Genomic DNA, 60,948 nt, shown 5'->3' with positions numbered 1-60,948 from the left:
AAGATTGAAGCCATATCTAGAGTACCAACCACATAGAGAGGACACCGAAATAAATTTGAGTGACCCACCAGATTTGAATTAAGTTTTTTTTTCTTTTCGGTGATTTTTTTTCTTTCTTTTTATTATTCTTTTGCTAATTGAAATTATTTTTGCATAAGTATGTTTGTTTAACCATTAAGTTTTCTCTTATCATTATTAATCATGAGTGTCATAGCTAAACAGTTCCTCCTGGACATTCTTAAACCATTTCAATGTGTAAAATCTCATCTCAAAAGGCAGATTCGATTTTGTAAAACACATCGTATTTGGGCTCTGTAACCAGCAGAGTTATTATCCTTTATTGAGGATTTAGAAAGCCAACTCAGAGACATTGAGAGAAGTGTCTACAACATCCAATTGGAGCTTGAGGTAAATTCAATAAGAGGACGACTGTAATTTTCTTTATGTGTTTTAATTTTTTTTTGTGTGCTTTAGTTTGTTACCTCGGTGAAGTGGCGAATAACGGTACTCTGTGACAATCAAGTCGATTACTTCAGTTTTCCATAATAACTGATATTCTGAGGGGAATGTATGGACAAAAATGAGATTCTAGCGAAGCTTCACAATTGATTCCCTCTACTTCTTCAGAATGCCCGCCTTGCAATCTATAAAGCTCGGTCCGAACGCATGCGATTGCTCATGAGGAATAACATACCTGCTGACATTTGTTGGTTAATCGAGGCTAAAGTACGATTGGCAGGTGAGTTACCTCCAAAATATATTGCATACATGCATGGTTGTGGTAAAAGAAATTATGCAAGAAAACAAAGAGCTTGAAGGATTTCTGTTGCTTGTCATAAGTGTGCCAGAATGAGTTGCGATAAAAAATCATGTTCTTTAGGAATGGTGTCTGAAACAAAGTAGATAAGATTCAATTCATTAGGGATAGCTTGAATAAGGAGTCATTGGATGATATCATTTTATCTCTTAAAATGCATCCCAGTGGATATGTGCAAGTAGCGATTCTCCAGTTATGGAGATTATTCCAGAAAGAGCATGCACGATATAGTCTCGAGAATCTGACTATAAACGGCCTTGTTTGCCAATTTATAAGAAAACTGGATATGAAGCCTATCATTGACCCATAGAGGGCGTTCAAGCCGTTTCTGGACGTAAAACCAGAGGAAGATGTGAGCCACAGTCGCAACTACCTGTAAATATCCTTTTACTTCACTGTTATTTTATTTCACTGTTGTTTTACCATTTGCATTATTGTCTTTAATAATTTTATTTTATCATTGTTTTTTTTTTCTTTTTACTGTTTCTTTTTTAACTCGCGAGCCATGTGCTTTACGCCTTATTTGACACTGACATATTACCTCATACACAGCCGTGACCCACTGTCACCAAGATTCTTAAATATGATTTTTTATTAAGCACTCACAAATTATATTTGAGAAGTATCACAATGGCAGCTACTCCCAATAGACAATTCAAGAACATTTGTGTACTTTCTAGATTTAATTATAGTAAACATAAAGAGTTCGTTGAGGCAGCCATAGATCTTGGTCAAAGCATAAAAGAGAGAAAATTACACTTGGTGTATGGAGGAGGTAACCGAGGATTATCAAAATTGGTCTTAGAAGCTGCTTTTGTCAGAGGAAGACAAGTGTTAGGCATCATCCCAAGAGTCCTAAAACCTTTGGACAATTTGTCTGACTCACCGACTGGAGAAGAGTTAGTCGTCTCAGGTATGCAAGAAAGAATAGCTGAAATGCTTAATCATGCTTATGCTTTTATTTTCCTTCCAGGAGATCTTGCAACACTAGAGGCACTTATCACAGTAGCATCTTGGGCTCATCTGCACATTCACCAGAAACCCATCGATTTGTTAAATGTCAATAACTTTTATGATGGCTTCATCGCATTTCTTAACCATGCAATAAAAAACTATTTCATTCATTCCACAGCAAAAAAGCTTTTTATTTGTGCTCACACTGCTAATGAGCTACTTGATGTATTACAAGCTTATAAACCAGAGCCAGACTCAAGGACCCTTGTGTTGGAGTCTCTAAATAATGATGGTAACAGTAGCCGCAGTAAGAAGTACAAATTAGATTTAACTCTCCACTTGTAAATATTTTCTTTTATGTTGCACCACCCAGGTGATGTCTTCTAAACTCTACTTCTTTCCTTTAAAACATTGAGTACAATGTATCGTTCTCGTTGGGGGGAGGGAATAGTTGACAATTGTGGAATGCTTCAATCTTGGTTAAGTTTTTACTAATTTTTTGTTGTAGAAACTAACTGTTGCTAACTTTTTGTGTTAAAGATGGCTGAATATGAAGTGTAGTTACTCTAGAAACGCGTCTTCTTCGTTTAAAAAAAAAAATTCCAGACATTTTCTTTTTCTTTATTAAGCTTTGATATTCATTTTTTTTACTTCTTCTTTTTAATTTCTCCTTTATAAATATACATTTTCAAAATTTTGAGTCGAAGATGGCTGAATATGAAATGTAGTGCCTAGAAACGCATCTTCTTAGTTAAAAAAAAAATATTTTCTTTTTGTATCATTTTAAGTGTAACTTTTCTAATTAGTTTTTCTAGATCATTTTCACATTTTTGCATGCATATTTTCCTTTCATGTTTAGAATAGGTTGGGGGGTAGAATGTTGTTTGAAAAAAAATTGTGTGATTTATTTTAACATTGGATGACATGATGAATTTCAAATTTTAGTATTTGTATTATCTTTGGTCTTAAGTGATGTTACGCCATGTTTGCTACTCTACATGTTGATGTCGGAGACAAATATGAGTTGCTTGAAGGAATGAACATGTCATAATAAGTACCAAGTGAGTTTTTAAGCATGTCGTTTTTCTTGGAGAGTAACTATTTTGCCAATTCTTCATACAACTTAGCAGTTTATTATTTTATACACGATTTCTAGATTTCTTTTGAGTTAACCCTTAAAATAAAATTGTTAAATTAAAAAAAAAGAGAAAAAAATGTGTGTTGCTACATCTGGAGGCCCATCAACTAGTAGATATGGAAGATTATTTAGAGCCCTAAAAGACGATGGAAATGCCATATTTGATCCGTTTGAGCCTTTCTAGCCATCCCTTTTGTGAAATATTCACAGTTAACCCTTTTGAGCCTTTAAAAAAAAAAAATTTCTTTGTCAAACTTATCATCTTGACCTACTCTGATTTGGAGTATTACCCGATATCTTATAAGTTCCATCACCTATTTATGTTTGAGAAAAATGTAAATAATTATTTTGTTCAGTGAAGTTGTGCCAAACAAAAGCCAAAAAAAAAAAAACAAAAAATAAATTGTTGTTAAAAAAAATAATAATATGTGAAATCCACCTTGCAACTTCCAAAAAAAAAATATCTGCATTTTTCTCAAACATACACTTTGTTTTCTTTATTTTCCCTCCTTTGTTAGCCATGTCCTTAGTATACGTTACGTCCTAATAAAAGTCCTTCTTGATTTTAAGGAACTATAGTCTGAAGTATAAGCTAGTTATATGGGCTAAAAAGATGTAGTGGTGCATAATAAAAAATAAATAAATAAATTGGGTTGACTAGTATTTTTGTTTGACTTGAGATCGTATTATTTCTGAGCTGATGGCACATTTCTTTCATCTTGGTAAGAGCGTGTGACATTATTTCTTTATTATTTTCTCTCAAATTCAGCATTCATTGAAGTGGCTATTTTTATTGGGTTTAATTTCCTTGTGAAAGTGTCACTACTTCCAGTGAGATTTTGGGGTTTGACATGTCATTCCTGAAAACAGCTGTGACAAAGTCTACTGAGCTGATTCATGTGGATGGTTGATGTGGGTGTGATATTTCTTTAGACTGGAGATAATGCTTATATTTTTATTTGATTGCTATCATTAATCTGATTGAATACACAAGATTGTTTTAAAAAAAATTATTTTGGGTTTGAATTTTGTTTTCACTTTATTTGCTAGGGACTAACAATAAACTGGTTAGGGGGTGTGTTGAGTGTTAGAAAATGTATATTTATAAAGGAGAAAATCGTCATTTTACATTTCAAGTCTTACTAACACCCTTACTTTTATGTATTTAAACTTCTTGTAATTTAATTACGTGTGTTTTATTTTAATTAAGTATTTTATGTATTTTAGGGGCATCATGGTCATTTCACAATGAACGAGAAATCAAACGGCAAAACGGACATCACTTTTGAACTCAGGACAGTAGAAAACCTTAGGAGGAGCATAAAAGGGAAAATGTCATTGTTTACATGTACGACACTATTCACATGTACGATACTGTCCATGATACTGTTCACGACACTATTCACACATACGGATCGATGATGTGGCATTGACTGATGAGGTGTCACGATTCTATTGGACAAAATTTATATACACTGTTGATCGGTGACGTGGCAGCGTGTTAGTGGACTAAAAATCGTACGTATGGTACATGCATATACACAGGATTATTTTCAACCAAACCGTGTCACTGTTCAAATTGTGTGGTCAAACTGCGTACTATTGACTGATGACGTGGCACAATCATGAGCGTCCAAACTGTTTTTAATCCGATGGTCATGATTTACTAAATGTATCTATAAAAAGGGGGCCTTCTCCCCTTAATTTGATATCTCTGAATCCATTTTTGGGCTCTATTTTCTGTAATTCCTTCTCCATCTTGTATTTTCTACGTATTTTAATAAATTTTCATTTTACCCCTAGTTCAATTATGAGTAGCTAATTTTCTTTCAAGTTTGGGTTGAAGGTGAAGTCTCAACATGTGTCATGGGCTTTATTTGGTAAATTTACTTTCTCTTCCCCTCTAATTATTGTGGATGTTTTGACTTTTTGTCGATAAATAATAATAATCTTGTCTAGATACCGCCCTGGTTTCACCGGCTCCCTAGTACAAGGTTATTATTATTTGGCACGATAAGCCCTTAGCACCATATTGATTAGAGTGTGGTTCATGAGCTGTGGATTCCCCCTCATGATTTAATTGGCACTAATAAGGAATATTTAACCCATGGTGCATGTTGATACGGATCCGGATACCCAAGTGCTTCATTTCAATAGATTTCTCTTCAATTTATTCTCGCCATTTTAATTTAAGTTTTAGAATATTCCAAATTATTTCCATCACAAATCCAATTACCCAATTCAAAAATTAACTCTACACGTAATTAAAATCTACCTCCTCGTGGGATTGACACTCGTTACCATTAATCTATTCTACAAAAGATTCGTGCGCTTGCGAGTTCAATAAAATTTGTACAACATATTCCATGAATAAAGGCCGTGAATATAGATAATATTAATACTCAATGACCAACTTAATTTTCATTTAGACATTGAAAACCTTCAACAAGCATTTCAAAACATCAAACCCATTAGACGAGAAAATAAGGATTTACAAAGCTAAATCTACTGAGCCCCATAACAGATCATACAAACAAAGAAGTTTTTTTTTTTTTTAATGGAACCTCAACTAAGTGAGCTAGGAAAATATATTAACTAAAAGAAAGTGAAAATAGTACAAGAGAGAAGAAAGAGCAAATGCTAGCCGAGCCCCATAACAGGTTAATGTGAGCTTAATTTATTTATGCATGTTGTTTACGTAAGAATTGGCTAGGCGTTCCATTAGTGTTGAGTTTTATTAGTTGAGTCAGTGAGTCATGTTAGTGAGTTGTAATGGAAGTTAATTTGTATTTTAATTATTATTTTCTAGTAGTTTCATTCAGTTATTGTAAGTTACATTGTCATGTAACCTGTGTTGTATTTAAACTGGAAAAGTGAATGAATAGAGGAGGTTATTCACTTGCTTAATGCTTTTTTTCTGGAGAGAACGGTTCTCTCGAACAACCGTATTTTTCCTTCCTTCTTTATTGCTTATAATATAATTTAGAACATAACATTTGGTATCAGAGCAGTCGTTCCATGGCTGAAGCTACAAGACAAAAGAAAGATGCAGATTTCAAAGCTTTTATTACTGAGAAGATTGAGAACCAAGATGCAATCATGCAGGAGGTCCTTAGCAAACTTCAAAGTTTGACGTCTATGTGTGATAAATTGAGTGTTCAATATGCTCAAGTCAGTACAAACGTTGGCAACCATTTAATGCCAAGAGATCACTCACAAACTGTTGAACCATCTAGCTCTTCTATTAAATCTGTTGACAATAACCTTGTGCGACGGCTGAAGTTGCACTTTCCAAATTGTAATGGTGTGCACCCATATGGATGGATTTATCGGGCTGAACAATATTTTGAGTATCAAAATATTGCAGAGGAGTAGCAAGTGCAACTTGCAAATTTCCATCTTGAAGGAGCAGCGCTTCAATGGTATCGATGGATGACAAAAACTAAGGGCTCAGTCACCTAGACTGAGTTTTCGAGCGCTCTTCTCAAAAGATTCGGACCAACAAAATTTGATGATGGAGGCATGCAGCGGAGGATTTATCCCAGTTAAGACAACAAACAAGTGTTATTACTTACCAAGAAGAGTTTGAGAAACTTTCCCACTTGGTGGATGATTTGCCTGAGCCCTTTTTAGTAGGGTCATTGTTGGGGGACTAAAAAATGAGATACGATTGGAAGTGAAGATGCAATGACCTCGTTCGTTGTCCACTGCTATAGGTCTTGCAAGGCTTGTTGAGGAAAAGTACAACCTCTGTCAAAAGAATTTCATGCCTTGTTCTCTATCTCCTAGTTCTCCTAAAAAGGGTACTTCGAGTACAGGGTTGTTGAGAACTCAGCCTAATGCCACACCACCATCAACTTTTAAACGTTTGACTCCAAGTGAGGCAAAGGATCGGTGAGAACGTGGATTATGTTACTATTGTGATGACAAGTTTGCTCCTGGACATAAGTGTCGTACTCCTCGCTTATTTATGATTGAAGCATCTCATGAAGATGATGAGGTTTTAGATGAAGAAAGTCAAAAGGCACTTGAAAACGTTGCTAGTGATTCAACCTTGAGGACAAGGTTCATTCTAAGGGGGGTAGAATGATGTGAGCTTAATTTATTTATGCATGTTGTTTACGTAAGAATTGGCTAGGCATTCCATTAGTGTTGAGTTTTATTAGTTGAGTTAGTAAGTCATGTTAGTGAGTTGTAATGGAAGTTAATTTGTATTTTAATTACTATCTTCTAGCAGTTTCATTCAGTTATTGTAAGTTACATTGTCATGTAACATGTGTTGTATTTAAACTGAAAAGTGAATGAATAGAGGAGGCTATTCACTTGCTTAATGCTTCTTTTATAGAGAGAACGGTTCTCTCGAACAACCGTATTTTTCCTTCCTTCTTTATTGCTTATAATATAATTTAGAACATAACACAAGTCTTATACAAGTAAAGAAGTAAACAAACTACTGACTTATTACATTTAATTACATATAAGATTACAATAATTACCAGTTAAAAGAAGTAAAATCAGATGATCTTAACCAATGACAATTTTCTTTGATGGAGTATTGGAATAGCAAAAGAGATCACCTTTCAAATCAGAGAAAAGAGAGTTAAAGAGGAGAAACTAAATTTAAACAGAAAATTGTGGATTCTTTTCATACTGCTATCAAAGAATTTACACGGTCGAGTGAGGTTGTATGCATCCACCTGCAATATAATCCCTTAAAGAACCTTTGATTGGACTACACCAATATCTCGCTCACTCGCTATACGTAAATCACGAAATCCCCCTTTACCAAGTATATCCAGGTTTCTAATCAATCCTCTCTAACTAGAAGATGAAAGTATTTCACAGTTCCTTTTTTTTCCTTAAAAAAAAAAACTTTTCTTCATAAATTTGCTAATGGCTTCGAAAAGAAATAAAGAATTATCAAAGAGCAAAGGGTGAAAAATGAAAATAATTTATTTAAAAATAAAAGCATCTGGGAATCATCTCCCATCGCTATTCATAAAATAAATAATTTATTTTTATCTCATTGCATGCACGACTAAGCAAAATCCAGACCAGCAGCACGGCTGTTTATAATTATAATTATATTTTGGGATTTATTTTTTATTAAATTTAGGGGTATTTTTATAATTATAATTTTTTATTTTTAAAGCTTTATAAAATAAGAATGGTCTTTTAATTTATTTAGGAATAAAAATATAAAATTATCATTTTATTTAAATTATGTAATTGTGTTAGTACAAAAGTGGCTAGTTGATACAAATTTAAAAAGAAAGGTGGTGCAAAAAATATGTTAAAATTTTATGATGGTTAGATAAATATAAGACAAAAGAGAGGTGATTCAATGATAATTTTCCTTCAATAAAATATAAAAAAAGGGAAAAGGACATTCAACCCCCCAACGTTTAGGAAAAGGGACAAAAAACCCCTCAACGTTTCAAAAATGACTTATAACCTCCTTTCCGTTAACAAACACCGTTTGTTTTAACAATAAATTTATTTTTAATTTTTAATTTTTAATTACTATTATACCCTTATAATAAATATAAATTAATATATTGATTTGAGACATGTCACAATTAATATTTTTTTTAAACTAAAAATTGAGATACAATTTACATTTTTGCCCAAATTTATACCTTTCTAATGATCAAACCTTTCATATGTGATTATTACTAATAAAATGAAAATTTGATTAAACCTTTTTTTTCTTTGAGGAATCAAAACCATATTATTATTATTAGAAAGGTATAATATATAGCAAATAATTTTGGCAAAAATGTAATTGTATCTCAATTTTAAGCTTTTAAAAAAATATTAATTGTGACATATCTCAAATCAATATATTAATTTATATTTATTATAAGGGTATAATAGTAATTAAAAATTAAAAATAAATTTACTGTTAAAACAAACGGTGTTTGTTAACGGAAATGAAGTTATAAGTCTTTTTTTAAACATTGAGGAATTTTTTGTCCCTTTCCCTAAACGTTGGGGGATTGAATGTCCTTTTCCCTAAAAAAAAAATGTTCGAAGGTCTACCTTTTCAGTTTTATAACAAACAAAAGATATTACCATCCACTTCTTTTCTAGGATTGAAACCATTTTCATTGATTAAATTTAGTAGTTGGGCTAGTGTCTTTGAGCTAATGCTTTTGATAAGACCATCCCATGAGCATCCCCATCGATTCTGAAGGTTTAGTCGTAGTTTTGCTGCATACTGTGCATTCTGAATATGCACTGCCATGCGGTCACACATTGTGAATGTGTTAGTACTGTGTGTTACCAATTCAGCCCCTTGCTTAGGGTTTTTGCCACTTGCTACACACGCAGAGCAATTTAATTCAGGGAGCAGCAGCCAGCATATCATTCTTACAACACAATCTTTTCTTGCCATGCTGCTGTATCAGAAGTTTCAATGTGGACCTAACTAGCCAATGCCAACTTTGATAGGTCAAAAGGCACATTCAAATGTACAAGTTTTAACAAAAGAGGCAGAAAAATGAAGGAGACACAGTATATAATAACAAAAATGTGACAGTTCACAACCTCTACATTAAGAAACAGAACAACTTATTTTCCCACATGCTCCTCCCTTTTCATTGGACCGTTTCTGCAGGAGTAGGGGTATACCAGCCATGGTGAATCTCCACAGCCTTCTTTCTCCTAGCAAGCCGGGACTTTCTGCGAGCACCAGTGTTCCTGTGCAACGTTCCCACTTTCACTGCTTTGTCGATAACTGAATACGCCTCTGCAATCAGCTTCTCAACTGGAAGAACTTCCTCAGGTTGTGCATCAGGTTTCTTCCTGAGCCCATCCAGTGCTTCCAAAACCTGGAATCAGAGAGCAAAAACTTTATGACACAATCACACTTAACAAAATAATCTCCATTGCATATTTTCAAAAAAGTTTTGCATATATTTGCATAAGCAAAAATATAACTTTGTGACGTTGAAGAAATTTTCATTAAAACCCACCTCATCCTTCACTATCATCACGGTTTACCATTGTGCACACAAATCAACAGCAGTATTATAAGCACACAAGCAGCCATAAAGAGAGACAGGGGGAGAGGAGAACCCCTCTCTTTAACGTATAAATTAAGAATTCTCTTCATCCACAGCCATCCAATTCCTAACACTTGATATGACTCATCAAATACCATTATTCCAATTCTAAGTTCTATGCATGATACAGTTTTACAGATGAACTTTAAAACGCACTTTACTGTTATTACCATATGACTTCCCTCAAATGATTCGGTCAATGGTAAAACTAAAATCTAGAAGTGATGCTGCCCTAGTTCTCGCACAAGGAACACTTTTTCCAGGACAAAAAGCCAAGAACTCCATGAGCATCCGCATGATGCACAAAGTACAAGATTTTTTCAAAATTAGAACTCAAGCATCTTACACTAACTGTGATAAGTTAAAACAAACAATGGCGAATCCTTTCAAAATCCCTACCATAACTATAAATGGCAACAGAACACCCTCAAAAGCCAATTCAAGATTTTGACTTTAGAAACTTTCATTTAATGAAGCGTTTCGAGTATTATCGCAGCCAGAATAGGTACCATCAACATGTGGAGATGGGTCCTTTTAGATGAGGATGCAGCATAGGAAACATGCTCTCTGCTTGAAAAATACACCAGGCAACATGGCTATCTGTGTCCAGGAAAGGACTACACAAGCCTCACATATATATTTGTCTTTTCAATTTGCATGCTGTTGAGAAGAAATGCAGTTACAATAATGCGCAAGAATTCTTGATTTCTTTCCATTTCTTAAGTACATCGAAAAAGAAATTGAGCAGCATCACTTAAAGCTCATGTCTTATACTAGCATTGTCTCACATTCCAATTGTTAACAAATGCTTCACATTGTAGAAGCATGTAGAACACTTAGGAAAACTTTGAAGAAACACTATCATCTTTGCCGGTCTCCCTCCCTAATTCTCAACAGAAAATACTACTCCCTCCCTAAAAGAGTTTAATTCTTACTGAATAGTACCAAATACCATATGAATTTTAATCAAATGCAAAATGATGATGCACAAGAGATAGTGTGAACTTTACTGGCAGCAAAAAGACCTATTTATTTCAGAAGCACAGTTTCATCCGTTTCTAACAAAACATTTCTATGTAAAAGAAACCATATTATCTAATAACAAGGAGTGGGTAAATCTAAGCAAAATACATAAGTTTTAAAACTAAGTTTGCAAATTCATCATATACCTTCTTCATGCGGGTTTTGACTTCAGATTTCCTAGATTTGTTATAGATGCGCCTTTTCTCAGCTTGACGAGCCCTCTTTGCAGCTGAATCAGCTTTCTTCTTAGTAGCTGCCTTGCAAACAACTGAATGACGCATTGGCCTCTGGATTGGGCTCATTGTGAGGGAGCCTAGATTCACAAAGCACCCAGAATTCACTCAAAAGAAGCCCAACGATTTAAATAATAAAGACAAGTAAAGAAATACCAAATTAAGCGTTTCGTTACAATAAAGTATGCATTTTTGGACTAAAAAACTCAATTTTGAATAACTACACAAGCTGTTTGGTTTAACTGGAGGTGGGTTTTTTTTCCCCCCTTTTTCCCTATCCCAATTCTTTAGAACTCACAAAATGAACCATCAATTACCAGCTTTTCACCATTTTCTTCATATTTTTCAACTCAACCAAACAGGAAAAAGAAAAGAAGAAGAATTTGTCAAAAAAAAAAAATGATACAAGAGAGAGTGAGAGAGATGGGTGAGTTAGAAGTTACATTACATTACCTGTGGAGAAGACATTGTGGGAGAGCTTATTGGAGAAACAGAGAGATTTGAAAGTGGCGAAGCTGGAGTGAGAAGAAGAGTTGTTGTTTAGTGAGAGGGTCTTGAATTTTGATTGAATCGTTAAACAAGACGATGATGATAAGCAGTGAAGTGCCATCTCTCTCTTTGTTTTTGTTTATCCACTCGGCCACAGTGGGGGTCGGACGGGTGATGAAGATATAGAGCAGTTCCTCTTTAGTCCATCTGTTGTGTAATAAAAAAATCAAATTAATAATCTGTCTCATCCATATAGAACGACATGTCGTTCTTGCTTGTACTGACGACGTCGTTTCTGGCCGGCCATACGCAGATTCTACCATTTTATTTGCAAAATTGTGGCAATCTACTAGAGGTCGTTGCGCCTAAAAAATTTGAAGAAATCAATCAACCCCCCAACACATAAGGCCATGAATTACCATTAGGGATGGCAATTGTACCCGTAAACTCACAAATCCCCCCAAATCCACCCGCCAAAACCCGCCTGTTGCGGGTAATTTTACCTGTTGCGGGCGAGTTTAGTATTATAAATTAAAACCTGCACATGGATGCGGGTGGGTTTGGTATTAACCTTATATTCGGTGGATACCCGTATGGATATCCATCAAACCCGCAATATTTTTTTCAAATATTTTTAATTTAATTTAAATCTAAAAATGTATAAAGAAAATAATGTTATTAATTAAATTACCAAATAGCCAAAGGCTCAAAGTTGTGTATGTGTGTATGTGGCCTATATCCTATTCTAAAGTCATAATCTAAAGAAAACTAAAGGCATTTTCCTTCGAATTAGTATTTAAAAATATTAATCTTAATTATTATTATAGGCATTGTGTTGGATGGGTGCTTATGGTGGTGAATGAAATAAATATCTTCTCTTGGAGCTTGTTTTAAATGATAATATGAAATGTAATTATTATTTTTAGATACTAGTTTGTGTTTTTTAAATAAATTTGTGTAATTTATACTTAAATTTGAGAATTTGTGTTGAATTGATGTGGAAATTTTAATTTTTCATTTACATTATTTAAATATAAAATTGAGTATGTTATATGAAATTTGAGGTTATTATTATAAATTTATATATTAAACATTTGTGATTTTAAATACGAAAATCCGCAAAAAATTCGCCGAATACCATTGCGGGTTTGGTAATTGTTAAAACCCGCTGCGGGTGAATTTTTGTAAAAAAATTAAAACCCGCTACGGATTGCGGGTGGATTTAGTAATTTAAATTTTGTACGGGTTTGGGTTTGGTAATGGCAAACCCGCTGCGGGCGGTGCCCATTGCCATCCCTAATTACCACTAGCCACAAGGCCAGTAAATATTTGAGACACAAAAATAAGGTTTGATGAATAATAATAGCAATAATGATAATAATAACCTCGTAAATGAAGCATTTTTCTTTAAATTTCGAGTTATTTTTCTTAAAAATAACTTTTGAGTTAAATTCATGAAAATTGCGAGGAAAATCGCGGCTTCCCTTTTATTCTGTTTTATTTGTCTTTGGTTTCATGTTGTATTGTGGTGTGATTCTTCTTTGCAGCAGTAGCAAAGCTTTCATGGTTTCACATCCCCCAAGTCCCATGAAGCAGTGCTCTACAATCTGTGTCTACCCCGTGAAAGTTGTGAAGTTCCTTAATGGCCCAACCACATTCTTGCAATTTAAATGTAAGCAAGAGAGGTTAGTCCAGACTCCGGACATGTAACTGTGAGGCTGATTGCATAAAAAGTTCAAAAGTTTTATGTGAAGTGTTTAGGCACAGAAATTTACAAGGCCTTGGAAGTTTTTTCAGTCAACCCAAAAGCGAAGATGCCAGAGTCCTTGCCTCGACAATGGCCTTGTGCCCTAGTCCTGTATCTTAAAGAGAACTAGAACCTCTGCTCCGTCATCACTACAGGCTGTGCTTCAACACTCTTTCTTGCTAGATATGGACCCCTTCTAACAGCTTCATCAAGCTGCATACACAAGGGGGCAAAAAAAAAAAAAAAAAAAAGAAACATCAATCAAGATGAAGAGCCATTGAAAAATTGGACCAGAAAAGAGTCATATAAGAGCCAATGGGAGAGGTTGCGGGTAGATCGAGCTTTGTCAGCAGATGCAGCATGCAACTGGAAATGCAAATCACATTTCTTGCATAACCAGTGTCTGCCTATATCACCAGCTATGACATGATTGCCCTCCCAAACAAGGAGATACAAGTAGAAGAAACTAGGAAAGAAAACAGCACAATATGTCAAAGATAGATCTAACCTTTTCGCCTATGCCAGCAAAAGCGGGGTCACTGACAAGTTCACTCGAGACAAAAGCCTTACAAATTGCCTTGCAACAATTGTATCTAGCTTCCATACCTAAAATTTTCCATTAAATACTTGAGAGAGAGACTTGATTTCAAACCTCAAAAGAAAGGAGCAAATGCTCAAACATTCACTTCCATGAAAATTCAAAATTGTAATGATCGCAGCAACTAGAAAGACAATACTCTGTAATCACGCAATATGCTGATTACTACAATTAGGAGGTGAATAGGGAATTGAAAATAGACCTATTTTTGTTGTTTCAGTACTTGCATCAGTCACTGTGTTTATTATCTCTTGTTTTGAGCAAAGCTCCATCAGGCACCATGGCCGAGCCACCAACCCAGTTATCATTCTGTATCCCTGAAAATACACACACAATAATGCCACATCAAATTTCTCTGATTAAAGGTCTTCAACAGCTGTGAGCATAAAATTTAAAAAATAAAAAATAAAATACAACAAAAATTGGATATAACAATTTCAAACGAATCACAAGCTCCTCCAATTTTATATGCCAAGCATGTTCTATTCTGCCCTTTTTCAGGCACAAAAACTTATCAAGTGTTCACGTACTTTTTAGTTTCATAATAGTAAGAGGTAAGCTACAAGTTCCAACTCACAGTGAAAGAATACAACGGTAGTCCTGGTCAACAAGGAAGGCTTCAACTTATGAGAGGAAAAACACTATAGTGCCTGACCTAATTAGTCAAAAAGTTAAAAGGTTTTGGGCTTGCATGACTATCTTATAATAAACAACCAACTGAACCACAGTAAAGTAATCTTACAAGTAAACATCAATTCCCAAAGAATCAAAAAGCAACTGCTCACTAGACTGGTGATGATGGCTTAGTGGCGTCTATTGTCCAGACCTTGCCTTGGTCAGAAGCACTTATCAAATATATTTATATGATGGTGAATTACATAAGAACTGGGTGGGCCTTATCTCCATTTGATACGTGTAAATTCAAATGAGTAAAAACAGAAAATAATTTACAGGGACGCAAACAAAAACTAAACACATACAAATAAAGAAGCTTGAGAACATTTCAGAGGTAATTTAATTCGATTCAAGTCTTTTAGTTTTACTCCTCCTTGGTGTGTAAATAGAACACCCATGGAAGTCCATGAAATTTTTATGAAAATCTACAGCATGTTTTTGCTTACTTAAATCTTTTCCTAATTACTCAATTTTTAAGCACCATAATAAATAAGTACCCATATCCATTATCCTTTATCAAAAGGAACCTCCTGATGCAAGAGTTGGATTACACTGTAGTACATGGGAGTATATTAGAGAGCACCCATATAGAGATAACTAAGCAGAGACAAAAACAAATAACCATATTTAAAACAAAAGAAAGATGATTATAACAATAACTGAAAATAAATAAACTTTAAAAAGGCTTTTATGGGTCCACCTGGACTCTTTATTTTGGACAATTATACACCATCAGGCAAAATTTTAATTTGTAAATAATGGATTTAAAATTCTCACCGCCAATCGGATTTCTGCGGCCTGTTGAAGAACTGATAGAAAGAGACCCTGCCAATTATACCGCAAAAGCTTAGTGAAACTTTCTTAGAATGCATAGAAGTAACAATAAACTCATATGAACAAATGTATACAAGCAAAAGAACTTGGACTTATTAATTGAGATGATTCATAAAAGTTATTGTAAAATTAACGCAAATGATATAGTTACAATGACTCACAGCAGATACATAACTTAATTCAACACCATATATTCATTCAATTTGAATTATTACTACAAACAGTGCCCTTCCAATTAAAGAACAATCTGATTTACCAAATTAGTGCAACTAGAGAAAGAGCCATTGAACTTACTGATGGTGTTAGTTTCGAACTCCTGGACGCCACTTCATAAATCAAATGTCGAAGACTTTCTTCGGCATCGGCATTCAAAATTATTTTGTCTTCAGATCGAGTTTTTCCTGCGATGTTTGCTATACCATGCAAAGCAGCCTGTTTACCATTACAAATTGTCATACAAATATTAAAGAAAGAAGGCACAGCACCAAGAAGTTTGCTGAGATAATGTAGATAAGATTACTTTAAGCACAATTCTGACAGCCAGTTAAGTCCTAATGCTGAAAATTTGAAACAACAAATTTCCTTTATGCAAAAGGTCAATTAAAGAAAAGCAGAGCAGCAGCCCACAAAAATAAACTCACTACAAAGGCAGTTTTATTCAATATGAAAAATGATCAGCTACTGAAACTTCCCAGTTCTGTTGAATATAAAAGAAAAGAATATCATTAGCTTACGATATCGAATTCCTACATTTCAGGGATTCAACTTGTTATCACTTCCATTAGGAGATTAAGGTTAGACAGAAAAGAGAGATCCAGGGGAAGTAAAGCACACATGATTTTCCTTCCCCCCCCAAACACCAAAAAGGACAATAAAAGTGACAGAACATGTGCACTTACCAACTGTTTACCATGTCCTTGCCTATCAAAGGCAGCATCAATAACATGTCTTGCAGCTGGTGGCAAACACAAGAGTAGCAGTGTAGCTCCTTGAATTGCTAAAAGGAACACAAATCAGTAGAAGTAAATCTAGAGTTCACAAAGATGGCATGAATAGGTTGGTTAAGCTAGCTACTTAGAAGTGAACAATGAAGCAACAAGCTTCAAGTCCCCAAAATTAACAAATTTCAGATTCTCAATCTGAAACATGCAGTGACATACATACATGAGCCTATTTGACCCAATGCTTCAAGTGCAGATTCACATTCATCAGAATCTTGACTTTGCAAAAACCCCAATCTTCCATCAATTGCTGAGATCACAGTTTTAGCACCTGAATTGACGAGAAACATAAGCACATTACAAACCCAACTACTGATCTTGGAAGATAAACAGTTGCATCCACAAGGGAGGGCGTCTCAAAACAGAGCTTTTTCTAATTTGGAAAAGGATGTACATATATGATAGCAGGAAGAAATTCTACCAGGTAAGCAGCAGTATAGTCAAACCATATAACAACTTATTGAAAATCCATTTTCGCTAATGCAGCCATTTGGTCAAATGAATTCATAGGGCCCTAGTGCAAGTCAATAACCACAGAAAGAATAATGGTAGTTACTGAGGTACCATACAAGCCATTAACCAGAAACATAGAAGCAGGAGGAAGGTGCTTAAGTAGTGCACTCCTTCATGAGAGGTACAAACTGTAGGCAATTTACGTTAAGCATGTAACACAGCATCATTCCACAAATCATACATAAGGGAACTATAATCAATTAATCACATGCTGCAGAAAGGCTAATACACGTTGACACATTTCTACACTTCTGGAAAATTTGGACTACAGGTAATCATATACACATTGCTGCTTATTCAAACATAAAATCAAACTCCAAAAGCAAAGCATTAGTCTTACTAGATTCATCAATGAACATGTGACTATCATCCTTGGATAGAAGCCTTCCACTTATCATTATTGCTCTTGATCTTAAAATTGTTTCCGTTGCCGAGTTGCTACATGAAAAGAAAGGACTACGATAACTAACAAATCACGTAAGGACTTACAAAACTAAACTGAAACATTATCAATAAAGTACCCAATGAGAGAACAAAGCAACTGAAGCAGAGTGGTCCTAGACAAGAATTCTGCACTATGCTGAATCTCTGCCAACTTCATCCATTGAAACCAGTATTAAGATAACCACAGAAGACAGAATAACGAAGAGAAAGCTTTATATAATATCATATTCAGATAAGAGTCGTCATCTCCAGCCCATAGCCAGTTTCACTTATTAATCTTGTATTAAAGATAAAAGACGTAACAGATTTGATCGGTGCAAGTAGAAAGAGCAAGAGATTTAATAAATGTAGTTGATTAATAGCCAACCTCATACAAGAGCTCCAAAATGCTCAAAGTTTCAAGGGTATCATTTTTTTTGCTGACCCCTTCCTCCAATAAAGTAAGCAGATTTGCTTTGAATATTACTGATGCCACCGATCTTGAAACAGAAAATAGCTTCACGATCAGAGATAAAACACGCACTCGTCCCTGAATTACCTTTTTGGGTTAGAAGGGATTTACAAAGAGCTTGTAACAATCTAAATTGCTGGATGTAATGAACAACTTCAACTAGCTCAGCTCAATGATTTAGAAAAGATGTTGACAGAGTCATTTATGTCCAACAGAACAGCGCACAACTATCTTAACTGTAATTACATGTTGAATTCAGAGAGAAATAAATAGAGCCGATAATTCCAATAGTACAGAGAAATCAACAGAACTGAAATATTTCCATGGCTTAGGAAAACTCATCTCAAACAAATCATATTGCGGTTAATAAAACAGAAGGCATCAACTCTCATACCAATGATGAACACTGTGCCACCAAATTTCCAAGGTCCGTAGCTGCTTTGTTATCGGCTGGAAAGATGATATCCTCCAAAAAGTTGCATTAAAGTATCAGCAAACTGAATTAAAGCAATCAGTTTAAAAAGAATAGAAGTAAGCCTAGCAAAGCAGAATAACAATGGTTAAGTTCTTACAATGCCGTTTGGAAAGCCAGCTAACTTCTTTATTGCATCCATTGATGCAGTTGCAACTTCTTCATTTCTACAAAGGACAAAGAAACACATTTCAGAATTTACACAAAAGTCAATATTCAGGAAAAGATGATGGTAATACATATATCAACAAAGAAAAACAGTATAGGTCATGTGCGTAAACCTATTTTTGGTCAAACACTTAAATGTCATATTATGCAACATATGATTGCAAGTTCTCAGTCCAAAAAGAGTCGTAGTCAATAATTCTACTGCCAGACTATGCAGTTCACCACTTTCCTTTCTATCTAACCTGATATGATATGGGATTACAATGGAAAATCGAAATGAAGAAGAAAGAGATAACGTCAAAAAGAAAAAGAAAAAGAAAATTGTCATTACAATTGATTGAAGAAAGGCCTGCTTCAAGTATGCAAATATACTTTCTTACCCATTAATTAGGCAATCTAGCAAAAGTGGATATATCTCATAATCAATAAGTAGTTGAAGAGCACAGGAAGCCTCTAGATCAGAATCCTCCAAAAGGCAAGTAACCTGTATGCATTTGGCATGGTGCTAAATTAGTTGTATTGTACACCGAATAGCAAGCAATCATTAGTAACACCAAATCTAATTCCATATCATAAGTTTGACTTGCATAACATAGATAGGCAACAGCACAAACAAGAACTTTGAATAAACCAACACAAGTACATGTATATAGATAGAGAGAGGATAGATAGTCAGTGGCAATTGCTAATGCAAGCCAATTGTTTTAAGGCATGCATAAAGTTACAGCCAACTCATAACCAAGAACAGGCATTCAATCCACCATGTCAATCTATCAGGACTATCATTTTGATTTCAAAGAGAACAATGTTCATGTTGTGCATCTGTGTGCGCATATGCATTGTGTGTAAGAAATGCTACTTTACACAAAGTTTGACGTAATAGAAAATCTAGAACAAACAAAGTGTCAAAAAGCAAAGAAGACAGCCTACACAGTAAGAAGACACACAGGACGTTACAGCCAACTCATAACCAAGAACAGGCATTCAATCCACCATGTCAATCTATCAGGACTATCGTTTTGATTTCAAAGAGAACAATGTTCATGTTGTGCATCTGTGTGCGCATATGCATTGTGTGTAAGAAATGCTACTTTACACAAAGTTTGACGTAATAGAAAATCTAGAACAAACAAAGTGTCAAAAAGCAAAGAAGACAGCCTACACAGTAACAATGTTCATGTTGTGCATCTGTGTGCGCATATGCATTGTGTGTAAGAAATGCTACTTTACACAAAGTTTGACGTAACAGAAAATCTAGAACAAACAAAGTGTCAAAAAGCAAAGAAGACAGCCTACACAGTAAGAAGACACACAGGACGTTTAAAATGTTAAAAATGTTTCAGAAAATTAGATAAACTTGAACTCCTACTGAAAAAGATAAAAAGACATAAGGCAAGATTCAATTCAAACACTTAAAGCAAAATCGATAGTTACATATGCACTCACAGTCTTGCAAGCCAAACGTTTGACTGAATGAGAATCTGCCGTCAGACCAACTTGTACAAAAGGCTACAGAAAATAAAAGGAAATAAAGCATAAGGAAAATAGTTTAAAAACCTAGATCCAATTAATTAATAACTTCTTCAACCCTGCCCAGTCCCTCCAAAAGTACATGTAATAAGCATAAGGAAAATTTCACAAGCACAAAGGTATACACACCATGTAATGTGGGATGAGAGAGGCACCATATTTTGTTTTAAATATCCGTTCTAGACAAACAACCAGAGTATCTTCCAAACCAGGCACATCCGGTTTTGTTTGTAAAGTGCTGCAAACGGTGAAAAGAAACGACATCAAAACCAAAATTAACTACAATACAAATACAGACTCATTACACTTGGGGGAATAACCTCCTTCCAAACAATAGCTAAACATACATATACGATTAAAAAAAAAAAGCACTAATACAACCTCACACTAAAATTTTAAAATTGAAGTAAACTTGTGTAAATACTGCGAATCAATGTTAAATTTATAATTTAGTACCAACACAAGCCAAGTCAAGCCAAACTGAATACATTTCTCTCAACCTCCAGCCTAGCTTCGTTGAGCTCAAAGGCAGAAATCACTCAATTCATAATATAAACACGAAAATATTTGTTACTTATCTAACATGTAAACTAAAAAAGATTGTAAAAGTAAAAATTATTATCCATTTATAAAGCCAGTAAGTAAAATAACATTGCAAAACTATTCATAAGTAAGCCATAAAAAAGTAAATTAATAAATTGAAGTTACTTGAGAATAACAGAGAGGGGGAACCGGTCGAGGAACTTCTTCGCTGCGGCGTCGTTTTGAACACCTGAAATGTTAGGTGATTAAAACGGACGATCTTGCTTAGATTATCTTAAAAAACAAATAAAGCAAAAGTGAAAGTGTGGAGAGTGGAGAGTGGTTACCAGGATGATAAGCGAAATCAGAAGCTGAGTCGAGTAACTGATTCGAATCGTCCATGGAGAGTTCGTCGTCCATGGCTGTGAGTCTGTGAGTGTGTGTGTGTGAGAGAGAGTTGAGTGTTGTTTTTTTGGCTTGCAGAGAAAGCTGAAGTCTCGAGGCCAAATGTGTTAACATGTATTGAGGGTGACGGACAGACGGACATAGAGTTTAAAAACGGCACGTGGACATTGCTTTGAGTGCGTGTCACACGACCAACTCATGATGGAGCGACTGCGAGTCGAATCCATAGTTTCGGTTGCGGGCCGGCAAAATATCCGATCCACTTTCAACCTTCAAATAGTCATCCCATTTTGGGTGTCAAGAAAACCCGTCTGGACAGGATCCAACCCGAATCCAGCCAATACAAAAAAGGGGACCCGGGCATTGAATTTTAAAACCCAATCATTTTCAGGCACAGGTCCGGGCACAACACCAAAAACTCAAAATTCGGACGTTGCATGGTTTCTTAATAAGTAAAAAAAAAAAATTAAATACTATACCCCAAAAATCAAAACTCAATTGAATCATAATCCCTAAATTTCTTTCGACTTATAAGCAAAACACAAGTAGCAGCGCTGTCATCGGTTGTCGCGCCTCCAATTCTCTAACACTTTAAGCCAACAGCAACCACCACCCACCGTTGGCATCATCTCTTCTCAATTGTTGACTCGCTGGCCTTGGCACGTGGTTCGCTCCATCTCTAATGCCTCTATCACAACCTATAGCCACGTTCGCCCAGTCAACTCTGCCACCATCATAGACATTGTCTCCATCACCACTTTCTCAACGATCATCACAACATGCATGCTACCTGTTGATGAAAGATTAGTGTGTTCAATTGTAGATAGGGATGACAATTTTTCCCGTAGGATCACATCTCATTTGAGACGGCATTGAGATATATTTTTGTCCCATAAAATAATTTAGGAACGAGAGTGGTACCTTTTTTTTAATCTCACTTGCATATACGGGATGGGAGTGAGATTGGTAAATTCTGTCTCATCTCATCTCATTGCCGATTAAGAATGAAATTTTTTTCAATTGGGATGAGATCTCGCAAGATTCCATCTCTTTTAGGACGGGATCGGGACATATATTTGTCTTAAAAAAAAATATAGGGACGAGAGTGAGACGTTTTTCTATCCTACTCATATATACGGGACAGGACTGAGATTGGTAAATCGCATCCCATCCTGTCCCATTGCCAACCCTAATTGTAGATATTTAGGTGAGAGAAATGAAAGAATAACAGTGAAGGATTTTGCAACAGGTTTCTTTTGTGTGTGGAAAATCCTTTTGATGTACATATATTAATCTTTGTAAATTATGATTGCATGATTTTTTTTTCTCTCAGCTAGCTGTTATCACGCGTGTTGAGAAGCTCGACTCAAAAACCTGTGTGTGAGAGGTGTCAGGCTTGACCCAGCCGGCACTTGGAAAAATCTGGGCTTAAACCTGAGTCTGGGCAGCTATTTTAACCATCCGGGCTGGTCCCGGGCAGCACCAAACCCGGACCGGACCCGGGGTGTTGCCATGCTGCCATTTTCCTTGTCATGATAATATGCCCTTTTTAGTAATTTCTTCGCACTTTATTTCTAAGGTTATAAGCTTCAACAGCCCAGTTCTAAAAGAGATTTGCAACTTACCACACGAACTAATGACACCCAATGGACTAACATTATGCACTCATAAGTCGTAAGTTGCATGTGATGAAAGGGCAATTTTCAGAAACCTCCCCTGAGGTTTGATATAATTTCACTTAGATGGCGAGTTTGATTGTATTCTCACTTACCTCCCCTGTCGTTAGTATACATACGGTTTGACCGTTAGTTGACTTATAAAATTACTAAAATATCCAAACCACTTAAAACCAAGCCTAGGATTTGGCGCCAACAACTTCATACGGATTCTTTTACCAATGACTGTGTTTATGGACAAAAATAGGGTGCTATACATTTACCTCATCTTCTCTCCAAATTGAACTTAGGTTTGCTCTCCCCATTTTGGCCGAATTTTTCAAAAAGTTGCAGCTCTTGGTACTATGACTCTCCTCCATCTATATATTCTACACACACTACACAATACTTGCTTCCCCCATCCTCCATTAATCAATTAATTTATATGTTTTTTATTTTATCTTTTAATTTTACAGGAAAGGAACAAACATTTTCTCAAGCCCAGCTGGTCTTTTAATTAATTACTACTGTAAGTACTCAATATTTAGGCTAAAAATTTGGATTCAACCCATCTCCTTCTTCCTTTTATATAAATCATTTTTCTTTTTCTTTTTTAACCATATTTATTTATATCGAAATGAAATGAAATGATATTGATGGCTAGATGAGTGTAAGATTGACTATAGATGAGTATTAGGATTGATTGTTGTGTAAATATAAAAAACGGTTTAATTAAATTGGTAGGTAAAAAATGGCACATGAGGTGTTCAACAAAATGCCTATTACAGTTTGTTTGTCTCATTTTAAGTAAATTAAGTAAAATGGCACATTGATGGGAAGACAAGAAATAAAAACTGTTTGCGGACGTTGATATGGTGTGTGTTCCTACATGGTTCAATATAGTTCTGATAATAATAATTTCAAAATTTTATGACGTCTTCACATTGGATACGAATTCTTATGGCCATCTACAGGTTTTAATTCCAATTAACTTGGAAGACAACCATTGGGTTGTAGCTCGGGTAGACTTCCGGCGCAAGCAGATCTCTATCTATGACTCAATGAAGGAGTTTCGCGAGAACAAAACGTATGGTCAGCTTTTGAAGCCACTTCAAGTTATATTTCTCCAATGGCTCGAAGATGTTGGGTTTCAAGACATCCGGCCAAACTTACGTAGTGCAGAACCCTGGAAACTGGTGAGTGTTGATGATGTGCCCCAACAACAGTCCGGAAGCGGCGATTGTGGAGTGTTTATGTTAATGTTTACAATGTACTTAATGTTCAAGTTACAATTTAATTTTGACAGTTGGCATGAACATTATTTTAGGAGGAAGATTGCCATTGACATATTTAACGGTGATATTATGTTATAAATGATGTATTACTCTTTTATATTAATTATTGAATCTTGTGTCGACCGAACTGAAAATTCATATATTTGAGATTGTTATTATATCTGTTTTGATACCTTGTGTTAATGAGTTGATTGTTGAGATGTTGGTTGGTGAGAATATGTGTTGTGTTATAGGTTGATAGCAGCTTGTGTCAAATATTGGTGGTTTGGTCTTTGTAGCAAAATTGAATCCTTTGCTGGTGGAGACTGGTATAGTCTGTTCCTGAGAGAAGTAAATTATGTTTTTGTTGTTTTTAATTTCACCTCCAAGCAAACATCCTATAATTTAGGGAGACAATATTTATCTCCCGGGAGATGGGCAGTCGTCGCTCCAATTTTTGGATACAAACATTCTGAAATTTGGGGAAACAACAATGTCGCACGGGAAACAACATCTTGTCTCCCCAAATTTCAGAATATTTGCTTCGAAATTGCAAAAACAAACATTCTGATATTTGGGGAGACAACAATGTCGCACGGGAGACAACAACTTGTCTCCCTAAATTTCAGAATACTTGTTCCGAAATTGCAAAAACAAACATTCTGAAATTTGGGGAGACGAGTATTGTCGCACGGGAGACAAGCTATTGTCGCACGAAATTGCAATATCGAAACAAGTATTCTGAAATTTAGGGAGACAAGCTATTGTCTCCTGTGCGACAGTGTTGTCTCCCCAAATTTCAGAATGTTTGCTTGGAGGTGAAATAAAAAACTACAAAAATATAATTTACTTCTCTCAGCAATAGACTATACTCTCCATCAAGTTGTTTGTCACCCAACTGACAATACAAATAACAAACATTTTAATTTATACCGAAACCTAAAAAACATTAATATCAGTTAATTAAATTAGAAAATAACACTAATAAGAACTGACACTATCACTTAAATAACAGTCGCATGTGCATTTCCGCAACTTACAGTTGATCACAATCACAATTTGACTGAATTTCATCAGCCTATACATCTAGAAGTCGCCCATATATACAAAAAGAATAAAAATAATAATTACAGTAACAATGTGACATGATAGATAGTTAAGTTATACTTTATACATGGCATTGTCACTATGTTAGTATAACATTTATACAAAATATACAAAAACTCAATCTTGTGCCAATGACTGAGTACAAAAAGATGATACGATATCTCAATTGCCTTGCTCGTACTGAAAAGGTGTTGTATCATCAGATCCCTCAAACTTGTCGCATGGGAGACAAACTTGTCACCCAAAAACGCAGAAATTGTGTTTCTGCGATAGGCGCACACAAACATTGTAAATTCATAAACATATCAACTTAAGCAAACTTTGGCAGGAAAAATAAAAATTGCAACTAAGACTATTTCTATTTTACACACCCATTTGCATAACAATAACAAAATTTTGGCTTTATAGCCTTATTACACTATCTAAGGTGTAAATCACAAACATAAGATAACTAATAATTAAATTTTTTCAACTCATGGCCACATATGGCTAAACTCATTCTCTTTTTAATCAATTTTTCCACCACTAACCCATGAACAAGACAAATGAAACATAATTAACAACCACTTATAAAACTCCAAAAACAAGAAAACCAAAGGTATTTATAAATTTTAGACTTTCATAAAGTAACTAACCTCTTACAAACTCCAATAACAGTAGCATCTTCCGGTCGCCGTTGATCATCATCGGTCGGTGGCCTTCTCCGACCATCTATGTTTTTCTTCTTCATGGGTTATGTATGCTTTTGATGTGTATTTCTTTTTGTTCCAGCAGATGAGAGTAGGTGAGTGGAGTGAAAATGGTAAGAGATTGATAGCCACTGCTTTTTTGTGCTGGGGAAAGAGAAGAGAAAGAGAAATGTATTCTTTTACATAATGAATATTGTGTTTAATCGGTTAATACAATTGTCCAATAGATTTTAAACTATTTTTTTATTGTTATTTGATTTTTTTTATAATTTCAGCTTGTCTTTTACATATTTACCCTCGTCAACTAACGGTCAAACCATATGTATACTAACGGCAGGGGAGGTAAGTGAGAATACAATCAAACTCGCCATCTAAGTGAAATTATATCAAACCTCAGGGGAGGTTTATGAAAATTGCCCTGTGATGAAATCAAATAAGCTTAACATCAACTCAAATTTGAGCACTGAATACAGCCCATAAGCATAAGCTAGCAACTTTAGATGTGAATTTTATTAAGTAACAATGTCAAATAATTGTGAGCAATTAAGCAAAGATTCTTATTTTGTTATGCAATGAACGTTATGTTAATAAGTTCATATTAAATATATCTTGTGTAGTAGTATTATGGACAAATATAATATTGGCTTGTGTTATTTTTTTTTAATCATTATGAAATTTATAACTGAACACATAAAGGTTGAGGAATCCGTACTGCCATTCATGCTTTGATAGAGTGTAGCACCAACTCTTTTCTTCTCTTTGGCTCCTCAAAATCAAAGATTGGATCAAGAAAATTGATATAACAACACTCAAGGAAGTCAACAGCAAGTACGGAACAGCTATGGTAAATCAAGGTACAAAAATCACCTCTATCATGAATGTACCTGAGTGAAAATTGCAAGATAAAATGGATTTATTGTTATAGATTTTATAATTAATAACCTCGAGCACTCATATTTAGGCAGAACAGAAAATTTTGACAGATAGATTTATTATTATAGCAATCGGTTTTTGTTGTTGGGCCTTCCCTGGCCCATTTTGAGAACTCATGAAACGTCTGTCTTTGTCTCCTCCTAGATTGAGCTAAACTCAATTCCCCACACAGAGAGCAAAATAATTAAATAAAGAGAGAGAAAATTGGCAGAAAAATATCAATCAAAGAGCATCAGAGATATAAAAGAAACAAACGTATATATTTTCGAAGAGGATCCCGTAATTACTCTTTCTCTTTAGACAACATCCAAACCCTAGCTTTTGGACTTTTGACACTTGGTGGTGTTTTGGATGTTTCTTTTTGAAACCCTACGTAAATAAAATTCAAAGTCCAAGCCAAAAAAGTTTTTGACATTTTGCCCATCTGAAACTTTCACTGAAACCCCCAAAAAACTTAGAATAAGAATGGTACATGGCGTGCTGTGCTATTTCCATGCACAAGCTGTCTAGCTGCAGCGAGAGTTCTGGTCCCCAAAACAATACCCCAAAACGTTAGCATACTGATTGCTTTGCCGATCATGCACAGAACACGTGCCCAATTTCAACCTTTATATGTATATCGTATTGTATGTATATCCTGACCACTCTCGCATCATCATCATCATCACCACCACCACCATCATCTCATTTGTGTGAAGAATCAGCAGAAGGAGAAAAACAAAAATTATGTGTAGAATTTTTGGTCTGTAATTTCAGATTCTCAGTTCCTGCAGGTACTGCACTTTTATATTGTATGTGTTTAATTATTTCTTTGCGTAGGTTTGCATGTAGATGCAGTCGTAGCTTTAGTAGGCTAATGAGTTTTCATTTGAAGATTGAGTTGGCTGTACAAGCATATGATCCATTTCAATGATTTCGAGAGTTACAAATTTGCCATACATTAACTTAAAAAAAATCTACTCCCATTGAAATTCATAAAGAAATTTATCCGTAATTCACATTTTTACGATAGAAACTTTGAACAAGTCCATGGAGTGAGGGCATGAGCTGCCATTGGACAAACAAGCCAGAGGCCTGAGCAAGCAGTGAACTTATATGAAATGACATTTTTCATTCAAAATGCATCTAAAATTAATATCTAGGTGCGAGCAGGGCAAAGTGTCGGGCTGTGGGCATGTAAAAAGCAATGTTATTATTGACATAGTAAAGAAGGAAATGTCACAAGGGGAGTAACAAATTTGTCACTTGTGCATGCAGGTGGGGACAAAGGGGCATGGCCAAGAAGTAGCTAGCTAGTCCTAGCTATTTGTAGCTCAATCCTAGACCAAATAACCCAGCCACATGAAATATGAGGTCACGACATTACAGGCCCTACAAAGGACCACCGACCACCCCACCCCTGGCTTCCATTATTCACCTAATTTCAACTGCCTATTTAATATGATGTATACTTCACCCGGCCTCTTCGGAAGTATATTTTTCCATTGCCAAGGGGAAAACAACGCGTCACATTGGTATTGGAATTGAAAAATTCAACACATCGGTGAAACCGTATGTCATTATCTTAGAAGGAAGCCCAGAAACACACGTGGATTTTCCCCTTTAAAGCAATCATCTTAACCCAAAATGTAAGAATCAGATTCTCTCCTGATATTCATCTGAGTAAACTATATTAGTATAATTAATAATTAATAAATTAAAAAAAATAATTAAATCTTAATTTTTTACTAACATTAAAATACAATGACACAATATCCTCTTCTAATCAAGAGTGTTCAGATTAAGAGAAAATTCTAATCCAAAATATAAATCCTAATGCTCATATTAGGAGAGGATATTGATCCAAAATGCAAATCCTATCGCACTCGGGTATAAAAGTTGAATTTCATGAGTAAAAATCGAACTACCTTTTTGTTACCAAGAGCTCGGACTCATGCGTTGAAAATTAAATAATTTGGGCCGCTTCTGATGGTATTTTGTCTGAATATGAATGCTATTGTTATAAAATAAATAATAAATAAGCACTTCTTAGCAAATCAAGGCCAGCTCCACATGTACAAAGATTGACAATGCTCAAATACCGGACGCATAAATTATCTTTTATAACATCAACATGCATGGAATAGCGGTTAATACAAATCCATGCAAAGCCAGCTAACACACTTATAACAGTCACTTTCTAAGCATCAACACAAACACATACTAAATATATAGTTAAAGCAGAAAGATCTTCTGATACTGATAGAAATTAACACAATACACAAAAGAAATGAAACCAGTTAAATCTTAGTACTACAAGTTTCACTTAAAAGCCAAAAGCAAGTAGAAACATCTCAATTGCCAGAGAAAGAGTATAGCTTGCAGCTACCTCCTCAGTAAGTCCACATGCAATCAAGCTCAGTGGGACCCACATTCAACCTGCCGCCGCCACCAACAACACCACCGCCACCGCCGATGTCCTGCATCACCGTTGACCAGTTTGACCCACCACCGCCACCCTGAAAGGGAGGAGGCGCAACTGAAGAAGCAGGTGGTGCGAAGAAGAAAGGAAGCTGAAGATTCTCCTGCAGAGACCTCAAGTTAGGGAAAGCATTCAAGCCAACATTGTTTCTTCCAAAACGAGCAAACGGGTCACAAGCAGCGCCGGCACCAGCATCGGCATTGATAACAAGCGCTGGTACTGTAGTGAAGTCAAAAGCTGAGGAGCTGGTGTTGAATGTGGTGGCAGTGGCTGCCGAAGCTGCGGCTGCGGCTGCGGCGGCTGCAATGGTGGAGAAACAGGACACGTGCTGATCAGAAGGAGCGTGGCTTTCATCATACGAGCAGCTGTCATTGGGGGCAGTGGTGGCGTTAGCAGCGGCAGCAATGGTGGGGTGATCAAGGAGAGGAGGAAGAGAAACTGATGAAGGGGAGCTGGGTTCCGGATACGAGTGATTGAAGGTTGAAGATGACGAAATGGTGCAGCTCAAACGACTTTTCTTGACGGCGTTTGCGACGGCAGCCGCGGTGGCGATGGCTCCACTGCTCTTTTGAAATACTCTTGAAATCACCCATTCATCCTGGCAAAGAAGAAAAGGTTAATAATCAAAATTCAAAAGTGAAGTGATGTACATAAAATGCATCAAGCAACTGAAAAAAAAAAAGTGCTATTTGCAACGCAAAATGTCATAATGTATGATAAAAGGCAAAGGAGGCTAGCTTTTGCTTATCAAGACAAGCAAAGTGGAAAGCAGGAGAAAAGAAAAAGCACTGGATAATCTTTACGGAATGATAATGCTATCGTTATACTAAATAACATAGGAATAAGCCAAAGGGGATCATTACGAGTATTGACGGTTAGAAAAAATTTTGATTCAAAAAAGCTGAGGAAAAGGTAAAGCTAGGGCAAGCATGTTCATGCCATGCAAGAAGCTTAACTTTTTAGCCTGACATAAAACAGGGTTAAGAGTTATTTAAGTTGTATCTTAACACCAAATTAAGTGCAAGATGTGTGTACATTGTTTAAACAAGTTGTGATAAGTAAAGATGTGTACATGAATGAAGAGACGTGAGGTGCCTGCCCACTGAAATAACATTAAAATTTTGTAGAATAAATCTCAATAATACTTATGATATTAAATTTAAGCAAATGCCATTTTGAGTTTTCAGCCCACTTAAATGACAAAAACAGCATTAGAGCTGGCCTTACCAATCAGTTCTCAATTGCACTGTGATAATAACTACCATGATCCATCTTGTGATCATAAGCATGAGTTGTTTCAGAGGAAAAACAAAGATAGCTTAACGGGAAAGAGGAACATGAATTACTTCATTGTTTGTAGTTTGTATTATCTCCCAAAGAACCAAACATGGCCATAAACCTAACAGCAAAACCCTAAACACTACTAAAATGTCTAAAGAAATGCGTGTATGTAATATATGTAGAATACCTTGGAGCTTCTGGAGAGATATTGATAAGCAAATTTTCCTTCCAGGCGATACTCATGCATAACCCAGTTGCTTTTCTCTCCTTTAGGAGCTCGGCCTCTGTAGAAAACCAAAGTCTTCTTCATGCCCACAAGAGCACAAGTCTTGGAGCTGTAAATCTCTCTGTCCTTCCCAGTGGCCTTCCAGTAACCAGCCTCCGTAGCTCTGTTAGTTCTCAGCCCAGTTGGGTACTTCCTGTCTCTCAGGCTAAAGAAGTACCACTCTTTCTCGCCCATCTTTGCCTTAGCTGCAGAAGCGAAAACAAAAGTAACAAACAATGTCACAACAGATTCGCATATCAAGTATGAACAATGGAGAAAAAAAGGGGGGGTTTGTCAACTCAGCTTACCAGGAAGCTCCCAGGGCTCACACTTGTTGAGGTCAACTTCGGCAATGGCTCTGCCAGTGAAGTTGCAGTCAAGAACTTTCTTGAGAAGGTAGTAAGTGATGAGTTCTTCATCAGTTGGGTGAAACCTAAAGCCAGGAGGCAAATGTGCATCACTGTTGTCAAAGTAATTGTAGGTGATCTCCATGACTATGAACAAAAATAGCAACAACAAAAGAGTATGAAGGCAAATCAACTAAAAACTTAAACAGAGAAAAGATAAGTGCATGGGATGATGATGATGAGGAGTAAATAAAAGAACAAAGGGGTTTTGTAACTTAGTTGTCTAGTGTGCTTGAGAGAGTGTGCTTATTGGTCTAGTTATATGGGGGGCGCTTGGGTTGGTTTCCCATGGGGATTTGATGAATCAAGTGACAGGAGAAAAAGGCGAAATAAATAAAAATATTAGATCAATAAAAGCCATAAATAATAATAATCTCTTTGTTTTCTCTGATCTGTCCTGTTCTATTTTCTCTCTGTAATGGGGTCATCTGCTACATTACATAATAATGCCATAGCCTGAGAGTAGAAAGAGAGAGAGAGGAGGTGATGTATGTCTCTGAGGGGGTGGGCTCTGTGGGGTTCTGTTTCTGGCATTGAGTATGCGTGCGTGTGTAAATTGAAAGAGAGGGAACAGAAAGTAGTTTTATGAGAGGAAAAAAAAAAAGAAAAAAATTTTATTGAAAGAGATTGAGATTTTCACCATCTCTCGATAAAGCTGTTTCATATCTCACCCTGTCAGCACAGTACAAGATTAAATTATCAAACTCGACAGGGACCCTTTGTGCTTACACACGCCACCTTCATTTCATTATATCTACAATTATTCTTTTTTTTATTATTATTATTATTATTTTATTTTCCACAAAATTTGCATAAACAATGTATGAATACCCCTTTAAATGAATATCATTATTTGGATATGGTGTGTGTGTCCACAAGCCAAAGTGAAATGTTCAGCTTCAGCTTCTGCTTCTGCTGTGCTGCCGCTGCTTCTTCTGCAAATCTTTAATAATGCGGAAGACTGAGGCCACAGCTGCTTTTGCTAGTTACACTTACACATAACAATCTTATGCTAAGGAAAGAGTACATGCATGGGCAATTTTTGACACAAAAGACAAAATGATTTCCACAGGGAGAGTGGCTAGCTAAAAAGCACCGGTACCCAGAATCCTCCTTTGTACAAAACAAGCAAGCTAGGCTCTTGTTGGTGTAATAAATTAATAATTCAGTACTGGGCTGATGCTTCTTGACACTCTGGATTTTGCATACTAAATTTTTCTTGTAACATGGCCAGGCCCCTACCCATATTTGTAACCAATGCGAAGTGCTAGTTTTTGGCGACGGTTCTATTACTTTTGCACATAAAATTCAATTCAATCCTCATCTCATAAAAGAATTCTGAATCATGCAATCAATCTATTATTCTACATGCTACTTTTTTGCTGTTCACATTCATGTTTGAAACACTGTAAATCTGTAAAGATTTTTGCAATGTATAAGGAAAGCAGGATCAGAGTATCAGATCTGCTGTGTGAGTGAGGTAGAAATCTTTAATTTTACTCATGTGATTGATCCACTTAACTGTTTCAAAATCCTAGACTTTCTCATATTACAAGCCAAGCGTCATGTCCACTCAGCCATCATTTTCACAGATTCATATCCGAAATGGCAAAAGACTTGCTGTGATCTGCAGCTGTAGCAGACTATACATATGTTGTATGCTGCTCATGACAAAAATTTTCGGCAATAACAACCCCTCTCTCATATTCTGGAGCAAATAAATAATTAAATTTATTTAACCATGACTAAATTAGTTCAGTTCAATCTTTTCTAGTTTTGATTTGATTTTTTTTCCTTAAAAATTTGATAATATAAATTTGAACTGAACTAAAAGTTTCTGTTTGTATTAAAATAGCACCACGTGACATGATTTAAGGAAGCATAAGAAAATTAAAAATATATATATATATTAAACTTTATAACAAAATTAAAGAAAAAATTCATAAATATTCGAAAAATCGAACCGAATCGAAAATCTAGCTCGGTTCTGTCTCTAGTTCGGTGCTTATCGATTGTTCAAATTTCAGTACTCCAAATTATAAGTTTAGAAGGGTATCAAAGGAAAAACGGACGTATACTATAAACACTCTAAAAAGTAAAAACTTGTAAAGAAGAAAGAGAACAAATATTACTGAAGCTGGGAATTGTGAAGAAAGGTTAAAAAAGAATTAAAAGAGAGAACGATAAATGATGGGAGTGGTTGAATTTTTTTTGTTATTATTATTATTATTATTATTTCTTTTTTACAGCAACAATAGTAAAAGTTTAGAAAGACTTGACTTTTTTTTTTTTTCTTCCCTCTTTGTAACTAGTATATGAAGCATTTGTATTATTTGTTTTGTGTTGGAATTTGCCAAGTGATGAATTGAAATGATGAAGCAAGCACACCATGCATGCATCACTTCGAGCAATCCCATCCATCCATCCATCCATCCATCCATCTATCAAAATCAAAAATCAACAAAAAGATTGATGGTATGAGATTTTGACGCGTCATGCTCGGATTTTGAGATGACCCTTCTTCACAGGCTTTACATCAAATCATATCAATATCATCAATCTGCAATCTGCAATTCTGCATTTCTGCACTCCCTCTCTCTCTCTCTCTCTCTCATTTTTTTCATTTTATTGTTGTCAAGGTTTCTTCACCAGTAACCATCCGAAAAAAGGCAACAAAATCAACCCCCTCGATCTTCTCCTGTTTTAGCCACCTGATGACCTGAATTACTTTCACTTTGCCTTACAATTTACGGCTTCTCCTTCTTTCTCTCTTTCATTTCCCCATGTTCATGCTACGATACGATGATTTTTAAGTACCAAAACTAATAATAAATTTCCTAAATTAACTTATAATCACATATATATAAATAGTGTATGGTGTGGAGTTCATACATTATTTATGTGTGTGGTTATAAATTACATTACATATAACTTAAAATTTATCTACTAATAATAATAACCGTGAGTCATTCCACGTTATTTATTAATGTTCCTACATACTCGTTCAAATAAATTTTATAAACAGAAAAAATTACTGATTTTTTAACATTGTACAAAATAATAATCCCCGGTCACATTACATATATAATTGTTTTAATATTATTTTCTTATCTAAAATTTATCGAGATAACGATAAGCAAGCATGGCCTAATACGTGGAAGTGGGTATTACAGGAAAATTGTGCATCCTTACATTTTATGTTATTGTTTTATACATAAATGTTGTGATTGTAAATTATGTGTTATAGCTAGAAAATAAACCCTAGTAGGAATTCTATAATTGTCGCCAGTTACATTTACAATTTATCTTTTTCTTATAAGATATAATTCAAAATGCATAAATTACAAAAATAATGATATATATATATATAACATATGATACATAATAATAACTTGTAAATATATTCACAATCTTATGTGATACAGATCATCTAGTAAGCAGCAAAAATGCGATGTATGATATTAAGAGAGAATTGAATACCAAAAAGAGACAAAACACGTTCGCACATTTATTAAAATTAACACCACGGATTCGTGAAAAGGTGTCAAAATTAATACTCTGAATAATTATCATTGTTAATGGATTTAGCAAATAAATGATTTTGAATGCAGTATATTATTTTTCTTCCCTGTTTTTGTATTTATAACGAGACCGCTGGACTTCAAATCACATAAATGTTTGCATTTATTTAATCGATCAATAATTTACACATACAGTGATGTAACTCACATAATGGAGTTATAATATATAGAATATTGTCCTCTTATATTTTTTTGGTCTTATTACAGTACCTCTCGTACTATTAAATATTAGGCTTTTAATATATTCAAAATTTAAAAGTGTATAAACTTTTGAAAAATTTTAAAATCCGCTCGTTGGGACTGAGAGGAGCTTCAATTTGGGAACAAAATAATTCTCATATATTCATTTGTCTTTAGTAGTCCAAAACCTACACACCAATAATGTATGTAATCCAGAAAGCAGTTGACTTTTTTTTTATTTTTCTTAAAATTTTCATAATATATAAATGGTTATTTATTTCCTGATTTTTAAAAGTCTGAAAATAAAAAGAAATAAATAAATAGTGGGGAATGGAATATATGAAAAAACAAAAGGGACACGGTTAACGAGAGAGGGCGTATGGGGGGATTACACATGACGACAAGGTGAAGTAAGCCGCGCCGCCCTCCGCCTACGGCTCTGTGCGCTGCGTTTTGGGAAGCGAGTCCTAAAATAATGTCCAATAATTAATAACCTTTTTTCATTATTATTATTATTATTATTATTATTAAATGTATAACGTGAAGCTCTGCTTAAATAGTGACCACCACCCTTGCTGCCTACTGGGCCCCACCCACGCCCTCTCTCGCTTACATTATAGTCCTTGCTCTGCTCTCTTTTTTTCTGGAACTTTGTCCAATCATCTTTTGGGCTCTGTGTACCTGCTCCCCTCTCGTCTTCACACGTGTACCCATCTCACTCACTGTCTCTCTCTCTTCCCCCTTCCGGCCTGACCCACAGAGCACTATTTTTTATTATTTTTTAATCAAGATAATGAATATTATTATTTTATAGCGTAATATCTTTTATATGTCATTTTATCTTAAATTTATTTGATAATTATTTTTTTGTGCTTGATGTTTTAGTTTTTTTTATTTTATCACTAAAATAATAATTTTATTAGTAAATTACTGCTGTCAAAAGAGTATTTTAGAAATCTCACAAGGTATAATATTTATAAATTTTAGATATATAAAATTATTAATTGATAAGAGCATTATTATTTTTTGTATATAATTAATTTTTAAATTTTTTAATTTAGAGGGTTGAATTATTCTTCCATAGGTTAGGATTAAAATAGATTGCTACTATAGTTGCAGTTCAAAATTCATTTAACTTTAATGGTTTGGTGTTAAAATGATAAAAATTAAAATATTTATTGAAACAAATAATTGTCATAAAATTATTGGCAAAGTAATATATGAAAAAACATTAGGTGATAAAATGTTGATATCCCTAAAGATAAAAAATCAAACTAAATACTAATTTTTTGAACTAAATTATCACACAAAAACACCATTTTTTTCCATAAAAAAATTAAATTCATTGTCCACGACAATAACAATACAAGTAATTTTAAGTACTTTTTTAAAAAAAAATTAAATAATTGACTTAAACTATAGACACTAAAAGTATTAATACCCCTAAAGATTAAAAAAAAATAAATTACATACTAATTTTCCTAATTAAATTATCATATAAAAATACTAATTTTCTTTTAAAAATTAAATTCAACGTCTAAGAAAATAACCACACAAGTAATTTTAATATTTTTTAAAAGTATAGAAATTAATTAAATAATTGACTTAAACTATAATCATTAAAAGTGGATTTACCGCTGTGCTAGGTGATTTTAAATCAGAATGACTTGTGCCTTTGACCTTTTGATATGTTTGATGACAATTCATTTTTTTTTTTCACCTTTCTCTAGCCAAATATTGACAAAGCTGAAATGGGGCTCTGGCTATGGTACCGCCGTTCCTGTTTTTCGGTGATTTAACCACTGACCAGTTTCATTGAGCACCATGCACTCTTTTCTATTTATAGTTTTTATAAATTCTAAAGTGACAAAATTTCCTTAAATTATAGAAAAATATTAGAATGAGAAATTATTAATAGTATATCTTAAATTTGCGCTTTTCTCAAAAAATATTATAATATTTTAAAGGTGTATCAATCGTTTACCTTAAATTGATAAAAGTTATCTACCAACTACTAAATTGTTAGCTGCCGTTTGAAAATTAACAAAACTATAGTGAATTGACAATTTTACCTTTAAAAATTATCGTTTGTATACCCTTAAAATCTCTTATTATCACTTATATACCCTTAAATTATCACTTGTATCATATAAAAAAAACTAAATTACCCCTCCGAAAAATAAGGATTAAGGGAAGGAGAAGATTAGTTGCTGGTAGTTGTAATACGGGTCGACCACCTCTGAGGCTCTAATTTTGCTTTTCGCTGGCTTAAGTCAATAGAATCAAGTGTTTTAAAGATTAATTCCTTGAAATAGTGCAATTCTAATAAATCCCAATTAAAAAAAATTATATTCAATAATCAGCAAACTCAATAATCAATTTACGTATGGATTTACAATTAAATTGACATTTATCCTTATCATTTTTTTTTGTCTTCCTATAGAATTTTTATTAAACTCACTAATATAACAAAAACTGCAATGTCGTATTAGTACGAAGGTGGGGTTGCATCTAAAAGGTACTTTCATAATCTTTTTACTAAAATTCCTAAATGATAAAATGAAATTCTTTATTTTGAACTAATTTAAATTTTTATTGTCTTACCAATATTCAAGAGGATTTAAAAAGTTATAGTTTATGCGGAATTTTGATTCACTTAAAAAAAAAGTCCTTAAAACTAATTTTGTTACAAATTATGTTAATAATAATTTTTTTTATAAATTAATTGGTATAAACCGTTTTTTTTTTGTTTTTTTTTTGTGGTGAAAATAACCCCTCCAAAAATACATACCCATTAAAATTAAAAAAATAAATCTTAATAACTTCTTTAATGAAAATCCCATAACAACATTTACTAATCATTTACTTCTTCCTTGCTTTGCTTTCTTCCCTTTGGTGGATGTGTGCTGGTGCTTCTTTGGTTTCTTAACCATTCTTGGAAATTTTATTAATGATGCCAGATGAAAGATGAACTCAACTGATATGATTTCTTGAGAAAGATGGAGTTGAGTGGAAAGGAGGAAAAAAAATGTTGTGATTCCTTATGGAAGATGAAATTATGAAGGTGAGAGGAAACTAAAAAAATTATAAAATCGATTCTTTCTTTTTAAAATATAAATTTAAGGGTATATTTATCTATTTTTTAATATTAGTGTGCTATGATCTTATGATGATTAATATGTCTTGGACGTGAACAAAAAAAATGCTTAAATACTTATAGCGTATGGTAAATAAAAATAAGTGTAAGGTGCTAAATTAAATTTTAACAGCGTATATAAACAGACAATATCATTATACTTATGAATATGTGGAAAATAATAAATAGTACAAGGGTCTTAGTGAAATTTGACGGACATTAAGCTACCAAAGACAAAATGGATTGATTCCCAATTTTTTCTTCAACAAGCTCATCATGCATTTTTCTTTCTTTTTTTTCCTGCAAAACCCAATGATGCTCAAAAGTGAAAACACTAGACAACTTTTTTTTTTTGACAATGTGGGTATGTAAGATCACTTATCACTTCAATTGATTTCATTTGATATTTGATTTTCGATTGATATAATTGTAGATTCTTTCTCCCTAGTCCCTATACTGTAACCGAGCCAAAAAGCGAACAGAAAAAATTTCAAGGAGATTCGGATTCCATTGTCTATGCTATGCATGCTATCTGCATTTTAATTGAAGCAACTTGTATGTACGTGTGTTTGTGTGTGCGGCATTTGCGTCAAAAAGTTAATGAGCGTTCTTCCACCAACCCACTCTGCTAACAGCAACAGGAAATGCCCTCTGCAAGGACACTCTCCAAGCTGGCTTCCAAGTTTTCTTTCAATAGGTACAACTTGAAATAGAACTTTCAAACAAGTCCTAATTTCACTTGTGAAGTGGATCTAATTAAATGAAATTGATACATTAGAGTTTTATATACAATTTTCTTTTTTAATTTAATGCTACTTAAAACAATCGATAGAATGATTCAGGTCATTGTTCCTTTTTTTTTCTTTTTATAAACTTGCATAACTTTCATGTATTTCAAATACATAAAATAGAATTTGACCAATTTATAGGCAATCTATTCTGGTAGATGGACGAGGAATAATTATTGATAATTTACTTAGATAAAAATTTTCAATTGGTACAAGAAATTTGAGGTTTAAATTCTGTTTATGCGGGCGTAAAGAAAATTTCAATATGATATTAGTTAGGGGTGGTAAAAAATTCTCATAGATTCGGAGGACCGTTATGTTGGGGTTGAATAGTGGGTCTAATTTACCTTTATTTTATAAAAAAAGATCGGGTATAGGTATGACTTCTTATACCTGTTGATTAGGTGGGTTAGGCACAAGTATAAAACACTAATATTCCTACTTGCTCACAAAACTTATTGTACCATTGACTATTTATTTTTTAAATATTTTAAAAATTAAAAGTAATAGCTAAATCAAATAAACATTAGAGTAAGAAATTTAAACCCTAAAACATAAACATTAGCACTTAGCAACTTAGTAATCAAAACAATAATCTAATATGATATTTCTAGATATTTACGCGGAGATTTTAATTGCATAATAGACTAGACATTTACCGACTATTTAAAATCTTGTCTTAATTGGAAGTAAATGATAATAGAATAATGTTCGAATCAACATTAATTAAAAGGAGTGAATGATGACAAAAAAAAAGTCAAAGTAGAGACTTTTATTTTCAATTTAAATATTTAATAATACATCGATTAAAATTAAATTTAACAATCATCAAATTGTAATCAATATTTACATAAAATTCAAAATATTTTTTAAAATATTATTTTTTTTTAAATATATGCATATGTTTATAAAATAAAGAAAGAATATAGGGGGATAGGAGAAGACGATGTGTATCTCTAACTTTTATCAGAGGATCCCCGACCCATACTCAGTTAAAACCCACAGTAGATAAAAGATCGGTGGTGGAAATATTCTCTTCCAAATGGGTGCGGATACAAATATTTGCATTCGAGCACAGTGACCTGTAGCCAATCCTATTACTAGTTGTGTTATAGTTAAAAAATAATAATAATAATAATAACAGCACATTGGTAAATAAAAATTGATGAAATCAACATTGGATGATCCAATAATCCGTGTTTACATTTTATGGGAAGTGACTAGAAATGGACTAACAAACATATCACTGCAACAATCTAATTCATCAAAGTGACCGCAGCCACACAATGGGTCGGTTGGTTGATATTTACTTGATGGGAGCGGGGGCAATGATCTTGATGTGATTTCAATTCTTTGATTTATTGAAAAATGGTCTTTTGATTTCAATCAAACCAATTATCTTTTCGAAAATAATTTTTTTAAAAAAAAAAAAATCAGCTAAAGCCTTTTTGGGGTCTTGTTGAAGAATTGATCTTTTCAATCCCAAATGAAAATGTCCAAACCAAAGTCAAATGTTGAACATAAACTATGAAGTCCACACTTCACATCGACAGACAAATTTATTTGCTCTAAGTCAGCGAATGGGCAGACTTCACATCGACAGTCTTGTTTCGTTGACGATATTATTGCTCTAAGTTTTTCAAAAAACTCTTTTTTTTTTTAACCTTTTTCTTTGTGTATTTTTTAAAGCAGACAAGTACATCAACATCAATTAATGGTGATGTAAAATAATTTGTTGATATGTACCATATCAATAACCTATTGAATAAAAAAATCATTAGCTAATAATACGCTTCAAGGTTCAAACAACACAACCCAAAGTCAGAAAAACTTAAAATTGAAGTAAAGTATTTTTTATATTTAATTTAATGGCCAGAAGTAATTTGAAAACAAAAAGCTAAACTTCAATTTATCTTTGAGATATATAAAGAATCATAATTTTTAATTTATCTCCTAAAAGTATGACGACTTCAGTTTAACTTATATTTTCGTTCAAAAGATGAGGGCAAATAGAGAACACATTAATGATGTTTTTTTTTCTTGCTTTCTTAACAGTAAATAAGGGTAAATCAATATTTTCACATGAATAAATAGAAAATTGTCATTCTAAGTAGGGCTAAATTGATGTTTACCTTAATAAAATGAACTACATGGTTTAAGAGTTGGCAAATTCAGGTTCGAGTCAACCCTATCAGATTAGAAAAAAAAATTAATCCAAACGTATAATGTGATTCGATCCGACTATATTTGGATTGGATAAAAAATTCAAATTGGGTTTGGATTCAATCGGGTTATGATTATATATGGATTAGGTCAAGTTTTTTTAGTTATTTTGATTTTTTACAAATTATTTTAGTTATTAGAATTTTTTTAATTAATTATCTGATTGTATTATGTTTTTACCAATTTCGAAAAAAAAAAATGAAAACTACTACTACGAAATCAAATGAATAAAAATTATAATAAATTACTACCACAGGGTAGGAGCGGGTTATTTGTCCACCCCTAAATTTAGTTTCAAGTGTTAACCAAATCAAATTTTTAAGATCGGATCAAGTTTAACCTGATCCGCACCCGAACTTTTTTAGATGAGGTTAGGTTATTTGCGCACCTATAACATGGCTTGAGCGAAAAATCTTAGAAAGAAATAGTTGTGGCTTTGAATCTAATCCATTTTATTGACTATTGAGCCTAGTCTGGGCTTTGGTTGAGCTCCCAATCAGACTTCAGGTTAGAATTGGGCTGGGCTTGAGGCCCAACAAAATGACAAGGAGCTAATATATTGCGTGGATACTAATGGGCAAAAGTCGACATTATACAATAAAATTTATATAGTCAAAATATTGGAATCAAACTAATTTTATTATTATAAGAAAGTTATAACTTAATAGATATTGCTCAGTTATCCTTAGTGCAAATGATATAAAGGTAAAATATGTATTACATTAATAATTAATTAATAGAGAATGTCAAATCTAATATATAGATATTGATAATAGAGATATATCTAATTTCAAAAAAAGGACATATTTTTTTGTGACTACTTAAAGGTTATTTTTATAAAAAGTATCACTATAGAGAGATTTTACTATATAATTAAATAAAACCAAACTCAATCCTTATACACTATTACAAAGCATTTCTCACACTTGCTTCTTGGCTTTAACATTGGATTGGAAAATCTTATGGTGCGTTAACTAAACTGAAATCAGAATGGACAATAATGAGAATGTGCTGGAATGAGAATGATAAATGGAAATTAAAATAAACTATTTATTTGAACTATAAGAATTGAAATCATAGTGGGTTAGATAGTAACAAATTACTAAAAAGTACTTAATAAACAATTGTCATAATGATTTTTTTGTATTTTAATTATTGTCATTATTTATTCAAAAAAATTAATATTAATAATTATTGTTAATAATATACTAATATATTAATTAATTGTATTTTTTATCATTAATAATAATAATAAATTAATATATTAATTAATTATAATAATTTTTTAACTAAGGACAAAATGAGTATTTTTTATTTTAGGGGGGGGGGGGGAATGATCAATTTTACGAATAGGAGATTGATTATAGGGTGGGCAAAAAAGCCTGGGCCGGCCCAAGCCCAGCACGGGCCAGTCCAGGCCTGCGGACAAGGGCCCAAGAAAAAAGCTCGGGCTAGGCCCAGGCCCACTGTTTTTTAAAAAATAAATTTATAAATTAGAATAATATGATTAAAATTGAAAAGTAATTTAAAAATAAAAAAGAAAACTTAAATTCTTAACTTATAAAATCATTGATGATTCAAAATATCTAAATTTATGATACTAAACTCTCTCTTTTGTGTTAATTAAATAAGAGAGCGTTTGAATTAGATAATTCAGTATTAAAGAAATTTAAAGTTATGAGTTTTTATTTGCTTTATTTATTATTTTACTTTAAAATATTCATTTTCTTTAATTTATTTATCATTATAATAACTTGTTGATCATTAGTTTACTTTAAATTTATAATAATTTAAAAAATTTAAAAAAATAAATAAAGTCTAAGTCCGACCAGAACCCAGCCCAGGCCCGTAATGAGCCCAACCCAGGCCCTCACACTAAACTTGAAGTGGACTCGGGTCTGGGCTTGAAAAAATCCAGCTCAAGTCTAATGTTTGCCATCCCTAATTGATTCCCACCACTCCCTTGGGAATTAATCTTCCATTTCCAAAATCAGGTGGGCCCCATGATTTTGATTCATATATCTATTTTATGAAATAAACGATGATAATGATTATAATTCTGAATTTTAATTCTCCATTTAAGAAAGTAAACGCACTATTAATGTAATCAGTATATGCATTTTCTTTTGTTGGATGTTTAACGTATTTACCTTTTTCTAATCATGTAAAAGTGAACATGGATGTTATGAAAAGCAATCAAAGAGAGCACCTTAAATTTTTCTTTCTCCGATCTGTAGTCTAACTTTAGTATTCTTGTATCACCTAGCTCTAACACGTGTAAATGTAATCTACAAGCACACCTGAATCTAATTAAACAAGAGACTTTTAAGCCAAAAAAAAAAAAGAGGAAAAACACTTTTCATCATAAAATTTTTCTTAGTTGTCAATTTGTTTGATGGTATCATATGGTCAAAACAAAATTGTACAACTTGTTTGGTAAGTTTCAATTTCTTAGAAGGTTGTATTCGGATAGACGTCCAAAAATAGTAATCTATTTGCACCCACTCAATTATTTTGATGAATCATCAAACTTATCTTGAACCTTTTAGATGGAATGTGTGACTAACCTCCTGTAACATCAGCCGTTGGATGTGGAGTGAGAAATTAAATGGCAGAAGCAAGAGGTTAAAGAAGATGGGAACCGGCTTGGATGTTAGTTACATAATCTGCAACGCATACAACTCCATATATATATATATATGTAACACAAAAAAGATTACACCACTGCTCATAGCTTGTATGAAAGTTGTGACTTGAAACTTTGAAAAGAAGACTCATTGTTAGCTACCTTTGGCACATAAACTCAAAAGGGAAGGCGGATTCAAAAATACAACTACATTTCTTCCAATAATCAGGTAATTCTTTTTCATTCTACCGATTAGCAATTATATTTATAATTTATTTCACTTTGAATCTTAACATACTTAGATTGATTCATCCAGAAAATATACAGATTAAGTAGTAATGCCGTATTAAAGTGAATTAATGATCGATACTGTTCAACTTATCAATTTTGGTATTAATATTAGTAGTTTAATATTTTAGTATTATCAATATGATAAAATGAAACGATAATGATTTTTTTTTTTTACATTATTAAATAAAAGTTCTAAAAAAAAAGAAAAGAAAAAAAGGCAAGAGAAGGATTGTAGAATGAAATGATAGCCCGTGAATCGTGAGATCAAAATGACTTTCTCTGTTTGTAGAGCTATGATCACATGTGATGATTCTATAGGTATCTTCAAAATAGTTGCCAATTAAAAGCGATCAGTGATGATCACAATCATTGCCCCTCGCTTTCGGTTGCGGGTAGAAATAGAGTTTAATAAATTTTGTTTGGAATATCCAAGGCTTTATGAGTGGGCCGCTTGGTGAGTTGTGTGGCTTTGATTGGTCTGGTTATCTGGCACCATCACCATGATGTGCCTCTCTTGTCCTTATCTCTTTCTTTTTACATCTATATACTCCTAATAAACTCCAATCATGATATTGTAATAAATTAAAAGAAAAAAAAATCACAACATTAAATGCTCTCAAAAAATCAACTAATACTAAAAAAAAATAAATAAAAAATAATAAAGGAATTGATCAGGTAAAGCCTGGCCTGGATAATTATTGTGAAAAAGGCCCATTTAAACAGAACCCAATGGAACTTTCAACCCGGTGGTCTCAAAAATTGATGCGTAGTTACAGTTTACTGGGTGTCTTTCCTGTCGCTACAAAAAGCCCAATTTGTGTACTCTTGGTTAGTTGTTGCACCAACAAGAAAATTAATTAAAATAACCTCAACTCCTCGCTCTCAAATGGCAAGATAATTAAAATGATTAACATATCAAGTTGGTCACATGGTACATATTATTTTATCTAGAGCTGACAAAATGGGTTGTTAGGTCTTATTTATTTGGTGTCAACTTCGTATTGTGCCAGATTTAAATCCAACTCATTTAATAATCGTGTTAAAATATCAAAATTTGAACTTAAAATGGAAAATAAATGGGTGGCCTAACTCTCTATTCAATGACTAGGTAATCATATCATCTAACATAATACAATTCAATAACCCCGTTTAAAACATACTTAACACGATTTACATTAAATATTGCACATCCATTTGAGACAAATTACAGTCTTTTTTGAATCTAAATAATATTATGTATAGATATTATAGATTATATATGTCTATGAAAATATTATACATTTACACTACTAAGTTTTAAGTCTCTGAAATTTTTGAAAAAATGAAACACTATATAAATATTAATTCTTAAAAAAAGTGAATTATGTCCAATATTAAAAAAAAAAACTTGAGTAAAGGCTTTGTATATTAACTCAAGTACAACATAGATACAAGAGAGTGTTCAGAGGATAATCTTTGCTAACTCTAATTATAATATTATGTGATAAAGTTAGCTTAGAGATAAGTTACATAATAAAGATAAGTGTGATGCAAGATATTTACAAAACATGAGATAATTGATGCAAACTGCCAGACCAAGCCATGTATGGAAGTTACACTATTGGTTAAATATTTGAGTATTGAAAAAGCATGCAACATTTTATTATTATTTAATAATTGTGTCACTGACGAAATAAATAAGTTAAGAAATTGAACCTTAACTCAAGATACGAAAAAAAAAAAAATCGTGTTGACCCAAATTAAATTTATTTAATAATAGTGTTAATTTTCACTATCCAAACTTATTTATTCATATTGTGTTCATATCAAATAAACAAAACGTCAATATACTTAGCTTTATATAATAATATATAAAGAAATTATATGGTTAATCAATCGAATAAAATCTTACGACTTTGATAAAGAAATTTCATTTAAAATATTCTTTGCAAAAGTAATATTTTGTCTCGACATTCATGCCAATGATCATATATCAAAATTATCAACATTAAATCATATATCAAAATCATTTACATCAAAAGTGAAGATGCGATGCCATTTTTTTTTTTTTTGGGTATAAATACTACCTTTGGGAAACATTATATACAACACAGGGGTTCAAATTAGTAAGCTCATTCTTCATTGTTCAAGAACTTTTGTTTTTAACAGTGTCCCTCTAAGTATGCATTGGGATTAATATTATACATTGGTGTTATGATTAAATTTTTATTTTTCAAAAATAAAAATAAAAAACAATTATTGTAAAAAAAATGGATTATATTCCTTGAGAAGGGTTTGCGTGGAGTTGACACACCATCTCAGGCTGCTAAAGTGGTATTTATGATCACTTGTAGCAGGTCTAATGGGTCTTGTCAATAGATTTCACAAATTAAATAGTATGAAACCCATATCATTAAAAAAAAAAAAAATGGATTCTATCTAAAAACTCACCAAACCTGCCAAATAACATGTCCTAAATAATCGGGTGCACTATTTTAACATGCTAAGAGGATGCACTCAATCCGTTTATTTTTTTGGAGAAGTTTTAGAATAACTCTGAGCTACTATATTAACTATACAACAAGTGAATAATATTATTATATAATGTATATTTGTTTTGAAAAATTAGTATATGAGTGATAATTAAGTAAAATTCAACTACATATATCATAAACCCATTAATTAATTGTATTGTATCTTATGTGTCTTAAAATTCTTGAAATGTCTCAAGAAGATAGTACGCCCGTGCAAGAGTAACCATGATCTCTTATTATTATTATTATTATTATTATTTTTTTTTCGATTTATCACTTTCAGTCAAAATCAAGAAAGAGATGCAAAAATAGACTAATTTGTTTTATTAAACCAACGGGTAGAGTTGCGTGTTGAAGAACTTATGTGAAATTTTTGTGGTCCCAGTGCGTGTTAATTACTTTTTGGCTTCTTTCTTAATTGTTTGTAAATGCACGTGTCAAGTTATTAGATAAAAAAAATACTCACTATTTATGTGAGAGGGTTGTAAGTTATATGAATATAACTTAGCATTAGTCAAAATATAATTATTTTTTCTTCTTTTTTTTAAATTTTTTGAAATAATTAACTTTTTGGACAATTTTACATGGATAAAATACAATTGAATCACTGTAGTTAAAAACATAATTTTCTTATAATAAATTCGTGCAACCATTTTAAAAAATAAATAGATTTATATTATCATTTGGCTAAACCATAATGGTATCACGGTTCTTCTTTTTTTTAATATTTTTTCCCTCCTTAAAATAAAAAATGGAATTCTAGGTTATGAAATGTCTCGATGTGTCAAGAAATCAAATAGAGGGTGATGGGTTTGTCACTTTTGCTCCAGCGCAATTCAATTCCAATATGATCACGATATCTCTTACTAATCAATTTTGGGTCACATTTTAAGTTACATCATTCTTTATACGACCATACATGTAAATGTGCGCGCGCGTGCGTATGTCTAATTACCTGTCTAAATGGAATTACCCAAAGGTGCATTGATCTTCCTTTTAAAGAAGAAAATGAAATAATAAATCTTCCTTTTTCTTTTTTGGTAAAAAACTTCCTAGTTACCATATTTATAATAATATTCTTTAGGTTGAAGTGTTACATATTGGAATGACCGATAAAATTCTCTTGGTGATCACATAAATTTTACTCCAAAGAAATTTAATAGAAAATGAAATCCAAGTCATCTCGGATGTATCATTAAGATTTAAGCGTAAAAAATACAAGCAGTGATTAATTTTTTAAAAAAAGATTAAGATTTTAATTATTGTGACTTGAAAATTAAACGAAAGAATAAATTGTAACCATAATAAAAAAGGAGAAGTTTTATAATACAATAGTGGTACCACATAATTCGTATAACAAGTAAATAATGATATGATATGTGTATTCATTTTAAAAAATTATTATGCAAGTGGTGATTATATTAAATTTAATTATATATGTATACATGCATTAGTTTAGTGGCTGTGGCAGGAATTATTTTTAGTAAGGGCTAAGTTCAAACATTAATTTAATTTAAGAAAATGATCAACAAATAACAAATATGAAAATAAAAATTCATTAAAATATTAAATTTAATAATACATTTATAACTATCCTCGACGTAGATTTATATGTTGAAAATGTTGAAAAATAATTTCATTATCAAGACTACAAAATTATCTTTTTATATAAAAAGATTATCATTCAACCATTGATCTAGTATATGATTCTGCATATGATTTTTCACAAAATTCATAGACAATAGGTCAACGGTAGCTAACAATTTTTTTTTTTTTTTGGCAAAAGGACGATGATGGGTTAGGGATTTGATATATGTGGATTTTTTTTTTGTTTTTCTTCTTTTTTGAATTTCAAAATGCTAAATAAAATGTTAGTAAATTTTTAAAATTTAACAGGTACTTTATTGTAAATCCAGTGAAAAAGAAAATGAATTTAGTCTTCCTTTAAAAAATAAAGCAGGGGGTTGAAGCCGTTGCTAGTTCTTAAGTGGGCCGTCGCTGCATTGTAGTACTACTTATGTATTATTTGATTTTCTCCAAAAAAAAAAAAGAAAAAAAGAAGAAAAGTGTAACGTTGTACTAAAGCAGCCAGAAATTAAATTTGTTTCCATGCAGAGCAACTGCAGCGTGTGGTGTTAGAACATGCACGGTTTATTCTCTCTCCTGTTTATTGAGAGACACGAAGCCAATAAAACTCAGAGTTAAAAGGATTCCTTTGGTACTTGTGGTTGTGTACTTGTTGTCAGAAATTCCTAATAAGCAAGCAAGCAATGGAAATAAGCAATGGAGGAATTGATAATACAGGTTCAATAATCACCATAAAGGGGATGCTGAGTCTGTTAATGCAGAGTGTTGATGATGAGAAAAATGAAAAGAAAGTCATATCATTGGCGATGGGTGACCCAACTGTTCATTCTTGCTTTCACACAACTCATGTTGCTACTGAAGCCGTTGCTGAAGCTCTTCTTTCCGAAAAGTTCAATGGCTATGCCCCCACTGCTGGTCTTCCTCTAACTAGAAGGTAATTTTGATTACTCTTTTAATTTGTTAATATCATTATTCTGGGTTTCTTGGTTTTGGCAACAAATTAGTTGTTATATGTTTGTGTTGGATAGTAAATACAGAATTAGTTCTGTTATGGGTTTGTTTCATTCTAATCTAATTTCTAATTTCTCACAGATGCAATTTGAATTAAGCAACTTTGAATTAACAATCTGGGAATGTCAATTTTCAATCCCGCTCCAATTTCTTATGAGTTATTTATTGTAGTTTGAAGATTTTTTAGAAGTAACATTTGGGTTTATTTAATCTAGTTCTAATACTTATTTGTTTTCTTTTGGGGAAGTTGCAGAGTATGGAAATAGTTAAAAAAAAATGATAATCTTCCCTATTGGAATTTCACTTAGGGGGATGTTATGGTTCAATCTAATTATCTGATTACTATTAGTTAAATGTGTAGTAATGCTTGCAACTTGGGGTTACAGAATCTTGAATGTGTTTTCCCTTTGGACAGAGCCATTGCTGAATACCTCTCTCGTGATCTTCCTTACAAGTTAACACCCAATGATGTCTTTGTCACATCCGGCTGCACACAAGCCATTGATGTTGCTATGGCACTGCTTTCTCGCCCTGGTGCAAACATCTTGCTTCCAAGACCAGGGTTTCCCATCTATGAACTTTCTGCTGCCTTTAGGCATATTGAAGTTCGGCATTTTGATCTTCTGCCCGATAAAGGCTGGGAGGTGGATCTTGATGATATTGAATCTCTTGCAGATCAAAACACTGTTGCATTGGTAATTATAAACCCTGGGAATCCTTGTGGAAACGTGTACTCTTACCAACATTTGCAGAAGGTTAGTAGACTGAAATGTTGCTTCAAGTGCTGCAAAGAATGTAACTTTACTTCCCCTAAAGAGGTTGGAGTAATTAAATTGTTTGTTTATTGTGGTTAGATTGCAGAGACTGCGAACAAGCTAAAAACTCTCGTTATAGCCGATGAAGTTTATGGGCACCTTGTTTTTGGGGATAAGCTGTTTGTGCCGATGGGAGTTTTTGGGTCAACTGTTCCTATTCTTACACTTGGGTCTTTATCCAAGAGATGGATAGTACCTGGATGGCGACTTGGTTGGTTTGTCACAACTGATCCATGTGGCATGTTTAGAAAACCCAAGGTACTGTCTCCTTTCTCTGTCTCTTTTCGTCGTACATGTGTGTGAAGAAGTTATATAAAGCTTCTTACATCTATGCTTGTTTAAGAACCTCTCATATGTTAGAAGTGACACTGCATAAAATATGTCTCTTTGGCGGAAAATGCATTGGTTCGTTACTCCTCAGTTGCACTTTTTGCATCCCATGGGGGATGGTCTTAGTAATTAATTCATTCCTTCATTATCTGATTTTTACCATTCTCATCTACTTAGGTCGTTGAGCGTATGAAGAAATACTTTGATATTTTGGGGGGCCCTGCAACCTTTATCCAGGTCTGTATCATGTATGGTTGTTTGAGCACTATTATGCAGATTATGATACATGGCAATTTTCTTGAAAATTTTGCTGGTAGTTGTGTGCCCTCATATAAACTTATTCCAGAGCTAATAAATTTTAAAAGTACTGGTTCCTCTTTGAAATACCTAGACCTTTAACTTATCTGACTATATATTTTTCATCTAAAGCGCATAACATATTTTGTTTCTCATCAGTCCAATATTTTTGGTGTTTTAGGCAGCAGTTCCTAGTATTCTTCAGCAGCCTGATGAGGTTTTCTTTAAGAAAACTCTTAATTTATTGAAACAGAGTGTAGATATATGTTACAATAAGATAAAGGAGATCCCTTGCATTAGTTGCCCCCACAAACCAGAGGGGTCTATGGCTGTGATGGTAAGAAATTTGCAGAATTAGCTGCTCTCTCTGTTTGAAATGAATGACTTTAGTATGTCATCTTATTGATATTTATATTTACCTTTTTAATTCGATGCAGTTGAAACTAAATCTTTCACTCCTGGATGATATTATTGATGATATTGATTTCTGTTTCAAGCTGGCAAAAGAGGAATCTGTGATCATTCTTCCCGGTAAGAAACAAACAATTTGAAGATTAAATTGTTCCATTGGATTCCACCAAAAGAGCATTCTGTACTTGTTGAGGTTGTCTTATCTTCATTAATTTCTTCTGCAGGAACTGCTGTGGGACTAAAAAATTGGCTGCGCGTCACTTTTGCTGTTGATCCATACTCTCTGGAAGAATGTCTAGATCGGATAAAATCTTTCTATCAGCGGCATGCTAAGCAATTGCAAAGATATTAGAGACTCAAGTAAGTCGACAAAGCATCTAATTCTCATATGTTGGTTCCTTGGTCATGGCATAGCTCTTATGAAGAATGATATTGTTCTTCAAGAGGTCAAAATTGTGTTCTATTATTTGTTAGTTCATCATCAATGTAAAAGCAGACCTCTTACAAGAAATAGCCTTGTTTGCTGGTCAATAATAACATGTATACTAATAAAACTTGTTGAAGCATTTTGTTTATTGATTCAGAGGAACCAAAATTTAAAGTTAGATGAAGAAAAGCGGTTTCTTTATGTCTTATTTGTTGTACCTGCCTTTGTATGAAACAATACAAGGTTTTCATTTTGGAAAATTCATTATAATAAGACAAGGCTAATATTATTTTTATTATTTGATGAATTTAACACTAAAGTTAGATACCACAATCCTCATGGTAGCTAAAAGAAACCAATGTTTTTTATTTTTTTGTGCCAAATTGCATACACTTGCCGGCCAGACAAACAATTTAAAAAGGGTTATGAATCGTTATATAAACAGTTGTTTCATTGAATCTGTTTCCACCAAATGTAAAATTCCGAACTGACAGCAATGCCCTTCAAATAAGAAAGCTACAGCAGCTCGGATATCAAACAGGCTTTAATAACTTCTCACCAAAAATAATAAATAAATAAATAAATAAAGAGCCTTCATTAAATAATGCAGATGAAGAAAGTGAGAAAGGAAGAACAGTACAATTTCATGCTTTATGACCAGAAAAGTTGTTGATAAGGTCAGTAAAAGAATTGTGAGACGATATTCCTTTGTGAGTTACAATTATGCCTGTCAGCAGTCACCATCTCAATATTTATAAGATATCAAAATTTGCAGATGAGAAGCCAAAAACCGCATAACCAAAGAACAGACAGTACAAAAGACAGCATCTTAAAGTTATTTGTAAGTTGTTTAGGAGATCATATTCGACACACTGCAAGACAAATTGCTAACATCTTACATGAAGATGGATTCCCTCTCATATACACTATTTGTTTTTATGTGGCTGAAGAATCAGAGAGTATCACTTCCCTGATTTTATATATCCAGTAATTCTCTTCTTCATTCCATAGCTAAGTGGTCGGTCTCGACTTTTCTCCTTATCACTATGGATACAAAATCTGGTAACTTCCCTTTTTTTTCCTGTTAAAGTTACTGTTCACGTACTGCGATTTTGTTTGGAAATTTATTGCCTTTGTTTGAAATTCTGTGTTTCTTGCTTGTTTTCAGTGGAGGCTGAAAATGGCAGTGAATTTAAAGCTCACATGTTCTCATCATCATCTGAGGTGAAACCTCATATCTTCATCTCTTCCATATTTAAGATTTTGGTGTTGTTGTACTGTTGTAATGATTTTTTTGTGCCCTGCACTTGTCAAATATCATTCTAGTTAAGAATGTTTTGATCATTAGCTTTTGGAAGAAATGCCTTGTTTGATAACTTTGTTGTTGCTTTTATGTTATTGCATAAATATAGTTGCTTCAGAAGCTGCAAGAGAAGTGGAGTTCAGTGAAAAAGAAGCCGTACCCCGCAATGTATTCCAGCATATTTGGTGGAATCATTCTTGATCCAGCTATGATGGTGATTCCCATAGATGATCACATGGTTCATCGAGGGCACGGTGTATTTGATACAGCTATAATTTTAAACGGGTAGGCATAATGCATTGTAGTGCTAATAGATTAATTTATATTTAGTTTTATGTCAAAAGTGTCTGTATAGCCGAACTGCTAAGGTCTCGTGCAATTCTACATGCCTGATTTTCATTAATTATGCAGTTATTGCTGGACTTACTAGTATTGAAATTTTTTTCTTTTGCCATTACCACAGATACCTCTATGAGCTAGATGTCCATCTGGACCGCTTCCTTCGATCTGCAGTGAGTGCAAGGATCTCCTCTCCCTTCCCTCGATCAACTCTACGGAGCATTCTTGTGCAACTGACAGCAGCATCACAATGCAAGAAAGGAACTCTAAGATTTTGGTTGACTGCTGGTCCTGGGGATTTCTTGCTCTCACCTGCTGGCTGTCCAACATCAGCATTCTATGCTGTAGTCATCGATGATGACTTCTCCCAATGCAAAGAAGGGGTTAAAGTGATTACAAGCTCTATCCCCATGAAGCCTCGTCTGTTTGCCACAGTGAAAAATGTAAATTACTTACCGAATGTCCTTGCAAAGATGGAAGCTGAAGATAAGGGAGCATCTGCTTCTATCTGGATTGATGAGGACGGATATGTTGCTGAGGGTCCAAACGTGAATGTGGCATTTATAACCCACGATAAGGAGCTTGTTTTGCCCTTTTTTGATAAGATCCTCAGCGGATGCACTGCTAAAAGACTTCTAGAACTAGCACCGAAGTTGGTTGAGCAAGGGCGTCTGAAAAGCGTCAAGACTGCTAATCTTACAGTGGATGAAGCTAAAGGCGCAGCTGAAATGATGTATGTCGGAAGCACACTTCCGTTATTGCCAATCACTGTGTGGGATGAACAACCCATTGGAGATGGTAACCACTTAACACCCTTACCTTAAACACGATTTTGTTTCATCATTTCAACAAATTAATATTGCAAGCACATACTAAGGCTGCTTTGTTCTATGCATTGTTTTTAACAGGAAATGTTGGAGAACTGACAATGGCACTCTCTGATCTGCTTTGGGAGGATATGGTAGCAGGCCCTGAAACTCAGAGGCATTGTGTTTCCTATGATCAGTGAACCACACATTCACCAAGGAGGCTGCAAAAATGCTTTCATCTTCCAGTCATTTGTCTTAATTTTCTCTACTTGCATGCATTTTCGCAAAGTATCTATGCTTCAACTGTATTGTTTCTCTTAATAAATGTGCAAAATCTTGAATAAAATAACTACCTTGATATTCAAGTACTTATGTCTCCTTCACTAAACTAATCTGATAGAAATCATTTTATATTCCAAGGTAAAAGCTGAAAATTCATGACAAATGAATCAAGTCATCTCAATAGATGCTTGTTTATTTGCTATCGCAGTAAGATACTAAAATCTGTGTGGCCCTGCTCCCAGCTCTTTGTTAGTTTTGAAAATTAACCAAAATGCCTATCCCATGCCACCCATTTCTATAAGTGGAAATCAGATGTTTCGAGCCACATAATCAATGAGAGTCCAATGTGCCTACTCCATCTCATAAACCACAATTTTTTTTTCTATTTTTGAAATGGATTAAAAGTTGCCCAGACACAGAGTGGCTGAAAGTGAGGTGTTCACATTATAAATGGGATTTAATGGCTTACAGAATGCACAGCATCCAAAACACAAGGCATCTTTTGCTTTCCTTCTTCAAAATCTGCTGTTTGTTTTTGTTCCATAATATTCTTTTATCTTCAATTTTGTTTCTTTTCACACATATAGAGGTTACTCAAGTTGCTGGCCAGCTTTTGAAACTTTGGACACATTTCACACTAACTATTAGCACATGTGTATTTATTCGATATCATCAAGGGTAACTTCTCTTAGACATCTCTCAGCAAGTGGATGCAAGATAAAGGTGGTAATTGACCGATTCTTAAGTTACATACACTCATGTATTTAATAGATGATACCCTAAAAATATTGAAGAAACTCAGCCATTCAAAACAACAAATGACAAATGTCAAAGGATCTCAAAAAAAGACAAGTAAAAATTAAAATCAACAATGCTGAAAAAATCTTAAGCTTTAAGACTTTGATCTTGCATTGCATTTCCAAATAACCAACAAAGGACGGAGAGAGAGTGAGGGGAGGAATTTCTCAACTCCTGCTCAAGTATCAACTGTATAAATAATGACTCCCAGTAAGCCGGAGTTACTTAAATATTATGGTTGAATGTAGTTCTCTATATTTTAGTATAGAATTATTTAACGTATTATAAGTTAAAATAATACAATTAAAAGTTATATTTGTCCAGAATATACTACTATATAGTATGTATCTATATTAGACTTATTAACATAAATTTAATTATTTAATAAATGAGTCTATTAAAATTACTCTTTAATATTTGACATTCGTCACAAATTAATCCGACAAATATGTAAAATAATTAGAATGGTTTATGCTAATCTGAGAAATAATACAATAAACTGACGATCTGAATCCGTATCGGTAACCTTAACACGGCCACACTTATCGACTGCACGCTAATGCTAGCCTTATAGATCCCTCTTAAAGGGAGAGTAAAGTTTACTCTAGAAAACAAATTTAAATCATCAATAAGTTAATTAAACACATACATGTAGTAACCAGCACATGATGCTGGTTCGGACCTTCCAATTTCGAAAACTAACCATCTTTATTCATTTATTTTTCATTATTCTGAAATTAAAGGACACGTGGAGGGGTGTGAGCCTTCCAGTAATAGGGTTCCTACAATGAATTAGTCTCTACACCTATGAATTAATTTTGAGTTTTGATTGATAATTTTAGCAAAAGGATCAGCGTAGCACCAATATTCTGCATGGTTGTCTAGTTTTGGCGGTAATTTTGCATGTAAACAACTCAGGTTTGCCAAAATAAGAAAATCAATTGAAATAGGAGAGGCCAGAAAAAGAAAAATATTGTTAGCTGAAATATATAGCCCTTGCATTTGCTATAAAAAATGAGCAACAAAGAGAAAAGTTTAATTAAATGAATGATCGTGCGTAGAGAGTCGAGTCATGGCAAGGTTCAGGCCAGTAGCTATGCTGGTCGGCATGCCCTTTGCTTCTATTTGTTCGACTCTATCTCTCATTGGAGCTGTTATTTGGGTTGTCGGGTCAGTTCGATTTCTTTCTTCTCCATTATTATTTATTGATTCTTCTTCCTAGCTAGCTCTTTAATCAATTGCTTCCATGGTTTTTATAATTATTAGTTCTCTGCTGGATAAAGAAAACTGTGATTCAATTTAGAGTTAGATTGCGATACAACTTGAATACTTACAAACAAAAGTTGTAATTGCTTTTTGCTCTTAAAAACCTTGTTAATTTAATAGATTATTGATATGAAAGAAACTTTTCTAGAAACATTTCAGCCATAAATGCTTTAATATCTTATGATTATTTATGGCCATTGTTTTTTTTCTTTTTTAAAAAAGAAAACAAACAAAATTTGAAGCATGCCATGATCATCCAAAGTCCCAATTTTTTTTCCGTACTTGTTTTGTCATTCTTAATTACTTGAATGAAACCTTTATTTCAATGTTGAACTAGAAAATTTTTTTGTGGTCTTGAGTGTTTGATAAGGTAACTTTCAGATTTGTTAATGGTGTTAATTATTATTAAATAAAAATATAAAATAAACCTCAACCATATATACCATTCTTAATAGGAACTCAATCCTCTCAAAAGATATTAAGAGTAAATCTTTATAAATCTGAGCAAACTTAGTGCCTTAGTATGACTTATCTAATGACCATAAGTGTTTATTTAATCCTATAAACTCTTATAATAATTTTTATTGTTGTTTGATTGTTTTTTTTTGTAGAGCTTTTAGAGTTTAAATAAACTATTTTGCCTCTATTAGGAAAAAAATAAAATTTGAGCTTTTGGGAGTAGAGGTTCAATTTTTTTTTAAATGTTAAAATATCTAAAATATCATTTACTTATTTGAATATCTTATTTTATTCTTTTCATAACATAACTTAAAAAAATTACATATTAAAGTAATTTTATAGATTTTTAATGAAAGATTTTATTGACAACCAAACAACTAAAATTTTTTAGATAAAAGTTCTACTGCCAAAAACTCTATTTAAATAAGATTTACTTGAAAAGTTATACCAAATGGAGCCTTAGACCAAAAAAGGGGTTTACATCTTCAATATATATATATATATAGTCCTTTTTAACTTCTCTGCAAAAACTTATTTTAACATTTTATGTCTCAAATTTTTATGTACATTTTTCAATTTTTCTTTCTAGTTATGGTGATGTTTAATTATGCTAACAACAATTATGATGATACTAAAATTAATTTGATGCAGGAAATTAGTGAGTTTAATTTTCCCTTGTTGGGAATGCATGGGACTCATCAATCGAGCAGTTTACCTTATTAGGCTTCCTGTAGTAACCATTCGTTATTTCCTTAACAAGATACCATTTTGAGAGATTAATGAAATTAGTTTTTTTACCGTTATTTTCTTCTTAATTTTTTCTTTTAATGGTTGTTTTTGAAGCAATTAGGGATTTAGAATGTCTGTTTTGTTACTGCATTGAGAGTTGGGGTAGATGCTCCTCAATTTTGTCCCTAAATTTAGCCAATTGACTAGTCATATATGTATATTTTTGAAAATTAGTCGAAAGATTATTTAGCTTAATTGGCATATATCTTTCACTAATTACAAATTAGATTTAATTAAATTTTTGAGTTATGTTGAACACAAATATTATTTTACCTTTAAAAAAATTAGATCCTATAATAAGATTTTTTTTTTAAAAAAAAAATCCAAGAACTAATTAAGTAATTGGCTTAAATTGTAGGGGCTAACATAACATTTTGAGATCATAATTTGAAAGTATCATTAATTGGTTAATTACCTATTAATTTAATTAAACTATTAGCTTGAAAGAAACTTGTAACACTAATCTCATTCTTACCAATTACTTGTTTATAGAAGAATTAAAGAATTAGTTCAGCTAATCTAATTTTTATACCTTTCATTAAAATTATTTGCATAAAAGCATTTGAGACGAACAAGATTACATGATTTTTCTTTTAAAATTTTTTAGATTAAGAATAGCGATCGACAATGAGTACCTATAAATATGTAACACAATAAATAATTTTAAATGATTTGGAATTAGCTAGTTACCTATATATAAATATGTATAATGTCAGATTAATATATTGTTATTGACATTAGAATCTCTGTACGTGTAAACTGAATTCACTATAATCCATGTGACCGCTGATTCGCCGTCACATAAGATGACAAACAGCCGCATATGCAGTGCACAAGGTCTTTTATGACTGTAAAAACGCAACACAAAAAGTAAATGACAAGTGTAATTGAATTTAATACAACCACTACTTACATGAAAATGGTTCAAAATAAATACACATATATCATGGTATTATTATTTATTGTATAAATGATATGACGGCCTTAAGCCGTCACAAATCCATGAATTTCACTGCCTCTTTTTCCCCCATTATGATTCAGATTCCAAAGCTGAAGAGTCTTAAATCATTACTACGACTTGATACAAATTCACAAAAGAAATAAGTACCTATTAAAATCAAAACAGCAGAGAAGCAAGCATATAACTAAAAGAAAAGTGACCCGGTCTTTCTTTTCGGCTTGCCAGAAACTAACAAAGGAATTGAAACAAGATTGTCAACAAGATCTGAAGCCATGAGTTAACTATTCTTTCAGTTCATTAAAAGACTGAATATGGATTGAAATTAATATCAAACAAGTAAATCAGTTTACCCAACATGTCCAATTTGATATGCCATGCCCATTTCAGTCTCCTCAAACGTCATCTTCCGGGACTTGTAACTGTAATACAAATAAATATGCAATCAATTCTGACAATATCTAATCATATTTGTGGGAAGAACAAAGAATTGGGAAAAAGAAATCCGTCCATAATTTATTCAAGTCAATACAAAACTCAATTCTGAAGAAGAAACAAATTGTTGGATAAAAAGGAATCCAATTCGAGAAAGAAATCTGCCTCTCTAGAATCCAAAGCCTGCTCTCTCTAAAAATTCTGCAAAATATGACACATTCAAAAGTGCAGGCAATTGTAAGCACAACAGATTCTAATCAACTGAATGCAGGATGAGATTCATCTCATGTTCTAAATTGGCATATAAACCATCATGTTTCTTCAACAAACTTCCAGCAAACAAGAAGCAATTAACCGCAAATCCCACTCCTGCTGCGGCTCAGCCTGCTCCTAAAGTTAGAGTGCTCTGTATCAATCAAGCACATCTCAGTTCGGCTAAAACACACCAAGTATCAGATTTCGCTCAGATGGCCAATTATAATTCTTTTTTTTTTTGGAGCCATTTTAGTGGCCATTTTAGTGGATGCTGATCGGACCTTACCCCAAAGAAAAAGCAGAGTTATACCAAAGCAAACAAGTGAAACCTAACATAGTGTGCAAACCAGAAGCTCCATAATGCAACATATTGCTACAGAATTATATAAAAATTAGATAGTCAGGCAAAAGTCCCCATGGAAACTTAAATCCTAAAAATTGTAACAAAAGTTAGATAGACAGGCAAAAGAATGTAATGTGAAAGATTTGTGCTCATATAGGAAAGATAGTTCGATAGCTTGCCCACCGTCGGTGGAATTGGACCATTTAAATTGTTCAAGTATAGATTCAAGCTCACCAAGTTTGTCAAATTTCCAAGATCCTTAGGAAACCTTTGACTAATGTTAATACTATAGAGACCCTGCGAAAGTGAAAACTCAATTCAATAATTCTAGCCCAAATGGAAGAGAACTAAAGCAACAAAAAGAAGTGAAAATGGCAAATGCAACTCTATTATGAAAATTCCACCTTGACTATGAATGAAGAGGAAAACATAGAAATTTGCACATTCATCCAAAAATAAAACCTGTATTATATAAAACATCATTTGGTCAAAAGAGAGGGAGCAATATATACTAATAATGAAATTTTCGACACATTCAAAGCGTAACTTGTTTTGCACATCTCACTAACATTGCATTATTGTAACCTTTCAACATTGACAAAACGTAGCGACCTTTCAATTAACTTATCCTACACTTGAGGAAGCCAATCACAGGATCTCAGTAGAGCTGTAGAGAAAATCAATCAAGGAAGTACCCATGTCTCCTTAATTTTTCACTGAAAAGCGAAAGTTGAAATTTAGCAAGTTACAATTTAATAATGACCCAAAATTTCAACCAGAAGCATGTAAGCACAACAAAAGCAAAAATTTCGAATTAAGACCAGCAGAAATCTAAATAAATATATAAACTAATAAACAACAGCACTCCTTTTCTATCTAAATGCAACTTTTATCCAAGTTCATTGTAAAAATGGGTTCCAAAAATGAACAAAAGTAGAAAATGGAAAAGAAAAGAGTTCCCACCCAAGGACATTCTGCTGGTAAATATTGTTAACACTAGAACAAAGATTTTCAAGAAGCCCTTCCATTAACAGGATCATTTTACTAATTATGTAATTTTCATAGAAAAGTAACAATAACAGCAACCACGATGAAGCAAAGAACTGCCAAACCAAAATGCAATAAGCATGGTAAATAAATTATTTACTCCAATTCTGTATAACAACATATTATAGATTTCTGAACCTCATAATCAAAAACCAAAGAAATATTCACTCACAAGAATAATTAATTCGAAAAAAAATTAAAATGCTCAAATGCATGCATCAATGGGAGACTATAAAGTTATTTAAGGAAAGTATGAATTACCAGCAGGAGAGAAAAAGCTCGTAAGCTGAGTCTGCCAGCTGCTCCAATGAAACCTAAAATCAATTTCCACCACCTGTTTAATTTTCTGCCTCCATTTTCATATGAAACCTTAAATGTATGTAAGTTTCAGCCATAAACAAGGTTATCCAAAGCTATAAACCAGGAGGTAACATTAACTAAACAAAAATTCCACTGGAAATTACATTTTCATTTCTTCGGTTATGAAGAAACATCC

General features: G+C 33.3%; 5 protein-coding genes across 7 annotated transcripts; 2 read left to right on the top strand and 3 right to left on the bottom strand.

Moving 5' to 3' along the window:
- Positions 1-9,330: 9,330 nt before the first annotated feature.
- Positions 9,331-11,948, bottom strand: LOC18054026 (30S ribosomal protein S20, chloroplastic). The gene is made up of 3 exons (XM_006451717.2): positions 11,686-11,948; positions 11,146-11,312; positions 9,331-9,742 (listed from the first exon to the last, which is right to left on the bottom strand). Exons 1-3 carry the CDS (start codon positions 11,840-11,842, stop codon positions 9,509-9,511), a joined length of 558 nt encoding a protein of 185 aa, XP_006451780.1. The 5' UTR covers positions 11,843-11,948; the 3' UTR covers positions 9,331-9,508.
- Positions 11,949-13,166: 1,218 nt separating this feature from the next.
- On the bottom strand, positions 13,167-21,197 carry LOC18054025. 3 transcript variants are annotated; one of them, XR_002903988.1, is made up of 18 exons: positions 21,024-21,197; positions 20,863-20,926; positions 20,284-20,392; positions 20,071-20,133; positions 19,005-19,108; positions 18,557-18,623; positions 18,379-18,450; positions 17,901-18,062; positions 17,611-17,684; positions 17,430-17,527; positions 16,740-16,847; positions 16,475-16,572; positions 15,870-16,007; positions 15,519-15,566; positions 14,269-14,383; positions 13,977-14,074; positions 13,497-13,681; positions 13,167-13,379 (listed from the first exon to the last, which is right to left on the bottom strand). XR_002903988.1 is itself a non-coding variant. In XM_024178290.1 (17 exons), exons 1-17 carry the CDS (start codon positions 21,193-21,195, stop codon positions 13,595-13,597), a joined length of 1,677 nt encoding a protein of 558 aa, XP_024034058.1. In that variant the 5' UTR covers positions 21,196-21,197; the 3' UTR covers positions 13,167-13,594. The 3 variants fall into 3 exon arrangements, 2 of the variants coding, with proteins under 2 accessions (XP_024034058.1, XP_024034059.1); XM_024178290.1 differs by having other exon boundaries at positions 13,167-13,681; XM_024178291.1 differs by lacking the exon at positions 17,901-18,062 and having other exon boundaries at positions 13,167-13,681.
- Positions 21,198-28,872: 7,675 nt separating this feature from the next.
- Positions 28,873-31,671, bottom strand: LOC18054024 (protein CUP-SHAPED COTYLEDON 2). The gene is made up of 3 exons (XM_006451714.2): positions 31,055-31,671; positions 30,669-30,952; positions 28,873-29,798 (listed from the first exon to the last, which is right to left on the bottom strand). The coding sequence occupies exons 1-3, from the start codon at positions 31,236-31,238 to the stop codon at positions 29,112-29,114; spliced, it is 1,155 nt and encodes a 384-aa protein (XP_006451777.1). The 5' UTR covers positions 31,239-31,671; the 3' UTR covers positions 28,873-29,111.
- Positions 31,672-43,758: 12,087 nt separating this feature from the next.
- Positions 43,759-51,570, top strand: LOC18054023 (probable aminotransferase TAT2). The gene is made up of 8 exons (XM_006451713.2): positions 43,759-43,916; positions 48,607-49,012; positions 49,505-49,844; positions 49,944-50,162; positions 50,412-50,471; positions 50,713-50,868; positions 50,969-51,062; positions 51,167-51,570. The coding sequence occupies exons 2-8, from the start codon at positions 48,762-48,764 to the stop codon at positions 51,292-51,294; spliced, it is 1,248 nt and encodes a 415-aa protein (XP_006451776.1). The 5' UTR covers positions 43,759-43,916; positions 48,607-48,761; the 3' UTR covers positions 51,295-51,570.
- Positions 51,571-51,759: 189 nt separating this feature from the next.
- Positions 51,760-54,168, top strand: LOC18054022 (D-amino-acid transaminase, chloroplastic). Its single transcript, XM_006451712.2, has 6 exons — positions 51,760-52,046; positions 52,145-52,431; positions 52,538-52,593; positions 52,782-52,957; positions 53,136-53,809; positions 53,920-54,168. The coding sequence occupies exons 2-6, from the start codon at positions 52,416-52,418 to the stop codon at positions 54,018-54,020; spliced, it is 1,023 nt and encodes a 340-aa protein (XP_006451775.1). The 5' UTR covers positions 51,760-52,046; positions 52,145-52,415; the 3' UTR covers positions 54,021-54,168.
- The last annotated feature ends 6,780 nt before the right edge of the window (positions 54,169-60,948 follow it).

This window comes from Citrus clementina, unplaced genomic scaffold (genome assembly GCF_000493195.1).
Source record: "Citrus clementina cultivar Clemenules unplaced genomic scaffold, Citrus_clementina_v1.0 scaffold_1, whole genome shotgun sequence".
NCBI lineage: Eukaryota > Viridiplantae > Streptophyta > Magnoliopsida > Sapindales > Rutaceae > Citrus > Citrus x clementina.
This window is presented reverse-complemented; position numbering and strand designations above follow the sequence as displayed.

What these genes read in the sequence shown, in the direction of transcription:
- LOC18054026 (XM_006451717.2), bottom strand. Translation starts at nt 11,842, where the DNA reads ATGGCACTTCACTGCTTATCATCATCGTCTTGTTTAACGATTCAATCA. An exon ending in CCACAATGTCTTCTCCACAG is followed by an intron (nt 11,313 to 11,685) that starts GTAATGTAATGT and finishes TTGTGAATCTAG; the next exon opens with GCTCCCTCACAATGAGCCCA. An exon ending in TCAAAACCCGCATGAAGAAG is followed by an intron (nt 9,743 to 11,145) that starts GTATATGATGAA and finishes CTCTGATTCCAG; the next exon opens with GTTTTGGAAGCACTGGATGG.
- LOC18054025 (XM_024178290.1), bottom strand. Translation starts at nt 21,195, where the DNA reads ATGTTAACACATTTGGCCTCGAGACTTCAGCTTTCTCTGCAAGCCAAA. An exon ending in CCCCTCTCTGTTATTCTCAA is followed by an intron (nt 20,393 to 20,862) that starts GTAACTTCAATT and finishes CACCGTTTGCAG; the next exon opens with CACTTTACAAACAAAACCGG. An exon ending in ATTGGGTCAAATAGGCTCAT is followed by an intron (nt 16,573 to 16,739) that starts GTATGTATGTCA and finishes TGTTCCTTTTAG; the next exon opens with CAATTCAAGGAGCTACACTG.
- LOC18054024 (XM_006451714.2), bottom strand. Translation starts at nt 31,238, where the DNA reads ATGGAGATCACCTACAATTACTTTGACAACAGTGATGCACATTTGCCT. An exon ending in TGAGCCCTGGGAGCTTCCTG is followed by an intron (nt 30,953 to 31,054) that starts GTAAGCTGAGTT and finishes TCGCTTCTGCAG; the next exon opens with CTAAGGCAAAGATGGGCGAG. An exon ending in ATCTCTCCAGAAGCTCCAAG is followed by an intron (nt 29,799 to 30,668) that starts GTATTCTACATA and finishes CTTCTTTGCCAG; the next exon opens with GATGAATGGGTGATTTCAAG.
- LOC18054023 (XM_006451713.2), top strand. Translation starts at nt 48,762, where the DNA reads ATGGAAATAAGCAATGGAGGAATTGATAATACAGGTTCAATAATCACC. An exon ending in GGTCTTCCTCTAACTAGAAG is followed by an intron (nt 49,013 to 49,504) that starts GTAATTTTGATT and finishes CCCTTTGGACAG; the next exon opens with AGCCATTGCTGAATACCTCT. An exon ending in ATCTGTGATCATTCTTCCCG is followed by an intron (nt 51,063 to 51,166) that starts GTAAGAAACAAA and finishes TTTCTTCTGCAG; the next exon opens with GAACTGCTGTGGGACTAAAA.
- LOC18054022 (XM_006451712.2), top strand. An exon ending in ACAGCTATAATTTTAAACGG is followed by an intron (nt 52,958 to 53,135) that starts GTAGGCATAATG and finishes CCATTACCACAG; the next exon opens with ATACCTCTATGAGCTAGATG. An exon ending in TGAACAACCCATTGGAGATG is followed by an intron (nt 53,810 to 53,919) that starts GTAACCACTTAA and finishes TGTTTTTAACAG; the next exon opens with GAAATGTTGGAGAACTGACA.